Source organism: Leucoraja erinacea, chromosome 9, assembly GCF_028641065.1.
Source record: "Leucoraja erinacea ecotype New England chromosome 9, Leri_hhj_1, whole genome shotgun sequence".
Classification (NCBI taxonomy): domain Eukaryota; kingdom Metazoa; phylum Chordata; class Chondrichthyes; order Rajiformes; family Rajidae; genus Leucoraja; species Leucoraja erinaceus.
In genome coordinates, this window is record NC_073385.1 from 55,409,301 (window position 1) to 55,481,389 (window position 72,089).

A 72,089-nucleotide genomic window follows, 5' to 3' on the forward strand; every position below is an offset into this window, starting at 1 on the left:
ATATCGTAATCTCCCATCAACTTCCATGCTCCCTTTAATTCTTAAGGAACCAGACCCACCTACCTCCATGGTTACCAGTGGTAGGTGTGTTACTTCTTCGGCATCCTCCGTGGACGTTGAGGCGCCGTTGTCTGGGTCTGTAGTTGGGTTGGTGTTGAGGGCTTGCGCATTTTCCAGGAAGGTCGGTCTGGGCCATGGCCTAAAAAAGACCGATGTTGGGTGTTCCTGGTTTTTGCGCTTTCTCCAGTTTGTCTTGGCCGACTGGTGGGTGCGTAGGGGTGATGTTTTTGGCCGTAGTAGCTTTTGGATGCTGCTTTTATGAGCCCCAGGGTTTTCGCCTCTTCGTCAAGTTCTTTGACTTGTTTTGATAAATCCCCTCCAAATAGTAGTATTGATGGTGGTTTGGAGGTTCCAGGTTTGCAGAGGCCTGCAAATTTGGGGTCTAAAGCCGGTTGGATAGCACTTTTCCTAATATTGTTTAACTCGTATTGTGAGTTGCAGAGTAAAGCCAGTGCATCTTGGTGGTCTTGGGTCATGTTTTGCTCATTCAATGTGCGGGCAAAAGCAGTAATTCTTGCTGTTAGGACTTTTAGGACTTTCTGTATTTTTAAGTCCCTGGTTCTAATTGATGCCCCAACATGTTTCCAGATGCACTGGTTGACACTGGGAACAGTTAGCGACTTGCAGTTCCCTGGTGGTAAGTGTCGTGCCGTGGTGTCCGATAATGCCTGTCCCTGTAGTTGGTTAAAAGACATGTAGTCAATGCTTGCCGCTATTTTCGGCTCCAGGTTTAGGCCAGTTTGGTCGGGTTGGATAAACTGGGACACCATATCCAACATGTTTTCTTTCACCCCAGGCATACTAGGGGTATGTTGATCACTCCCCTCTTCAGGGTCAGCCCAGAATTGACCTTCCGTGCTCCCCTCTGATGAGGGAGAAACACTGTGCAGCCCCACAAGAGGTACTGCTGTGGGGCTTACTAACTGCCCACTGTGGCTAGCCTCCATCTCCCGGAGCCTGCCACTTTGGAGTATTTCCTCCAGCAGCCGCTCCAACCGGCAATGCCAATGCTCACGGGCACTGGCCGTCGCAGCTGCTCTTGTTCCCCGCTCCAGCCGCTCCATCCGACTCCAATGCACACGGGCACTGGCCGCTCGCGGCTGCGTCTGAAGCCACTCCAACCGACCCCAATGCTCACGGGCACTGGCCGCTCGTGGCTATTCAGAGTCGGATTCATTGGAGTCAACGACTCTGTTAGTTTTTTGCTTCGCTCTATCGCCTGGCCGTGGCCGGTGCGGGAGCGAAGTCAGGCTCCGCTGTTCCCATTTCGGGAGATTGGTGTGCCGTTGGCTGCTGCTGCTGGCTGCCCGCAACTCCGCGGTTCTCCCCCGCCAGCTTTTCCGCAGCCTTCGTGGATCTGGTCCATGTCTCCACCTGTAAGGTAAGTGGAAAGAACGCAGAGTCTCCTTACCTGCTGTTCCCGGCTTTCAAAATCTGCCGCTAAGGGGAACGTCATTCCCCTGCTGTGACTCATTGCAATGCGTGTAGCGATATGACACGCATGCGTCCTGGCGGGGTTCTTCATGTAGTCACTCACGTGACTCCGAAGTAAAATTGGAGATTTGCAAGGTTCTGCCGGAAAGGACTGTGTGTAGGAAAGAAATGCAGACGCTGGCTTATACCAAAGACAGGCACAAAAAGCTGGGCTAACTCAGCGGGACAGGCAGCATCTCTGGAGACACAAAAAGCTGGAGTAACTGCATGCAGATTGAACTGTAACAATCAAAAAATTGTGGACTGGGGTCAAGCTGAGAATAATTGGATAGATCTTTCAAGAAGAAAACAGTCAACAGAATTAGCTTCCCCCTTTTGTAAAACCAAACTCTTTTCATTAGGTGGATGAAATGTGAACCATTGTTAAGAGCCATGTTAAAAAGACAGTGAGTTGGAGTCCAATCTTCTCAATTGCCTGATGCCAGAATTGATCACCTGGAGAAAACTAGGAAGGAACTGCAGATGCTGGTTTAAGCCGAAGATAGACACAAAATGCTGGAGTAAATCAGTAGGACAGGCAGCATCTCTGGATAGAAAGAATGGGTGATGATTTGGGTCGAGACCCTTTTTCAGACTGAATCAGGGGAGAGGGGGTTGCAGAGGTAAGGAAATGTTAGGTGTGAAAATGAGACAAACTGGATGGAGTTCAAGGAAAATGTAGAAGAGATCATTGTTAACTAGGAGAAGGTAGCAACAAAAATGTAAACAAGGACAGTCAGACTAGTTGGAGAACTGGGAAGGGGAGGGATGGTGAGAGAGGGAAGGCAAGGGTTACTTGAAGTTAGAGAAGTCAATATTCATACCGCTGGGGTGTAGGCTGCCCAAGCCAATATGAGATGTTGTTCCTCCAATTTGCACTGGGCCTCAACTCTTAACAATGGAGGCCCAGGACAGAAAGGTCAGTATGGGAATGGGAGGGAATAGCAACCGGGAGATCAGGTAGGTTTAGGCGGACTGAGCGGAGGTGTTCAGCGAAACGATTGTCCAGTCTGCTCTTGGTCTCGCCGATGTCTAGGAGACTCCACACCTGGAACAGCGGATACGGTCGACGAGGTTGCAGGAGGCACAAGTGAACCTCTGCCTCACCTGAAAAGACTGTCGGGGCCCTTGGATGGAGTTGAGGGGCGAGGTATAGTGATAGGTGTTGCAGCTTAGAGTTGTTGCCTTACAGCACCTGAGAAAGCAAAGGATTATGTTCTGTAGGAGGTTTAGTCACTTTGGTTGGCTCTGTATTAGTCCCTTGTTTACTATGGTAGGTATATGATAATGATTGGGGAAGATGTGGAGACCATGATCAAGAGTGGTATGTTAGCGCTCATAGCAAAAGTATTTGAATATAGGAGCAGGGAGGTTCTACTGCAGTTGTACAGGGTCTTGGTGAGACCACACCTGGAGTATTACATACAGCTTTGGTCTCCTAATCTGAGGAAAGACATTCTTGCCATAGAGGTAGTACAGAGAAGGTTCACCAGACGGATTCCTGGGATGTCAGGACTTTCATATGAATAAAGACTGGATAGACTCGGCTTGTACTCGCTAGAATTTAGAAGATTGAGGGGGGATCTTATAGAAACTTACAAAATTCTTAAGGGGTTGGACAGGCTAAATGCAGGAAGATTGTTCCCGATGTTGGGGAAGTCCAGAACAAGGGGTCACAGTTTAAGGATAATGGGGAAATCTTTTAGGACCGAGATGAGGAAAACATTTTTAACACAGAGAGTGGTGAATCTCTGGAATTCTCTGCCACAGAAGGTAGTTGAGGCCAGTTCATTGGCTACATTTAAGAGGGAGTTAGATGTGGCCCTTGTGGTTAAAGGGATCAGGGGGTATGGAGAGAAGGCAGGGATGGGATACTGAGTTGGATGATCAGCCATGATCATATTGAATGGCGATGCAGGCTTGAAGGGCCGAATGGCCTACTCTATTTTCTATTTTCTATGTCTATGTTTCTAAGAGTTATGTCACTGATACCAACATCGGCAGTATGACAACAAGGTACAAACATTTTAGATAGGCTGGTGAAGTGGGAACAGAAGTGGCAAGTGGAACTCAATCTAATAAAGATATGAAGTAACAGGTTGGGCAGGGCAAACAAGGGAACACAAATACCAAGGAATGTGGAGGATCAGAGTGCAGGGTCACACTTCACTGTAGCAATGGGACAGGTCAACACGTTAGTCAAGAAGGCTTAAGCAGCTCCTTTGTCTTTGCAGCGCAAGAAGAGGCCCTTCGGTCTACAATGTCTGTGCTGTACATGCTGCCAAAACCATTATTTATCTACCAGCATATCACCCATATCCCTCCATTCCCTATGCCTATCCAGAAGTTTTTTAAATGCCACTAATGTATCTGCCTCAACCTCCACCCATGGCCTTCATTCCTCAAAGCATTAACTGCAAGAGCAGGGAGGTTATATTCATATGGTATAAAGCACCATCTGAGCTCAGCAGGAGCACAGTGTACTGTTCTGGTCACCACATCACAGGGAGGATGTGGTAAAACTGGAGAGGGTGCAGAGGGGGGTTTATGAGGGGGGGGGGGGGGGGGGGGCTGCATATATGGAGAGTTCGATATAATTTCCTGCAGTTTTTTGCTTTGCGAGCACGGGAGAATCAGAGTTACCATGAGTGGCAGATTAGGCTGAGGTGTTTAACTGGAGTGAAGGAGGCTGAGAGGAGACTTGATGGAGACTGAGGCACTTAAGAAAAAGGACCGATTTTTCTCAGCAGAAATGTCAATAAATAGCAGGCTTAAGTTGAAGTAGATGAAGGGATTCTAGAGTGGGGTGGGATAAGATTAGATTATTTGATTTGTGCATTATGAGATTAGCAGGGTTCTCCGTCTCATTTATAGGGCTTTGGTTCTGCTGCATTTGGTGCATGATGATGTGCAGTTCTGGTCACCTCATTCCAGGAAGGATGTGGTAGCTTTGGAAAAGGTGCAGAGGAGGTTTACCAGAAAGGGTGCGTGGATTAGGGGGTATTAGCTACAGGGAGAGGTTGGACAGACTTGGATTATTTTCTCTGGAACACCGGAGGTTGCAGGGAGACCTGATAGAAGTATATAAATTTGTGAGAGGCGTAGATAGGGTAGACTGCCAGAATCCTTCCCTAGGATGGTAAAATACTAGCGGGCATAGCTTTAAGGGAGAGGGGCAAAGTTTAAAGGAGATGGACGGGGCAAATTGCCTGTAGTTGCATGCAGTTTGCACAATCTCATCACGACTGTGTGGATTTTCTCCGGGTGCTCTGGTTTCCACCCACATCCTGGAGATGTGCTTGTAGTTTAATTTACTATGGCAATTGCCTCTAGTGTAGATTAATGACAAAAAAAAAATCAATTTTGCATTGATGGGCATGTTTCGTTTTTTTAGTTTAGTTTGGGAATGCAGCGCGGAAACAGGCCCTTCAGCCCACCGAGTCCACACCGACCAGCAATCCCCACACACTAACACTATCCAACGCACACTAGGGACAATTTACACTTATACAAAGCCAATTGACCTACAAACGATGCCTTTGGATTGTGGGAGGAAACTGGAGATCTCAGAAAAAACGCACGTGGTCACGGAGAGAACGTGCAAACTCCGTACAGACAGCACCTGTAGTCAGGAACGAACCCGGGTCTCCGGCGCTGCGAGCGCTGTAAGGCAGCAACTCTACCGCTGCACCACCATGCTAAAGGAATAAGCTGTGGGGATAGAAGGAAGTAGGGAGAGGATGATGGATTTAATAGGGCAAATGGCCACCTTCTGTGTTATAAGTCTGGTTTAAGTCAGCTTTTGAAAGTAACTATTAAAGATCGCCGAGAACATACAGCAATCCGCATTGTCTACCCTATTTCATGGCAATTATTTAACATTTTTTCCATTGTGCTATCATTGCCTGTGAGCTCTTTCAGATTGTAACCCTTGTTCCCTTCACTAATCATTCTTTGTTATTTATATGGTCTATAAAATGCATGGTGGTTTCATTTTATATTCTTTAATATCGTTTTGAAACTATCCAGAAACATCTGCTGGAAAGGATGTCTTAATGTTCAGCTTCAGTCTCCCATGGCCATCAGGCATTCATCATCATCCACCAGGTCTCTCACAAGAACTAGTGCTGAGGTCAGCTGGCACAGGGAACTGGAACCCCAGCAGCACTTCTGTAGGAGAACAGTGCATTCCCTCTCTCTCCATCCCTCCCCCACCCAAATCACACCAGCTTTCGTTCTCACCTAACTACAGAAGGGTTTCGGCCCAAAACATTTCCTATCTCCTTCGTTCCATAGATGCTGCTGCACCCGCTGAGTTTCTCCAGCATTTTTGTGTACCTACAGCTAACAATGGCCTGTTTCCCCTATCATCGTTACTTTTTTGCGTATCTTTCATTAATTTGTTCAAATTCTCTCTACATCACCGTCTATATCTCTCGTTTCCCTTTCCCGTGACTTTCAGAAGTAGGGTCTCGACCCAAAACGTCACCCAATCTCTCCAGAGGTGCTGCCCGTCCCGCTGAGTTGCTCCAGCATTTTGTGTCTATCAAAGGGTGGATTAAGACGGAGAATAAAACCTGTCAAACATTTTTTTTAATAATATCAGGGTCTATTTTCATGCGCTCTGGAGGAACTGGCACTGTGCTGACAGAAAGCAGTGCCGTAAGTATGAATGCTTGGCTCGTGAAATGTTTTTGTGAATATGTGCTTGATAAAGTGCTGATCTTTGAATGGTTTAGTTTAGAGATACTGCATGGAAATGGGCCATTTGGCTCTCTGAGTCCACACCGACCAGTGATCACCCATTCACATTAGTCTATACTATCCCACTTTCTCATCCACTCCCTGCCACAGTAGGGGCAATTTGCAACCATAAAGTCACCTAACATGGAAAGAGGTCCTTCGGCCCAACTTGCCCTTGCTGACCAATATGCCCCATCTACACTAATCCCAGCTGCCTAAATTTCTCCCATATACCTCTAATACTCTCCTATCCATGTACCTGTCCAAATGTCTTTTATATGTTGTTATAGCACACAGGCCAATTGACCCACAAACCTTTGGAATGTGGGAAGAAACTGGAGCATCGGAAACCCATGCGGTCACAAGGGGAGCGTGCAAAATAACACAGCCAGCACCCGTGGTGAGGATCGGACCTGGGTCTCTGGTACAGTGAAGCAACAACTCTACTAGTTGCATTACTGTGCCACCCATGGTGGTCCCATAGAATCCTTGTGGAGTTACATTGCTTCCAATGCAACTTTAGTTGGATTGGTAGGAAAGGAATTGAGGTCCCTGGTCCCAGTGGCTCTATATCCAAGCCCAACCACGAATAATGTGATTGGCAAAATGCTTCATGTCTGTCGAACCTTGAGGCGGTGGAGAAATATTAACCCGCTGATAGCACTATTTCAATAGGAAATACAGTGGCAATGAGGTCCGTGGGCTGATAATGAGGTTACAGTGGTTTTGGTGCTTTTTTTGCAGAATGCTGTGAAGGGAATAAGATTGTTTTAAACTTTTGTTAAACTTATCTCACTATTTTCCAATGTAGAAACAAGTGTAGTTCGTTCCTACAGGATTCAGCCAGACAGACAGTAAACTTCAATGATTCAATAACACTTTATTGTCAATAGACAATGGGTGCAGGAGTAGGCCATTCCGTCATTCAAGCCAGCACCGCCATTCAATGTGATCATGGCTGATCATCCCCATTCAGTACCCCGCTCCTGCCTTCTCCCCATATCCCGTGACTCCGCTATCTTCAAGAGCCCTATCTACCTCTCTCTTGAAAGTATCCACAGAACCGGCCTCCACCGCCTTCTGAGGCAGAGAATTCCACAGACTCACAATTCTCTGTGTGAAAAGGTGTTTCCTCATCGCCATTCTAAATGGCTTACCCCTTATTCTTAAACTGTAGCCCCTGGTTCTGGACTCCCCCCAACATCGGGAACATGTTTCCTGCCTCTAGCGTGTCCAAGCCCTTAATATGTTTATGTTTCAATAAGATATATGTTTCTTATATGTTTCAATAAGATACCCTCTCATCCTTCTAAATTCAAGGTATACTAGACCAGCCACTCCATTCTCTCAGTATATCTCCCAGCTTGTAAACCTACGTTGCACTGAATGTCCTTCCTCAAATTTGGAGACCCGCACACAATATCCCAGGGCCCTGTCCAATGCAGAAGGACCTCTTTGTACTCAACCTACGTTGTCAAATGAGCGTAGATCCCCCAATAGCAAGAAGTGTGGGGAAACACTTCCTCAAATTTGGAGACCGATATTTGAAAACTAGTGACCACACAACCTAAATTTTCAGGTGTGGTAATTCACTAGGGCCATGTACAACTGCAGAAGGACCTCTTTGCTCCTGAATTTATCTAAGGCAACTCACAGCGTACCTAGGTGCAGTGAAATGCTTTGTTTTGCATACAACTGGGTAAAATCATACAGCAGATCTCATCTAGGCATTGTGCAAGTGTCGCCACGTTTAGGTGCCGACAAAGTTACACAGGTTCACCAAACAGCCCTATCTACTGCCTGTCCCCCCCCCCCCCCCCCCCCCCCCCCCCCCCCCCCCCCCACACTGCCCACCTATATCCAGACCCTTTGTTCTTGGTGCCCCCTCCCCTGCCAGGACCCCCCATCGCTCTTGACAGCCACCCCGTCAGGTAGCTCTTGCCTGCCCTCCTTGCTCTCCAACGACCCTCCTTGTTCTCTGACGGTCCTCCTTGCTTTCCGACGGCCCACCTACCAACTTCTGTGTGGGACATATGTTTGCACTTGGTAACCCCCCCTCGCCACGCATTCTCTGCCTACTGGGAGCTGGAGGAGTCAGAGAGCCCATGAAGTTGGCCTTTCAGCCAATTGAGTTTGCACTGACCAGGAAGCACCCATTTACACTTGGCCCACCCTATTCTGCCATTATGCCCATCAACCTACCACCTACTAACTCTCGGGGCAACTTACAATAGCCAATTGATCTACCAACCTGTAAGTCAAAAGGATTTAGGAGGAAACCATAGCCCCCAGGGTGAAACCCATATGGTGAAGTGAACATGAAAACTCTGCAAAGATAGCCCTCAAGGTCACTTAAGTGACAGGGACGGCACGGTGGCACAGCGGTAGAGTTGCTGCCTTACAGCTGCAGAGACCCAGGTTCGATCCCGACTAAGGGTGCTTGTCTAATGGAGTTTGCACGTTTTCCCTGTGACTGCGTGGGATTTCTCCGGGTGCTCCGGTTTCCTCCCACACTCCAAAGACGTACAAGTTTGTAAGCGAATTGGCTTGGTATAATCGTACATTGTCCCTGATGTGTGTAGGATAGTGTTAGTGTGTGAGGAGCACTGTTCGGCATAGACCCAGTTGGCCGAAGGGCCTGTTTCCACGCTGTCTCTCTAAACTAAACCAAACTAAGCTCACCACTCATAACCAATGGTGTAAACCCTGCCTAATGTGGGTGGAGTTTGTATCAAGACAAGAGGATGTCAATATTACACTTCAATTGATTTTATTAGAAACAAAAGTTTACAAATACTTTACAGACATAAAACTGAACCCAATAATATATGAAAGAGTGGACCCAAGCATCAATATACAGCCGTATTGCACAGTGGAAAATCAGCTCTCATTTTCAGCTATTTACAGTAACTGAGTGCATTTCCCCTTGTCTTAATAACACACACAATACCCAATGTGTTTGTTCAAAACCATGCTACATGATTACTGGGTCACCTGTCGGTTGTCGACTGGGATTGTGCTGCTTCAAGGGGGAAAACATGTATATACAAAAAAGAAAATCAAAATGAGCAGCTTTGAGGAATTTTAGCAGTGAATGGAAAGTTAGCTGGGAAACCGGGGAATCAAATTGATGAAAGCACAGGTTCCCCGATCTCCAATTGCCAGTATTGGCTGAATAGCTGGCGTGGGGTCATATTACAGTATGTCTTCTCAGCCTCCTAGAGCCTGAAGGCAGGAGTCTACCATGCTTTATTTTCTAGATGGTTATTCATTAACATCCATTTACTGCCTTGAATAAATGCAGTCTTTCATGTATCGAACACTCGTTTCTGTTTCCCATCTCTAACTACTAGAAAAAAAAAATCCTTATTGAGATTTTTTAGCTTCAGACAAAGACTGACAACGTTTCTGTCAAGAATATTAAGCCTGGGGTTCCCTTGAAAATTTCAAAGCGGAGAGATTAATGGGTAAGAGCTTTGAGGGCTACGGAACCAGGATGGAGAGATGGATTTTCAACAATCAGCCATTGTCCCATTGGATGGATAACTCACGAGGCTGTGTGTCCTTCTCATGTTCTGATGTTCCTTACCCTACTTCCTGCGTGACACATAACGATCACCCGAATCATCTACCACGGGGAGACTTAGTGGACTCAGGGAATTTGCTTCACATGGCTGCAAAAGCTATCTGAAATGGTCAAGTGCCATAGTTACTTCCAAACCCCCTGAGCTGTCTGTTATCTTAGAGCAGAGAATGCCTGGTTTCTCAGGCTGTCCACGCCAGGCAGCCCAGCCAGCACTAAACCTGTTTAGTTTAGTTTAGTTTAGTTTAGAGATACAGCGTGGAAACAGGCCCTTCAGCCCACTGAGTCCCCGCCCACCTGCGATCCCCGCACACTAGCACTATCCTACACACTAGGGACAATGCACAATTCTACTGAAGCCAATTCACCTACAAACCTGCACGTCTTTGGAGTGTGGGACGAACCCAGAGAAAACCCATGCAGGAAATGGGCAGAGCTTACTGACTGATGCATGTAAAGTTTTTGGTTAGGCAGGCTTAAAATCACAATAAAACATACGTCTGCAGATTGTGAAGCAAATGCCCATGGAACTTAAGCAGGAACCGGCCACAGTTAACATTAGCTAGAACTCTATATCGGAGCTTAAGGCATCCGATCAGTGTGAGATGGGAGTCAGGTGGTTGCGACTGGCTGATACAGGAAATCTGCGGATATTTAAGTCAAGTTAACATCTCCTTAGTAGTCATAGATTTCATTGGACACATGAAGCAAACAAGCTAAAAACTCACAAAGCACAAAATAACTCTGTACAATTACATTTTCTCATGAAAGACCAAGGGGGGTACAAAGCCCTTCAGCACACAAGAGAATAATATTTTACAATAATACAAAAATAACATTCCAGTGCGTGTTTATCTATTCCTGGCCCCTCCTCTGCAGTTTGTAACCTTTGCAATTGTGGCGGAGAAAGGCGAACCCAATGTTAAAACAACTGCCTCAAGGGAGCCTTAAAGATCACATACAAAGATCCCAACCATGCTCGGGAGGGGGATGGATCCCGCGTATAGACACAAAAAAGCTGGAGTAACTCAAGAGGGATCCCGTATGTTGTATGTTCCATGTGGGTCACTTTACTGGAATGTCAGATCTGTCCTTGAAAGTGGACCATCGTTCTGTTAAACCTGTCAGGTTAGGGCACCCCTTTCCCCTGCAATGGCCACCAGAACAGTGGGTTGAACACATCACTGATAAAACGCTTGGTGGCCACCGATGCATAGTCTCGGGCCCACGAACCATCACGAGTCGCCTCTCTCAAAATGATTGGGAACCAGACCAAAGTAAATGGGGTCACGGCAAATTGGCTCCTTTTCGCTGAAGACCATCATATTGATCAGGAATAGTCGCCCCTCACACCTCAATGACCTCTGCTCAAGGATGGCGCATCAAATAGCCTTAGTTTTGTTTTTAGTTTAGTTTAGTTTAGTTTTGAGATATGTAGCCCGGAAACGGGCCCTTTGGCCCACCCAGTCTGTGCCGATCAACGATCTCCGTACACCAGCACTATCCTACACACTGAGGACAATATACATTTCTCACCAAAGCCAATTAACCTACACAACCTGTATTTCTTTGGGATGTGGGTGGAAACCGGAGCACCTGGCGAAAACCCACGTACAAACTCCGTTCAGACAGCACCCACAGTCAGGATCTAAACAGGGCCTCTGGCGCTGTAAGACAGCAACTCTACCGCTGCGCTACTGTGCCGCATAAGTAAATAATGTTGACTTTAATGAATAGTGGGGTGATCAAGGTTGAAAGACATACTTGGACTTAAAGAGAGGGTCAAAAGCATTGAAACCTCCAAGCATCGAAGGGCGAGAATCCATGACAACATGTATCAAAAACAAGAGGCAAACAGTTTGAAATGGGACCAGAGTGGTAGGCTTTTTGACACCAAGAGTGGTTGCTATAATAAGCTCACTGCTAGAGGAGGTGGTGGATCCAGACATGATTACCATTTCAAGAGGCATTCAGACAGACACCGTTAGCCAAGGCGTGGATGAATGTGGTCCTATTGCAGGCAAGTGGGGTGATTGTAGATGGACAATATGGTCAGCATTGACGTGATGGACCGAATGTCCTGCTTCTGTGATTTGAAAATCTACGACTCCCTGAGTGCCCGCTGGAATAACCTTTCTTAAACATATATCTGGATTAACCTTGGCTAACAGTTAATGAAAGCCTACCAAGCAATTTCTCAGGCCAACTGCAAAATGGTAACTAAATGCTTACTTTGCCAATGGTCCATGCTTTGAGTGCAATTTATTTCCTTTAATTCTTTATTGGTCGGGTTCCTCTTTGCAAAGATTCATCACACAGGGGGTGGGGTCTACATGATGGGGTGAGGCCTCCTTGTTCATACCCGATGTGATGTTTGGGTCATGAGGGCGGGCGAGGACTGTGGGAAGAGAGGTATGAAGCCCGTGGCTAATCTTACTCCAGACAATCCAAGGTGATCCGCGGCATGTCCTCCCAAGTACTTCCTTCATCCTCATTTTTGTTCCCTCTCCATCTACCTCTCCGGATACTGTGATTATCTCGTTCAGCTGTTACACTCGCAACCCACTGCTCCTGAAACCAACAAGGCGGTCAGCAGCTAACATGGGTGAGACAAACAACTGCGGATGCTAGTTTACACCAAAGGTAGACACAAAGTGCTGGAGTAGTGGGTCGGGCAACATCTTTGGAGGAAAATGACAGGTGACATTTTGGGTCGGGGCCCTTCTTCAGACAGTCTGACCTGCTGAGTTGCTTCAGCACTTTGTGTCTACCTTTGGTAACACGGGTGTTATTCTTTGTACATGACCTTCAATGTCACCCCACTTCTTGTGTGTTTTCTATACAGGTTTTTTGCCCCATGGAAATAAAAGTCACTTTCTAAACACATCTAAGCAGGTGCAGCAGCTACATGCTTTCCCCACACTGCCACCCTCCCAAAATAACATTACTTATTATATTTCCCCTGAGAGAGGTCTGAATAAGGTGCACTTTCGTGCCGCGAACTTACAGATGTTGACAGGAGGCCTAAATGGCTGTCTTTCAACAACAGCCTTGCATGCATTAGCCATCCCTGGCTGGAGTTTGCAAAGCACCCCTTGAGTAGTCGACATGTAAGTAGTTTGAGGGACACCCACTCGGAAGAGAAGTCAATTTGCAAAGATAAGACATTGGAAACTGAAGCTCCCGAGTAGACCACAGAATGCAACGGTTCTCTTGCATGTAATGCAGGGATTCTCTTGCATCTAATATGGTTCTCTTGCATGCAATGCAGTGGTTCTCTTGCATGCAATGCAGTGGTTCTCTTTCATGCAATGCAGTGGTTCTCTTTCATGCAATGCAGTGGTTCTCTTTCATGCAATGCAGTGGTTTTCTTGCATGTAATGCAATGGTCCTCTTGCATGTAATGAGGTGTCCACGTTCTCAAACCGTGCTCACTTTGAGATGTGATGGTGATATTTACATCCAGGTTCTGGAGATGATTTTGCACTGGCGTCCCGCGCTGGTGGTTGCTGGGCACTCCTCTATTGTAAGGTCACGTAACCGGCTAGAATCTGCCACTTCAGGAGATAAATCTGTACATACTTTGTCTGATTGTAGAGACGATACATAAGTACCGACTTGAAATGTGGAACTGTACATATTTTTCCCTACTTCATTTTGCCTTGATCCATGATATACGCCAATGCTTCGGATCACATTTCATTCTTCTCGAAGCTTTGCAATTGAAGGACGAAGAAATGGGCCGGGGAAGAGGAGCGGATGCTACAAAGTTTGACACGTAGCTCTTTTCATCCCACTCTGCCCTCCAGACCGCCAATGACAACTCACATCTCATTTAGTTAGTCACACGAGACACCAGAGTTGACTGCAGAGGTGAGTTCTCCTCCCTGGAGCTGCCCAAAATCTCTGAGCGACAGAGTCAAGTGGCCTTCCCTGAAGTGGACCATAGCTCATCTCACCGCGGTCGAAGGGGGTCAGTGAGGTGAGCGCTTTGGCGAGTTGGATAAGATTGCTTCAACACACTCAACTAGGGCCGTTCCTGCTCTTTGAGGTGCCGCAGGCAGCTGCCCCGACATCTCAGTGTAATCTCAGAGAAGGAGCATCGGCCTTTTCCCGCGTAAAGTCGGCGTGACTTTGTTTTTCCGATTGCACGGCACTCTCCTTCTTCCAACCCTAAGGTTCCAGTTCCAGTACGCGATTAAATCAGGCTGTTGCATTCGAGCTGGCACAGCCGCCCCAATGAAACGCAGAGAAATTGCACACTAGAAAAACGAGATCAGTAATACACAAAAAAATAAATTACACAGAATAAATTATAGCAAAAAAAAAGGAAGTTCCCTTGCACCTCTTCCAAGGCTGATGTCAGCAGTCATTGACAAACTTCTGTAGAGTTCCTTGATCAGTTGTCCATTCCCCAGGCAGTCTTTCTGTGGTAGCTGGCTCAGTGTTCAATTGATTGCAGGAAACATTTGGTCACTTCTGCAAGAATGGCTGCACTTATGAAAGCTGCCCGAACAGTGTGTCGACAAGCATTTGCTCTTGCCGTTCCTCTCGAGTAAACTCTACAAGAGGCGGGGGTTGGAGGGGGGAAGAGAGTAGAATTGCAGGTGGATCAAGTGTCAAGGTGTTGGGAGGTGGGGAGGGGAGGAGGAAGGTGCTTAATAAAGTTGCTTTCTTCCCCAGACGAGGCACTTGTGAAGGTGAAACTATAAAATAATTCACTGAAAGGATGACTCCATGAAACTGAAGGAAAATGTGTGCTTGCATGCACAATACATGTTTGAGCAGGTGTGTTTATCTTCAGGAGACCTGTGCTGCAAAAGCCTGGAGATTGAAAGCCTCCACGCCCGTCGTTCAAGCATGCGTCACACGTAAAGCCCCACTGACGACCTTTTCCCAATTGAAATCGCACCCATTATTAACGTGCCCCAGTCAATTCTGGGTGGGGATCACCTTAATGTGCTTTCTTGACGTCGGTCATGCATCTAATGGTGTCACCAGCCGCGGCCTGCGTGTTTCCTGCATGACCTGTATAGTTTAGGAGCTGGAGGATCAGGATTAGTGGAGGATTAGTGTGAAATGGGTGGTTGATTGTCAATGCACAGTAAATGGGGCTGAAGGGCATGTTTCTACGCTGCATCCTTCTACGGCTCCATAACTCTATGGTGTATCTCTGATGTGGAAACGAAGAACACATCATGATAAGAAATGGTTCGAAGCACCTGTACGGTGACATGACTGCCCACGGTGTCTGCTGGCCTGGGAACCCAGTGCTGAAGGTAATGGGAACTCCCTTGGGATATCCCTTCACTGTCCGATGCCTTTGTACAATTCAGGTCGGGGCTGTGTGCTCTGACCTCTGGCCCCTTGACTAGCCCATGACCAACTGGGTTGGGGACACTCATAGCAGGTATGTCTATCAGTGCCCGCTAAGCCTCCCCTTGGCAGCATTTCATGCAGATTATCGAGAACTAACACCCTTTCAGCGACCAATGCAGCCATGATACAACCATTGGGAGCTTTCCATGAAACTCCCATTGGGAATCACACAGCTCCCATTTTAGTGCATGGTTCTCAGTGCAAATCACCGCAGCGCTGCTGCTAATGTGTCTTTGGACAATGTTGATAATTTTTGTGAGAGCTCTATTCTAGTTTAGTTTAGTTTAGTTCAGAAATCCAACGTGGAAACAGGCCTCTTGGGCAGGAGAATGGGGTTAGGAAGGAGAGATAGATCAGCCATGGTTGAATGGCAGAGTAGACCTGATGGTCCGAATGCTCTAATTCTACTCCTATCACTTGACCTTATGAGTTCACGCTCTAGATGGGCATTTGTGTCACAGGCAACACATGGTTCGAGAAGCAAATTTGGAGTTGCCTCCAAATTCATGGCAGATTTTCATTTTAGTTTTAATTTTACAGTACGTAATCAGGCCCTTCTGCCCATCGAGTCGGTGCAGACCAGCAATCACCACACACTAACACTATCCTACACACTAGGGACACTTTTACAATTTCACCAAAGCCTGCAAGTTTTTGGAGTGTGGGAGGAAACCGGAGAAAACCCGTGGAGTCACAGAGAGAATGTGCAAACTCCGTACAGACAGCACCCGTAGTCAGGATCGAACCTGGTTCTCGGACGCTGTAAGGCAGCAGCTCCACTGCTGCACCACCATGCTGTCAAAGATGCCACATCTAGACTCAGAAACATTCTGACAGTGACACCCTCAAGCTCACTGCTACTCAGTCTGTCAAACACAGAACGCTCATCTCCATCCCATAGTCTTTACCATTCAAAGACGAAGCTCAGCGCAGTCTAATCACCACGCCATTTCCTGATGGTTGCCAAACCTACACTTTGTCCATGGAGTTTCCAGGAATTAAAGGCTGGTCTCCAGGAGATTGCTGTGAGCATATCTGGGGGAAATTCAGGGGAAAGAAGGTTGTTTTGAGGACTACGGCTATCTTGCAAACTAATTACAGTAATGTTAGAAATTAAACTAGAGATGAATGTTGAGCATTAATTTTATGGCAGAGGAAATGGTTAGCCAGCCATGTATCAAAGACAGGTATCCTGGTTGGATCACAGATCTGCCAAATTTTCACTGAATGTTAGGAAAATTTTGTGCTGATTTATAGAAAATTGTATTTCTTTGGTTCCATTATCTGCTCAACAATCTGCCTGTGCAACATTTGATAGACTGCTACAACCCACCCCAGTGCATGGCTCATTCACTAAAGAACGGACGTGACAATAAACTAAACAAAATAGGCTGCAACCAATGCCAATTGCTGAAAGATTCAGGAAGGAGAGGCAAAGGAGGACGAGATGGAAATTGAAAAGGTGGAGAGAGAGAGAAGGAACCAAGGATGAAATAAATTGTGAGATACAACGGACCTGACCGAGAGATAATAAACGGGAAAAGGTCAGAATGAAAGGAAGGAGGCAACAAAAATAAAGAGAGAGAGAGAGAGAGAAAGAAGAAGAGAGAGAGAGAGAGAGAGAGAGAGAGAGAGAGAGAGAGAGAGTGAGAGAGAGAGAGAGAGAGAGAGAGAGAGAGATACAGAATTAAAGAACGAGACATCAAGAAGTGTAGAGACAGCAAAAGCGGTGGAGAGCCTCAAGAGGGAACGGCAAGGGGGATAGATGGGACAATGCAATCAGATGGAGATGGGGTATGTTTATCCGAAACATAGCCTGAGACGAAACATTCGGAATAAAGCGTTAATTGAAACTGGCAGGCTTCAACAACAGGAATCAGAAAAAAGATTACTACTTCCTGCACACCATCCCACGTCCCACTAATTAAAATGTCTGGAGCCTTTCATTAGCTCCTTCCTCCTCTTATTTCTCTAGTGAAATGTTTTGATCTATCTGAAGGACAATTAGAGATGCTGTAAATAGAACAGAAAGAGAGAAGGAGGAGGGGGAGATTGTGTAGAGTGGATTCCTAGTGGCACGCCTGAACTGAGGACAGAGAAGTTATCCTAAATACAGGTTTCATTTCACTTGACTGTCCATGGAACTGATCACCTATCTCAGCAGTGGGTCAATAATGCAAAGATGATAGGAGGCTATGGGACTAATTCATGTAAACGGGATTAGTATAGATGGACGTAACGGCAAGATGGATTTGGTGGGCCGCTGGGCCTGTTTCTGAGCCGTACATCTCCTAAGACTTATCAGTTAGGAATACAGACCAAGCACTGGAGATCACTTTGTATATTTACAGGGAATGGTATTACTACTGGGGAAGGGGACAGGGTGAGGTCCAGTACCAAATAACATACAGTAAAATAGTTTATTAGTCCATTTTCTGGTGTGAGATTAAAAAGTACTGAAGCCATTTTGCAGACCCCAGAAAACATGTGCAAAAGGAGCTGGCTAATCTGCTTTCCAGTGACACCGACAAAGGGATAAATTGTGGCCACTACAACAGTGTAACTCCTCCAAAGCAGCAAAGTTGCCTCCTTCCATCTGAGAGAGTAACTATGGTCTGAAGAAGGGTCTCAACCCGAAACATCACCCATTCCTTCTCTCCAGAGATGCTGCCTGTCCCGCGGAGTTACTCCAGCTTTTTGTGTCTATCTTTAGAGTTTGGACCAGGTTTAAGGCATCATTTGCAAACTGCTTTCTCTGAAAATGCAGCTCGCCCACTGCATTACACCAGCAAATGTTGTGCATTTCTCTGAAGTTGTTCTAGACTCGCAATGTGTTGGAAAAGCTATTGTGTGGATCTGGCTGTGTAGAAATACGGAACCTTGTGGAGGCTTATTTAGTGAAGAGTTTGTTTGAAAAATTCCAGATTTGTCATCCTAAATGTCTGCCCCAATGTTATTATTAATTGTCTTTTTCATTAGATGTTATTTTAGACTTTAGAGATACAATGTGGGTCTGCACCGACCAGCGACCAACCCATACACTATGATACACACTAGGGACAATTTAAAACATACACAAGCCAATTAACCTATAAACCTGGCCGTCTTTTGAAGTGTTGGAGGAAACCGCACTAGGATCGAACCCGGGTCTCTGGCGCAGTAAGGCTGTAACTCTACCGCGGCGCCACTTTTCCTTCAAGTTCCTGAACTAAAATAAGCAATTGTCTCTGATCTGAGACCCTATCCCATTGTGTGAGCCACCTTTGCTACTTGACCCAGCTTTTATGAATTAGATCTTGTTTGATGCACTTGGGACAGTCTTTTGTACATACTGTGGATATTTGTTCTAATTTCCGTGTGTGTGTGTGTGTCTGTGAACCTTTACACAAGTACTAGTGCAGACTGGCGAAAGTACTGCCGTAAAATGTACTTCCATCTACCAGGGAATGTTATCCGTTGTGTGCTGACTGGTTTTAAGTGTGGGTGCTATTGCTAGTGAAATACTGTGTTATGTCGAATGTCTGAATATCATCACACATTCTTACTTGGAAATATATATTTGAAATAGGGAACATCATGGAGCCATCCTTCAGCAAAATATTGTCACCAGAACTTTTTTTCTATTTTAATGCTCATTAAAAGATCCCAACCTTGTCACTTGATCAAAGCCTCGATGTCCACAGGCGACCTCTGTTAACATGGAGGCACATACGGAGGTGGGGATCGCCACACAAACCCTACAGATCCTTAGTGCTAATCGTGCACCTCCCGTGGTGCGATGCAGAGGAAGTCAGCAAGGCGGGTGAAATCTCAGTGGCCGGACACAATCAGATACAGCAGAACAATTGGCACAATATATCTGCCACCACCTCCATGAATATACTATTGGGCTGATATGACCACATCAAATTGGAAACGTTGAAATATGCTGGATTGGAGTTCCAACTACAAGAGGGTTTGCCAGGCAATTTATATTCCAACTGTTTACACCCTAGATCTCTCATCCCATAATATTGGAAACTGTCTTATAGATGCTGTCATATTCAGCTTGAGGTGTCATCTTAACAATGGGGACGTTGAGGGTGTGTTGAGGAGGTTATGGCAGTGGCGGATTAAGGCCACATGTATGCTTGCTGGAATATTGTGTGTAATAAACAGTACCAGTTGCCACCAAGGAAAACGAGTCCATGATCACCCATGTTATCCATACCTGCCCTCCAGTACCATTCCCTCATTGAGTCTCATGCTTGCGTGTATCATTGAGTGTAGCTTCACACTGTCAGGGTTCCTTTAATAAGAGCACTTGGATATGGTCCCTGAAAGTTATCTGTAAAACGTGACTTTGGGTAGACATCTTCAAGGAGCCTTTGCGATCTCTGACTATCATTTCTTCTCTCCCGTCCATCAAACACGTTTAAAACAAAAATTGGTAAAGAAATTAATTGTTCGGCAATATGTTTCAGCTCTATCCAAAAGCTAATTAACTTTGAGAGGGAAGAGGAGAGGAAAGGTCCCAGGGAAGGAGCCTCCGTTCTGATCACTCCCGAACTACTGGCCTGCCAGAATTAGGACATTTCAGGTTTGAATGCCTTAAAACTCTTTAGTCTCAGAAGTGACTTGTAAAGTTAAATCCTAAATGAACCATTGACAAACGAAGCTTTCAGCAGGGTTAGAGGAGCCAGCCAGTGATCTCGGTGCATCAGTGGGCACAAACATTTAAACACCTCACCCTTCCCCCTTTTAGTGAGGATGGTTCTTGGGGAGGTTCACTTTGTTACATCTTACAGCTTTATGATGGTAGGGAAGGTGCTGGTGATGATGGGCTAGGAGCGAAGGGCCAGGACCTGGTGTGGAATGGAAACAAAACACAGGTTAAGCCTCAAAGGGATTGACGTAAACCACCATTGGGGATCCAGTGACATTTTGTTTGCTCAAGTACGAAAGACTCTTTGGTACGACTTCGGTGGGCCGATGGTCAAGACGCATCTCGACAATATTCCTCCTCACCGATGCACTCGTCTTGTGGTTTTTCTTTGTTGCCATGGAAAACGGAGGCTTCGAAGGAATGGAGAGGACGGAGCACAACATGCTCTTCTCAGAGTTCAGAGGTGTCTTGGTCAGGAGACTAGCTCTTGAAGGAAGAGGCACTGTTGGCAGGTGAAGAACACGTGATGATGAACAGTGCCTACTGGATGTTAGTGGCAAGCCATGCTTTATTTCCACCGAATGTTCATATATATAAAAAACACCATCCGACCAGCGGTGAGCATCTTCAAACGGGTCCAATTGTTCTCTTGCTTACTGCCACTCGCGGTAACGCTCCAACAGCTGATTGCTCGGTGGGGGAGGAATGGGCGGGTTCAGCCTCACCTTTGACCTGCGGCCTCCGCATTCTCGTTCGGGTCAAAGATTAAAGCACAGAGGAGGACAAGGAGCCTCCACCAGAATGGATGGTCGGCGCGGTTTTCATTCCTGTTCCGCTACGGAAGAAGGAGAAAGTAGTGTTTGAGAAATCACAAAGTTTTGACCTTATACGATAAAACCAAAGAGCTCTAAAATTAACACCATGATAAAATAGGAGCAGGAGTAGACCACTAGGCCGTTCAGGCACGCCCCACCTGTTCAATGCCATCATAGTTGTTGTGCCCGGGCCTCATCTCCTCTTCTGTGTCAGTTTCCCATTGCCCTCAATGTCCACTACCTTTAAAAATGTATCTACTTTCTCTTTAAATGGCCCAGTGATTCAGCCTTCACAATCCTCTGGGCGTAGAGAATTTCAGAGATGAATCACCCTCTGCAAGACGATGCCACTGTTGTAAAGAGCTTACATTGAAATTACATTGGAGACACAAGAGACTGCAGATGCTGGAGTCTTCAGCAAGTTCAGACCCTTCTTCAGACCACCCCCGACCTGAAATGACAAACATCCTTTGTTTCTCCGGGTAAATGAGCAAGTCAGGCAGCGTCAACACAAATTGTGGGGTGGGAGATTGCAACCTTCACGTGGTCCGCCCTGTTTCAACGAATGCAATCAATCTGGCGTGCACAATCAAATAAGATCAAATAGAACAAGTTGTCCTACAACGTTAGGCTGTGCACGCCATATGCAAGAAGAAGAAGAACACAAATTGCTGGAGTAACTCAGCGGGTCGGGCAGCATCACTGGTTTACTCCAGCACTTTGTGTCAATGCTTTTGGACCCGTTGAGTTACCCCAGCACTTTGTGTCTGCCTTTGGTACATACCAGCATCTGCAGTTCCTTCCTACACAGGAATTAGCATCTATTTGATTGCAACGTGATAACCTGGAGGGACATGTTGGCCGGAATTATCCCCTTTACAGTTCATATGGTTTAAAAAGGGGTCTTTCAGAAGTTTACAAAATTACCAGGAAGTAACGGGGAAGGGAGGATCTCGCTCCATGGGGACTAGAGGCAGTAATCAGAGTTGAACACCAATTGTTCAAGCGCTTTTGATTACAGCATGCCCCTTAATTTAGTTCAACAAAGAAACTGACAAGTTACTAAAGAGATACTGCGCGGAAACAGGCCCTTCGGCCCACCAAGTGTGCATCGACAGGCGATCCCTGCACGTTAACACTACCTTACACACACTATGGATAATTTTTCATATTTACCAACTCAATTAACCTACAACCCTGTATGTCTTTGGCATGTGGGAGAAAACGGAAGATCTCAGAGAAAACCCAGGCAGGTCACGGGGAGAACGTAAATCTTCGTATAGACAGCACCCGTAGTCAGGATCGAACCCGGGTCTCTGGCGCTGTGAGGCAGCAACTCTACTGCTGCGCTACTGTACCGCCCCGAGCCCTTCAGTCCAAAGGATTTACATTCAGGTTTGGCAACAAAAATAGAGGCAGGAGACATGAGGAGAGATTGTTTTTTTACCCTAATGGTTATTGTGAGGCGGAATCACCAGTCAGAAGCATATTCAACAGCATCTTCTACAGAGGACATGGGTAATTTGAAAAAAAGAAAAGTTTAACAAGGTCTTGGCATAAGAGCAGTGGGGTGAAACTAATCGGGAGACTCTTTCAAAGATCTGCAGGGGTGCGGTGCGGAACGGCCGACTCCACACTTTGTCTCTCTGTGCTAATTCTTGTTCTCTCAGCAATTGGACTCTGGCCGAGCACTCCCCTGGAGCTGAAGCATGATAGTGTTACAAAACATTCCCCAGTCAAAACAAACTGCAGCCTTGTTCACCTCAACAGGAAAAACACTTTGGAGAGCGTGCTCTTCGAAATGAAAAGCCATTGTTAACGGCAGGCCTGCAGCGGAGCTGTTGTTGTTAGTATTAAACACTACAAAGGCTCAGTGCTTCAACCCAGCTTGAGTGCACGCTTGAGTTTTGATCACATGACCTCCCGGCCAAACTAGACTTTCTTGTCAGGGGTCCATCTTTCCTGAATGGAGGTCAGATTCTCCACGGTACGGTGGCACAGCTGTAGAGTCACTGCCTCACAGCGGCAAAGACCCGGGTTCGATCCTGACTACAGGTGCTGTCAGTACGGAGTTTGTACATTCTCCTCGTGGGTTTTCTCCAGGTGCTCTGGTCTAATCCCACACTCCATAGACGTACGGGTTTGTAGGTCAAATTGGCTTCAGGAAATTGTAAATTGTCACTAGTGTGTGTAGGGTAGTGCTAGTGTACTGGACTTGGTGGGCCGAATGGCCTGTTTCCATGCTGTATCTTTAGACTTTAGAGATAGTGTGGATACAGGCCCTTCGGCCCACTGGGTCCGTGCCGACCAGCAATCCCCATATACTAGCACTATCCTACACACATGGGACAATTTACAATTTTACCAAAGCCAATTAACCTGCACATCTTTGGAGTGTGGGAAGAAACCGGAGCACCCAGAGAAAACCCATGTGGTCACGTTGGACTACATAAAACTCCGTACAGACAACACCCGTGGTCAGGATCGAACCCGGGTCTCTGGCGCTATAAGGCAGCAACTCTTCCGCTGCACCACCATGCCGCCCCTGCTAAAGTCTAAAGTCACAGTGTTGTAAAGTAATACGGTATGAAACAGGCTCTTGGCCACACAGTTTGAGACAACCATTTGCACTGATCCTACACTAATCCCATTTTTCTTTCTCCCCACATTCCCGTCAACTTCCCTCTGATTCCACCACTCAACAAGCGGCAACTTACAGAGGCCAATAACCCTCCCAATCTGCACGTCTTGGGGATGCGGGAGGAAACCAGGGCACGCGGGCGAATCTCATGGAGATCACAGAGAGAACGTGCAAACACCACATACACAGCACAAGAGGTCAAGATCGATCCCGGTTCACAGAAGGTGTCAAAGAATCACTTCCCATTCCCGGCGTGTCCAATGCTGTTAATTGTACTGGATTTTGGGGATAAACAGTAGGAGGTCCCATGCACACCCTGCGTCTTTACCAAGGTCTTTACCAAGGTCTTTACTTGGTCAAGCGCCACTATGCTGCCCCAAACTAGATGGCGGGAGGGAAAGATTTAAGGTTGTGCTCAAAGTGGCCTAGAAGAAATTCAACAACTCCAGTGGGAATCTCAGGCCCATGGCCGCTCAACGTTAGGAAGGAACATTCGGAATGGCATTGAGGCTTCGCATCAGGAGCGCAGAGAGGCGAGCATGCCTCATCTGTCACAAGATCTGTGATTCCCACATTGGTCTCGTCTACTCAGAAAACACAAGAAGCCGCAGTGGAAGTGAGTCACCCTCAACATCAAGGGACTGCCAAGGACGGAAGATAGTATCTAGTGATCTAAACAAATTACACTTAAAAACATTATGCTAATTATTGTCCTCTTGCCAAAAAGAACTTAAATAACCTTTATAATTCTCTTAAAGTAATAGAAGTCATACAGCGTGGAAACAGGCCATTCGGCCCAACCTGCCCATGCCGACTAACATGTCCCGTCCACACTAGTCCTACATAACTCTTGTGAATATCAAATGTTTATTATTAGAAGATACTATTTTAAACTGCGTTTATAAATTGCAATTCTCATATACAGATATAATTACGTAAACATGTGTGCAATTGTGTTGTCAGATCAAACTTTGCTTTCAGCAATATACAAGTGAGTTTGAGTTAAGAGCACAAAACAAATGCAAACTCAGCTTCAGTCTGAGCCACAATCTCCATCCATGACCTCATTGCAACCTTCTCTACTCTGACATCGACATCAGTTCATCAGTGGGGAACTTGCATTGTATCATAATTTCAACATAAAAACGTCCCGATGTGGGGCTGCACGGTGGCACAGTGGTAGAGTTTCTGCCTCACATCAGAAACCCGGGTTCGATCCTGACTACGGGTGCTGTCTGTACGGAGTTTGTACGTTCTCCCCGTGACCACGTGGCCTTTTCCCCGGTGCTCCGGTTTCCACACACACTCCAAAGACGTACAAGTTTATAGGTTAGCTGGCTTCGGTAAAATTGTAAATTGTCCCTAGTGTGTAGGATAGGGTACGGGGTGATCGCTGGTCGGCACTGAGGAGATGGGCTGAAGGGCCTGCTTCTAATGGTTATAAAGGTAGGGAGGGACATGTGTGGAGGAATTTAAGTAGTCATGAAAGTTTGAAATCTGGAGTGTTGATGGACCTGGGCAAAGTGTGGGGTGGGGATGGGGGAATTGGAGTGAGTGAACAGTGCAGGTTGACAGACACCAGAATTTTGGATGGGTTTCAGACTAAAGTCTAACCAGTCGCGTGCAGTTTCTAAATGTTGTTGCATTTCTCCCCAATGCTGCTTTGAAAAGTGCTGTGATATTCAACGGGAGTGTTTAACACAATGGAAGTGCAGCTTCCTGTGCCTGGCTGCAGCAGTGATTTTCAAGGGCCAGGCAGCCTTTTCTAAAGTTTACTGAGAGGGACCTCCAGAGGCTGGAGGAGCACATCACACGCAGATGGATGTGTGTGCGTGTGTGTTGTGTGTGAGTGTGTGTGTGTGTGTGGTGTGTGTGTATGTGTATGTGTGTGTGTGTGTGTGTGCGCATATGTGTGCGTGTGTGTGTGTGTGTGCGCGTGTGGGAGTGAGAAATTGCGAGAGACCAAACCCAAGGGAGCGTAGCGACCAAAGGGGGTGGGGGAGGGGGTGGGGGGGGGGTGGAGGAGGGTGTGGGAGGGGGTGTGTCCCCCTCCAAGTAGTATAGAGTTTTTGCATTTTTCAACTTGAAATTGTGCAATGTGGTGCATACTGTAGCGAGTCTTTTAACTTAAATGCAATATTTATGCTTTAAATTGGATTTGCTATGAATAAGGCTAGGTTACATTCCAGAGTAGAGCGAGGCTCTGATCAACAGGTGCAGCACATGAATGATCTTAGTATATTCATGTATGGAAATCAGATTATAATCAAACACTTGGTCCATGTTGACCAACCTGGGTCTCACTGCACACCTGGTACTACTCCTGACCCTGACTCCAGTTGCATACCTTCTCTCATTCCTGACCCTGAGTACAGCCTTACACCTGTCCCCTATTCTACCCTGATCATAGCTGCTTACCTGCTTAGGTTCCCAGTGCTGAACACTCCCATTGTCCCAGCTTTGACTGCACACCTAGTACTATTCCAGACCATGACTCTGGATGCACACGTGGCCTTGCTCCTAGTCCCTCTGCACTGACAATATATCTGGCCCACACATAAAGCCCCATATCTGACCCCCTGGACTTAACCAATTATGTTCAAGTCTATAGGTGCTTATCTAATGCAGTAATCTTTTATGGGGCACTTCAGAGACCAAATTTTATATAACAAAATTTGCTACATCCATTGGCTTCCTTGTTATTATAGACCAGTTGGTCTAACATCGGTAGTGGGGAAACTGCTAGAATCAGTTATTAAAGATGGGATAGCAGCACATTTGGAAAGTGGTGAAATCATTGGACAAAGTCAGCATGGATTTATGAAGGGTAAATCATGTCTGACGAATCTTATAGAATTTTTCGAGGATGTAACTAGTAGAGTGGATAAGGGAGAACCAGTGGATGTGTTATATCTGGACTTTCAGAAGGCTTTTGACAAGGTCCCACATAAAAGATTAGTATACAAACTTAAAGCACACGGTATTGGGGGTTCAGTATTGATGTGGATAGAGAACTGGTTGGCAGACAGGAAGCAAAGAGTAGGAGTAAACGGGTCCTTTTCACAATGGCAGGCAGTGACTAGTGGGGTACCGCAAGGCTCAGTTCTGGGACCCCAACTATTTACGATATATATTAATGATTTGGACGAGGGAATTGAATGCAACATCTCCAAGTTTGCGGATGACATGAAGCTGGGGGGCAATGTTAGCTGTGAGGAGGATGCTAGGAGGCTGCAAGGTGACTTGGATAGGCTGGGTGAGTGGGCAAATGCATGGCAGATGCAGTATAATGTGGATAAGTGTGAGGTTATCCACTTTGGTGGCAAAAAACAGGAAAGTAGATTATTATCTGAATGGTGGCCGATTAGAAAAGGGGGAGATGCAACGAGACCTGGGTGTCATGGTACACCAGTCATTAAAAGTAGGCATGCAGGTGCAGAAGGCAGTGAAGAAGGCGAATGGTATGTTAGCATTCATAGCAAAAGGATTTGAGTATAGGAGCAGGGAGGTTCTACTGCAGTTGTACAGGGTCTTGGTGAGACCACACCTGGAGTATTGCGTACAGTTTTGGTCTCCTAATCTGAGGAAAGACATTCTTGCCATAGAGGGAGTACAGAGAAGGTTCATCAGACTGATTCCTGGGATGTCAGGACTTTCATATGAAGAAAGACTGGATAGACTCGGTTTGTACTCGCTAGAATTTAGATGATTGAGGGGGGGATCTTATAGAAACTTACAAAATTCTTAAGGGGTTGGACAGGCTAGATGCAGGAAGATTGTTCCCGATGTTGTGGAAGTCCAGAACAAGGGGTCACAGTTTAAGGATAAGGGGGAAATCTTTTAGGACCGAGATGAGGAAAACTTTTTTCACACAGAGAGTGGTGAATCTCTGGAATTCTCTGCTGCAGAAGGTAGTTGAGGCCAGTTCATTGGCTATATTTAAGAGGGAGTTAGATGTGGCCCTTGTGGCTAAAGGGATCAGGGGGTATGGAGAGAAGGCAGGTACAGGATACTGAGTTGGATGATCAGCCATGATCATATTGAATGGCGGTGCAGGCTCGAAGGGCCGAATGGCCTACTCCTGCACCTATTTTCTATGTTTCTATGTTTCTATGTTATCCAACATGCTAGTTATTTTGCCAAAGAAGTCATCAATTGGTTGAACACAATTTCTCATCCATAAAATTATACTCACTCAGCTGTATAAGTATTCTGTTACCATTTCCTTCATTTTCCTAACAAACTGTCCCGAAAGTCATTTTCACCCCCAATATTTTCAGTATTTTGCTGTCTTCCTTTCAGCTGGGACTTTTCCGAAATGCAGTCCAAGGGTTTAGAAATAGTCAGTGAGGTAAACAAACAAAATAGTTGAGTGGCAAATGACAACAGTGCTACCTTCCCAATATTTAATTGAAGGAAATAATGGGTTATCGGGGCTGTATGTTGTGGCAGACAGCCTGACACCTTGCATGTCATTTTAATATTATATTTATCCCATCTCCCTGGATATTCCGGATGAATAAATTAAGGTTTTGTCGACTAATTATAAATCAGGCTAATTACAAATCAATAACATCAGCCAACTCCGAAACACGAATGCTGAGCATTGGGATCCAGACATCACGGACAACTGGCCTCAGTTCCCCTCTCACATCTGGTAGTGCTCTCTGCCTGAACCAGGGGCCGCAGAGCGGTTTTGAAAGTGGGGGGGCTGTGCAATCACTGATCACTGGCCTTAATGATACCCGGCAAGGGAGTGGAGCAACCAAGTGGGGGGAGGGTGTGGGAGGGGGTTGCCCCCCCCCACCCCCCTCCCATGGTAGGGACTTTTTGAAATTTGATGTATTCAAATCATGTTTTAGTGCATTGTAGAAATATGATTTCAATGTTTTTTGTATGAAGTATTTTTAAAAGGTAACTTTTTAAGGGGTAACTTTTTCCACACAAAAGGTGGTGGGTGTATGGGACAAGCTGCCAGAGGAGGTAGTTGAGGCAGGGACTATCCCAACATTTAAGAAACAGTTAGACTGATACATGGACAGGGCCGTCTTAACAGCATTATAGGCCCCCGGGCAAAGCAGTGCACTGGGCCCCCTACACTTTCTTTATGCCGAGTCAAATTTGCCGCCATGCATTTGCGACGTTCTTCTCCGTTTTCATGTTCTACAATAACATTCTACAATACATAAATTAGCATGGGACCCCTTTGCTCGTGGGTCCCTGGGCAACTGCCCAGCGTGCCCATGCGTTAAGACGGCCCTGGACATGGATAGGACAGATGTGAACCAAAAGCAGGTAGTGTAGCTGGGACATGTTGGCGGGTGTGGGCAAGTTACGCCGAAGGGCCTGTTTTCACACTGTATCACTCTATGACTATATTATACCTCCACTATGCATGAATGCTTCAAAATCAAGTTGCCATATACTCAAGCATAGAAACATAGAAAATAAGTGCAGGAATAGGCCATTCGGCCCTTCGAGCCAGCACTGCCATTCAATATGATTATGGCTGTTTATCTAAAATTAGTACCCCTTCCTGTTTTGCCCCATATCCCTTGATTTTGCTAACCCAAAGAGCTAAATGTAACTCTCTCTTGAAAACATCCAGTGAATTGGCTTCCACTGCCTTCTGTGGCAGAGAATTCCACAGATTCACAACTCTCTGCTTGAAGAAAGTTTCTCCTCATCTCAGTCCTAACTGGCCTTCCCTTTATTCTTAAACTGACCCCTGGTTCTGAACTCCACCAACATCGGGAACATTTTTCCTGCAGTTACAGTAAGTGTAAATCTAGCAGGCAAGCAGGATGCTTTCTCCAAACACCCGCATATGAAGGCCACTATCTTCCACCGTTTCTACCCAGTGCTTGGTACTTACTTTCAGCAGCCACTGGTTGTCCACCAGGATACACCAAGCCGCAGCCTGATCCATGCCGGTCACCTGGGCGAATTCGCTTCCGACGACTACGACGGCCCGGGACTCTTGTACTGCGGCTGCTCCATGGCCGGCAAACGCTCGCCAGCCCAGCAAACACTCGCCAGCCCAGCCCCGGCTCCCCGTCCGCATCTGTCCCCGCTGCTGCTTCTGCTTCCATCCCTCCCTCAGCCCCGGCTCTCCAACACCCGCGGCCCATGCCCTTGATATGAGTTTTGAAATTTTCATTGATCACAGAATTTCTTACGACAGAACGTGACAAATTTGTGATCAGCGTGAGAGAGTGAGAATTTGGCCAAATGCGTGATTCTCACATTCAATGCCTGAGAGTTGGCAGCCCTGCAAATCGTCACCTATTCTCTTTCTCTAGAGATGCTCTGGCCAGCTGAGTTACTCCAGCTTTTTGTGTCTATGTGCTGGGCCAGGCCAGCCTCGGACATCAGCAGAACCCAAGCTAGTCCTAAATCTTCTCACTGTACCTTAGCAAAACCTCACTTAGAGATACAAGTGCCTTAATCTGCAGAGACTGCATCTGTAGCCAAGAGAGCTCATTTCCAACTCTCTCCAATGGTTCAATGGTGTTTCTATTGTCACATGTACGGTGCTAACACAGTAAAATTATTTATTTTACAAACCGTCCAGTAGAGTATAACCCCGATCCCCGTCCAACAGGTCTCATTGTCTGTAACTGGTTTTCCCCTAGCCCACTGCAGACAATGGCCTGTTTCCTTTATCATCGTTACTTTTTTGCATATCCTTCATTCATTTGTTCCATATCTCTCCAAATTTTTTAACTGCATTTCTGCATTTTTTACTTTCGATATCCACCATCTGCAGGATTTGTTTTTAAATGATTTCCAATCATTGAGAGCTCTTGAGGTTGAAAACTTTTGAAATTGTCTGAGTCACTCCTGAGCCATTAGTTTCAATGTAAACTCATCACCCCAGCGTTGGTTTCAAAAGACAACTGGTTTCTGAAGTCAATATTTGCAAAAGTTTGCAGCCTGTACGAGTTCTCTTTGCAATCACATGACAATGAGGTATAATATTTGTGGCTCAACAATGCGGCAGGACCACCTTAAGTGTGCGTGTCTGTGTGTATATGTATGTATATGTATATAAATTTAGATATAAATTATAATGGATTCTCCACAGCCTGTGATTCTTTTCTCCCATGAAAACGACACATTGTGAATACATTTAGGGCAGCACAGTGGTGCAGCGGTAGAGTTGCTGCCTTACAGCGCCAGAGACCCGGGTTCGATCTTGACTACGGGCGCTGTCTGTACAGAGTTTGTACGCTCGCCCTGTGACCGCATGGGTTTTCTCTGGGCACTCCAGTTTCCCTCCCACACTCCAAAGACGTACAGGCTTGTAGGCCAATTGGCTTCAGTAAAATTATAAATTGGCTCTTGTGTGTGGGATAATGCTAGTGTATGGGGATCGCTGGTTGGCACGGACTTTATGGGCCAAAGGGCCTTTTTCAGCGTTATATCTCTAAAGTCTAAAGTATTGCACTGATTCTAAACAGACATTAGCGCACTCGACTGCAAGTGGCCTCAACCGAATGATCTGATGAGACCTGTAAGCTTTGCAAATGGGATGAGCTTGTGTCTTGAAGGTGTTCGGACGCTGAGAAGCGTTCAAGATGCAGCAGGTGTTTGGCCCAAGGGCAGTTTGGACAATCAGGAAGAACATTCGTATTTTCTGTCACACTCGGTGGCCATGATGATGGATGGGTTTATTCAATGATGTCTGTGGTTTTGCAGCACAGTCTGGCTGAAACTGAGAACTGAAGTGGTAGTTCCAGTTTACTGTTAATGAGAAAGTCTCTGTCCACGATAGATTTCTGGAGATCGCTTCTAGTTGCAGTGCAGCTTGCAGTTGGAGGTGAAAGTGGTTCCATTGATTGAAGGTTATTTGTAAGGTGCGAACCTGTTAGTGGGGGAGTGAGTTTTGAATAAGTGGGCTGATGATATGGGGAGAGGAGGGGAGGGGGAGATAAGAAAAACCTACCCAGGAACAAATGCTGCTTCACAGCAGATCCAGCGAGATTTACTCTTTGTGGATGCGAGTTGCAGTTGCCGAGACAGTTGTTCCTCACCCTTGCCACCTTCCTCATCCTCTCGCTCCTACTAGCCCAAAGCCTTTGGCACAACGGGAAGCCTCTGCTGCACGGCACCTTGGGTTCCAGGACTGTGTGGTTCCAAAGGATGAAATACACTTGCGGATGGATGTCCAGAAATGATTGAATTTTGCAAGCTCCCAGCATATGTGCAATTGATGATGAGGAAGCTTTTCAGTGTACCTCATAGACAATAGGTGCAGGAGTAGGCCATTCGGCCCTTCGAGCCAGCACCGCCATTCAATGTGATCATTGCTGATCATCCACAATCAGAACCCCGTTCCTGCCTTCTCACCATATCCCTTGGTTCTGCTTCCCCTGAGCTACCTCTGCACATGTGACAATAAACTAAACTGTAAAACTGTAATTGTCACAGGTTTGGTTTTCACCCTGGTGTTCCTGCTATCTCGGTAGTTTTATCTCTATTCTACCTCTAATAGCCAACTAATTCAGAGAGTGGTAGATAACAATGCAAGGTGCCCTTGGCTGGAAGATAATGCAGAGAGCCACCATTGTGAGTGTGGACATCAAACATCAAACATTGAACTATCTTACGGTGGCTTCACTGAGCCTCTGGACGTGCTGTGGCTGCCTTTGTGCCATTGCTCACCTGGTGTGTGTTAGGCTATGTGGAGTGGACAGCCACTTGAATAGGGGGGAATGCCTTAGTTCCTCAAAATCCTCAGGGGTGCCTTAATGTTGCTTTATTTGTCACATGTGCAACTGCACTGTGAAAATATATTTGCATATTTACACATTCCATGTTTTGGTGCCATTTCAAAAGTCCAAAGTAGACCCAGTTTGCTCACACACTCGGTCTACCGGAGCGGTTCCCGATCCTGGTAAACCCCAGGCTCCTACAGGGCCTTCCTCCGACACTTTTGACCCAATGTCCATCTCCTCGCCTGGCCGTCTTTGTGTCCCGGGGGCACCTCCTGCAGCTGACCTGGAAGGCACTGGAGACAATACTCTGGTTCACCCTCCTACCACCCCTTGCTCCTCACGTCCAATATCTCCAGCGACTCCCTCCCGGTACCTGCCTACTCCGGGGGACTGAAGGAGTCATAGAGCAGGCTAGGACTTTATTCCATGGAGTGCAGGAGAATGAGGGGTGATCTTATAGAGGTGTACAAAATCATGAGAGGAACAGATTGGGGAAACGCACAGAGTCTCTTGCTCAGAGTAGGGGAATCGAGAACCAAGGAATATAGGAATAAGGCTAGGTGGGGGGGAAATATTTAATAGGAAATGAGGGATAACATTTTCACACAAAGGAGTGTGGGTGTATGGAACGAGCTGCCAGAGGAGGTAGTTGAGGCAGTCACCCATTCCTTCACTCCAGAGATGCTGCTATCCCGATGAGTTACTCCAGCGTTTTGTGTCTATCACAGGGGCTATCGCAATGTTTAAGAAATATTAAGACAGGTACATGAACAAGATCGATTTAGAGGGATATGTGCCAAACACAGGCAGGTGGGACTAGTGCACGTTGGTCAGCGTGGACAAGTTGGGCCGAAGGGCCTGTTTCCACACTGTATGACTCTATGACTATGAATTAGAAAGGATGAGAACAGGCCCTTCAGCCCTTTGCATGATTACTGTAAATGGGTGCTTGGTGGCCGGGTTGGACTTGGTGGTCGGAAGGGCCTGTTTCTGTGCTGTCTGTGTGACTCCTTGACTCTTTTAACAGGCCTGCAGTTCCAGAGACGGCCTGAAGTAGCCAGGTGAGAGGCAATAATCACTGGTTGTTGTGAAGTGGAGTTCTGCGGGGAAAGCATTGCAGAGAAATGGCCTGGAGCCAAGCTTTGTGAACACAAATGCTCAGCTCACAGACGGGCAACATTATCGCAGGTGTCACGCGAGATTGTCTATCATTCCTCTCCTCGCAGTCTCAGCACAATAGGACAATGACGTCATATCCTGCACAGAGCAGACGGAGTATCAACAAATACTTCCTGTCAAGTGGGACTGAGGCACTTTGCTGGTAGAAATCACTGGCACAGGTTTAAGATGGACAAGTGGCTCATAGAAACATAGAAAATAGGTGGAAGAGAAGGCCATTCAACCCTTCGAGCCAGCACCGCCATTCAATATGATCATGGGTGATCATCCAAAATCAGTACCCCGTTCCTGCTTTCTCCCCATATCCCTTGATTCCGTTAGCCCTAAGAGTTCTATCCAACTCTGAGGAAGGGTTCCGACCCAAAACGTCACCTATTCCTTTACTCCTCAGATGCTGCCTGACCCGCTGTTACTCCAGCATTTTGTGTCGATAACCATAATCCATGGTTCTGCCCAGAATGACGGCAAACATCGCGGTAGTTACAGCCAGCTCATTTCTCATGCTCCATGATAGACACTACATGTAAGTGCATGAGTTACCACATATCACACCAGCCTCCTTAGGCAGGTGTTAACACAAAAATATTTATTTCAAAACCACCTGTCGCCTCCTTATCAAAACCTCATAAAAATGCTTTCCATCCAGGAACAGCACACTGATGTAGCTGCTGGAGCCATTGCCACCCAGCACCAGAAACCTGGATTAGATCCTGACCTGGGGCTCTGTCTGTGTGCGGAGTTTGCACGTTCTCCCTATGGCCGCGTGGATATACATTGGGTGCTCCGCTTTCCTCCCACATCCCAAAGACGTGCGGGTTGGTAGTTTAATTGCCCGTAATGTGTAGGAAGTGGATGCAAATGTGGGATAACATAGAACTAGCGTGAGCAGGTGATCAATGGTACGCATGGGCTCATAAGGTCATAAGCAACAGGAGTAGAATTAGGCCATTCGGCCCATCGAGTCTACTCCACCATTCAATCTATCTCTCCCTCCTAGCCCCGTTCTCCTGCCTTCTCCCCATAGTCTCTGGCACCTGTATTAATCAGGACTCAGTGGGCTGTATCGCTAAACTAAATCTATGAAGTAATTTTGTAATACAGGAAACATGTCAACATAATTCATAGTCCCCTCCATGATCCACTAGCGGCAGTCACAGTGATGATGGTCCCCTCCATGATCCACTAGCGGCAGTCACAGTGATTCATGGTCCCTTCCATGATCCACTAGCCACAGTCACAGTGGTACATGGTCCCCTCCATGATCCACTAGCCACAGTCACAGTGATGATGGTCCCCACACACATGATCCACTAGCGGCAGTCACAGTGATGATGGTCCCCACACACATGATCCACTAGCGGCAGTCACAGTGATACATGGTCCCCTCCATGATCCACTAGCGGCAGTCACAGTGATGATGGTCCCCTCCATGATCCACTAGCGGCAGTCACAGTGATTCATGGTCCCCTCCATGATCCACTAGCCACAGTCACAGTGGTACATGGTCCCCTCCATGATCCACTAGCCACAGTCACAGTGATGATGGTCCCCACACACATGATCCACTAGCCACAGTCACAGTGATGATGGTCCCCACACACATGATCCACTAGCCACAGTCACAGTGATGATGGTCCCCCACACACATGATCCACTAGCGGCAGTCACAGTGATGATGGTCCCCTCCATGATCCACTAGTGGCAGTCACAGTGATGATGGTCCCCACACACATGATCCACTAGCCACAGTCACAGTGATGATGGTCCCCACACACATGATCCAATATCCACAGTCACAGTGATGATGGTCCTCACACATGATCCACTAGTGGCAGTCACAGTGATGATGGTCCCCTCACACATGATCCACTAGCAAAAGTCACAGTGATGATGGTCCCCACACACATGATCCACTAGCCACAGTCACAGTGATGATGGTCCCCACACACATGATCCACTAGCCACAGTCACAGTGATGATGGTCCCCACACACATGATCCACTAGCCACAGTCACAGTGATTCATGGTCCCCTCCATGATCCACTAGCCACAGTCACAGTGATGATGGTCCCCTCCATGATCCACTAGCCACAGTCACAGTGATGATGGTCCCCTCCATGATCCACTAGCCACAGTCACAGTGATGATGGTCCCCTCCATGATCCACTAGCCACAGTCACAGTGATGATGGTCCCCACACACATGATCCACTAGCCACAGTCACAGTGATGATGGTCCCCACACACATGATCCACTAGCCACAGTCACAGTGATGATGGTCCTCACAGAAGTCACACTGTCCACTGTTGAAATGCTCAGTGCCATTTGGGTCACATTAGCCAGACCCAATGTACTGGTCACTGCTTGCATCACTTTAGCTTGAAGCATAGGGTTGGTACCAACACATGTGACGACACACACACACAGGCACAACATTAACTACCACAGTTCATGGTAACTAAGCGGAATTACCTCTCTGTTCCCCACCCCCATTCTTCCTTCCACGGCCCTTCCACTCCAAAGTCTCAGGCGGCCGCCTTTTCTTTCATCTGCGGCAAGTGGGTGTGGGAGAGAGAAGTACCCGTGGCCTTGGGAAGCATGGCCCAACCACACATCTCTGACTCCTCTCACCCCCTCCTCCCTCGCTCTCCTTTTCTCTTTTCCCATCCTGTCTTCGGGAACCTGCAGCCGCGACTGAAGCAGCAACATCCAGCTCATTGTGTCTCTTTTGATCAACCAGCCTTTGTCGATCCTTGGGTCAACATATAGACTGCAGCAATCCCTTGTCCCCCACTCTATACAATATCCAGGAACTGTTGTGCAAACCCAGCCTGGATATCTTTGGATAATAAGAGCGTCACGGTGGCTTAGCGGTAGAGTTGCTTCCTTACAGCGCTTGCAGCGCCAGAGACCCGAGTTAATTCCTGACTACGGGTGCTGTCTGTACGGAGTTTGTACATTCTCCCCGTGACTGCGTGGGTTTTCTCCGAGATCTTTTGTTTCCTCCCACACTCCAAAGACTTACGGGTATGTAGGTTAATTGACTTGGTGTATGTGTAAATTGCCCCTAGCGTGTGTAGGATAGCGTTAATGTTGGGGGTGATCGCTGGTCCGCGCGGACTCGGTGAGCCGTAGGGGTAAGGGGTGGGATAAGGTGCCGAAGGGATAAAGGATACTGCTGCATGTGGCTCCGCACTGCATGGTCCCTGGGGGTGAGTTCCCATTCAGCATGTGTAAAGTAGGGATACTCTGAATGAGCTACCACCAGTCATACAGTGTGGAAACAGGCCCTTCAGCCCAACTTGCCCACACCAACCAACATGCCCCATCTACACTTGTCACACCTGCCTATGTTTGGCCCTTATCCCTCTAAACCAGTCCTATCCAACGACCTGTCTAAATGTTTTTTAAACATTGTGATAGTACCTGCCTCAACTACCTCCTCTGGCAGCTTGTTCCATACACCCACCACCCTTTGTGTGAAAACTTTACCAATCAGGTTCCTATTCAATCTTTCCGCCCTCACATTAAACCTTCCAGTGATCCAGTGTTCTGTTGTGCCACTGCAAGTAGGAATTTCATTGTTCTATGTGGGGCATATGGCAATAAAACACTCTTGACTCTTGGTTCTTGATTCCCCGACTCTGGGCGAGTGCATCCTCCTGATCTTCTCCTCTCATGGTTTTGTCAGTGCCGGGGTGTGAGCATGGTCGGGCCGCACACACCGAGCCCCCCTCGGGCATTTGTTTCTCAACACTGACTTGCCGCACGTGGACGGACGGACGGACGCACACCGACAGAAAAACAGGCTGACTCTCGCAGACTCTGTGGCAAATCATGTCGACAGCCCAGGCAATGACTCACCACCTAAATATAGTGCAGAACATCAACACAGACATTACAGGCAGCCGGGAGCAGTCTCCACAGCGCTAATCTGTTACACGCACCATTTACAAAAGCACCATTGTGTAAGACTGCTCATCGTGGTCGGTGCTGATAAGAATTTGATGATAAGGCAGTGGAGATTGGAGTGATTCAAAGTGAGTGTTTGAGGTAAGACATCAGGATATTACCTCACGCTAAAAATGCATTGAGATCACCTCACCTCACCCCATCCGTGTCCTGATGCAGCTCTACTCACTGCTTGTTCCCCCCATACCTCTCCCTGCCTCACTGAGTGTTAGCTAGTGTGTGTGCTGCTGCATATTCACAAGTTCTTTATTATCATGTATACCCTGCACTGTGAAGTTCTTTTTTGCAAAGCTACACATGCACGAGTGGCCATATTTTGGTGCCATTAGCACAGTCTAAAATCTGGTTTACATGTTGGATGTTCACAAGTTTGTAAGTGATAGGAGCAGAATTAGGCTATTCCAGCCCATCAAGTCTACTCCACCACTATCTTTCCATCTTAACCCCATTCTCCTGACTTCTCCCCATAACTCCTGACACCAGTGTGAATCAAGAATCTATCTACCTCTGCCTTAAAATGATCCATTGATGTACCTGTACCTTATGACAGATTCACCACCTTCTGACTAAAGAAATACCTCCTCATCTCCTTCCTAAAGGAACATCCTTTAATTCTGAGGCTATGACCTCTAGTCCTAGACTCTCCCGCTAGTAGAAACATCCTCTCCACATCCACTCTATCCAGGCCTTTCACTATTCGGTACTGGAGTGCCCCGGATTTAGGTGAGCCCAGGTAAGCCTCGTCAGGCAGCATCAGGTAAGGCAGTGATTCACTTGGATTTTTTTCCAATCTAGTGTAGCTTGCATGTAAGCCTAGGAATTCCCAGCTCATTTCATGCTCCCAGCTCCCAGCATTTGGTGGAGGGGGAAGGGTCATGTTTTTTTCCACCAGTGGACAGTGGTCAGTGGCCTCTGTCTTTACTCTGTCCGAGATGCCAAGACACGGGTGGTACAGTGGCACAGTGGTAGGGTTGCTGCCTCACTGTGCCAAAGACCTGGGTTCGAACCTGACTATAGGGCTGAATGTAGGGAGTTTGTACCTTCTCCCTGTGACCGCAGGGGTTTTATCCCGCTGCTCTGGTGTCCTCCCATACTCCAAAGACTTTCAGGTTTGTAGGTTAATTAGTTAAGTGGCATAACATAGAACTAGTATAAGAGTGGTCGATAGTCGGCATGGACTTGGTGGGCCGAAGAGCCTGTTTCCACGCTGTATCTCTAAAATAAATAATCACAAAGCCAAAGTCAGGTGTGCTTTGAGTATTCAAGGGTCGCCTCTTGCTTCTGCTTGTGCCCTTGGAGGTATGTACTTGTACCTTATGACAATAAACTCAACTTGACTTGTTATAAGGAACAGGCAACTGGCAGGTTTTACAATATCCAGGAACTGTTGTGCAAACCCAGCCTGGATATCTTTGGATGATAAGAGAATCACGGTGGCTTAGCGGTAGAGTTGCTTCCTTACAGCGCTTGCAGCGCCAGAGACCCGAGTTAATTCCTGACTACGGATGCTGTCTGTACGGAGTTTGTACATTCTCCCCGTGACTGCGTGGGTTTTCTCCGAGATCTTTTGTTTCCTCCCACACTCCAAAGACTTACGGGTATGTAGGTTAATTGACTTGGTGTATGTGTAAATTGCCCCTAGCGTGTGCAGGATAGCGTTAATGTTGGGGGTGATCGCTGGTCCGCGCGGACTCGGTGAGCCGTAGGGCCTGTTTCCGCACTGTATCTCTAAACTAAACAGCTGCAATTAATAAGGAAGAAGGGGAATAACTTCCACACAGATGGATGAACAAGATTATATTGGATGATATTATAGTTGGACTGTTCACAAAACCCTCCCCCACTGGTGATTTATCACTGTATGCTGTGTGATCTGGATGGTTTGGAGAAATGTTCATGTATTTATTCTAGAGGCACAGAAGCTGCATGTGCTGGAATCTTGAGCAAAGCACAAAGGAACTAAGCAGGTCAGGTAGCATCTGTGGTGGAATAGGCCTCTCGACGTTTCAGGATGGGAGCCTTCTTCAGACTGTTATTTTGTTAAATCTTTTGTCCATTCCAGTTATACCAGAACCAGAATTGCCTGTGGTCAGTGTAACAGACACTCATCACGACACTCGGAGAGCCTGCAGAGCTGGCAATCACTTCCAAGCATCAACACTTACAGCTTATTTAGAGAGTCTCAAAGGTTTACCACAACTAAACCACCAACTTATGATCTTGGCCCACTAGAGGTTTCATTCTTCCATCAATCACTGGGTCCCTTGCATTCCTGGTTTGAAACATGTCCGACAACACTTTTACAGCACCAGAGACCTGGGTTCGAACCTGACTACGTGTGCTGTCTGTACGGAGTTTGTACCTTCTCCTTGTGACCGCGTGGGTTTTCTCCGGGTGCTCTGGTTTCCTCCAACATCCAAAGACGTGCAGGTTTGTAGGTTAATTGGCTTCTGTAAAATCTCCCTAGTGTGTAGGAAAGTGGCATAACTTACAACAACTTTTATCCATGAGCATCCCTCTAATTCTGGTCTCTTGGTCACTCCACTCACAAACGATTCTCTCCATCTCACTGCCTTTCCCTCCACCTTTTAAACAGTACGTTTGACTTTTTAGTTTTGTTAAGACATACAGCATGAAAGCAGGCCCCAACCCAAAGAGAACACAGCGACCAGTGATCACTCATGTACTACTTCCATCCTACATTCTAGAGACAATTTACAGAAGCCAATTAACCTACAAACCTGCATGTCTTTTGAATGTGTGGGGACCTAGAGTAAACCCACGCGGTCACAGGATGACGTACAAACTCCGTGAAGACAGCACCCATAGTCACGATTGAACACAGGTCTCTGGCACTGTAAGGCAGCAACTCTACTCTTGCCATGAGCCACCATCTTCACGCTTAGCATTGGAGTAACTCAGTGGGTCAGGCAGCATCCCAGGTGAACATGAATAGGTGATATTTCAGGTTGCGACCCTTCTTCAGATGCCATGGGCAGATGTGCGGCAGACGCAATTTAATGCATATTTAATTTTATAAATAGCCTTTATAAAACATCATACGTTCATAAGTCCCAGGAACAGAATTAGGCCATTTAGTCCATCAAGTCTACTCCACCATTCAATCATCTATCTTTTCCTCTCAACCCCATTCTCCTGCCTTCGCTCCATAAACCCAGACTCCCATACTAATCTGTCAATCGCTGCTTTAGAAATATCCATTGACTTAGTCTCCACAGACTTCTGTGGCAATGAACTTCACACATTCACCAGCCTCTGACTAAAAAATTCCTTCTCATCTCCTTTCTAAAGGTGCATCCTTTTATTCTGAGGCTGTGGCCTTTGGTCCTAGACTCTCCCACTAGTGGAAACATCCTCTCCACATTCACTCAATCCAGGCCTCTCCTTATTCGGTAAGTTTCATTGAGATTTTCCCCTCATCCTTCTAAACGTCAGCGTGTACAGGCCCAGTGCCGTCATTCAATGATTAACCCAATCATTCCTGGGATCATTCTCGTAAACCTCCTCTGGATCCTCTCCAATGACGGCACGTCCTTTCTCTGTTATGGGGCCCAAAACTGCTCATAAATCTCCAAATGCGGTCAGACCTGTGCCTTATAAAGCGTCAACATTACATCCCTGTTTTTAGATTTTCGTTTTCTCAAAATAAATGCCGCGCTGCCCCTCTGGAAGGCTAAATAAAGCTTTGGTTCGTTCTATACTGGAGCACTGTGATTAATTATAGGAAGGATGTTAAAGTAGATTTACAGGAATGGTTCTCGTGATAAAGGACAAGCTAAAAGGGTAGATTAGAAAGACTGGAACTAGTTTCTTTGGCAACGCCAAGGCTCTGGAGAAATTTGACTGATGGGTCTGGACATAGTAGAGAGTGGAGGATGCTCATTTTGATGGATGCGGTAAAGACTAGGTAAAAACTAAAGGGGATGAGAATAAGGCCAATAATTACTTTTTAATGCAAATCCTAGTTGGGATCTTGAACTCAATGCCCACAGATATCATGGAGGCAGTGCCCATGAACAAGGAAATGGATAAATATATGGTGGGAAAAAATTGGAGAAGATTCCAGAAAATAGGTTGGCATGTGAAATTGGTAGAGAGCTGGCATGGAAAGGGTTGGGCTGAATGGCCTTCTTCAATGCTGGAACTATCCCCGATTCTGCAAACTCCCTCCTGACATTTAATTCTTGCAAATGCAAGTCACTTTTGTTTCCTCAGTCAAGCTCTTCATTGGCTGACTTACAGAGGGCCAAGGGGCCGTGGGCCAGAAGTCTTTCCAAGGGGCCGCGGGGCGGAACAAAGAGTAGTCCAGTGGCGGGTGGGGGGGCGCCGAGAACAACGAGGGACTATCGGCCTCTAATGAGTATTTTGTAACTTTGTCGGTGCCAGATACGTGGCAACTCTTTGCGTACATTGTGTATTGTATGCAAAAACCAGTACAATTGAAACACAAAGTACTTGTGCTATAACACCAGGACAAGCACTCAACCAAGGAAACCAAGCCCCAAGTTTAATTTCTAGACAGTCTATATACACTTGTGCTAAGGACAATGACTAAATCCATATGCAATAACGAGCTATCTACATGTTAACAAGCACATAAAAACTGATTCTGTAGTATATCGTTTTCACCCAGAGAGTTGTGAATCTGTGGAATTCTCTGCCACAGTGGCAGTGGAGGCCAATTCACTGGATGTTTTCAAGAGAGAGTTAGATTTAGCTCTTAGGGATAACTGAATCAAGGGATATGGGGAGAAAGCAGGAATGGGGTACTGATTCTGGATGATCAGCCATGATCATATTGAATGGAGGTGCTGGTTCGAAGGGCTGAATGGCGTACTCCTGCACCTATTTTCTATGTTTCTGTGTTTCTACGTATCATTGAGGTTATCAAGTGGGAAGTTATATAAGTATATAATTGGGGTTCTCAAGTGGGAAGAATAGTACCTAGGTACATGGGACAATAAAGTATCATCGAATCATTATTAAATTGTTGATAGAGGCCATCATACTCTGCCATGAAGACAGCTGGAGTCAGCAAATTCCACAACCTGCAATGTAATCGTGACCTGTCATCATAATGTTGGCCACAAGATAAATATTGGTCAGGACACCAGGAACTTCTTCCCCTGTCTCCTTTAAAGCCGTGAGATCTTTTTGGTTTATTTAGGTTTATTATTATGTCATGTGTACAGAGCTACATTGAAAAGCTTTGTTTTGCATATTATCCAATCAGGTCAGATAATACTATTCATAAATACAACAGAAAGAGCAAAGGGTGCTTTATACAAAAGATATAGAGTGCAGGAACATCAATACTGTTAAAGGTCTAGCCATTACCCTTATATTTACCCCTTTACCCCTTATATTTGACCTCCCAATGTGCAGGGGAAAATGGGTCCACAGTATAACAACACATCCATGGGGCACAGACTCCAGTACTTAAAGGTTATGGGCTCATGTTTCTGAAAAGTTCTTTAAACCCACAATTAGAGGAAAGGATTTGCTCATACCGTAAGTTTTATTTTGACATTTGGAGTAAAAAATCAGAAAGAAACCACAAACCATAGGTTTCATCATTCCTGTAATAGGTAATAAAGGTCAGAAAATAGAGAAAATAATCCCTTGGGACCGACCCTCTGTTTACATGCAGAGCGCAGATACAACTACAGCATTAATGAAGCGTTTATCTTTGCACGCAAGCTATTGCTGACTGGCACACTGCCCAGTGTCCTGGCATGATACTCTGTCTATTTATACGATCTGCTAACTGGTGGAGCAGACTTTATGGATGCTCCCTGCCATTGCTGAAACACAGGGAGGTGCCCGCCTCTCCCGCCCAGCACACTTGCTCTTCTGGAGGACAAGCTGCAGGGTTCAATTACATGGCCATGGGATGGGACGCGGATGGAAATGTCGGAGCCTGGTTGCGATGCTAGTTGAAGGTGGTTGCCGGAGGTTGCAGGTAGTGGAAGGTAAGACCTGCAACCTCCGGCAACCACCTCCAACTAGCATCGCAACCGGCTTCGACTAAAAAATTACCGATTTTTAAAACGGCAACCTATTTTTAGTCGCGGCCGGTTTTGAATTTTTTGAAATAATCGCCGGAACATAGAAGAAGCGAAAACCACTTTCGACCATTAGGGAGACTGACAAAAACCTCCGGGAACCGCACGGAAACCTTGGGTGGGGCGCAAAGTCTCCAGAGGTTTCCGTTCAGGTTTCCGAAGTGAGACAGGGGCATAACTCTCTATTAATTCTCACAGAGAGTGGTGAGTCTGTGGAATTCTCTGCCTCAGAGGGCGGTGGAGGCCGGTTCTCTGGTGCTTTCAAGCGAGAGCTGGATAGGGCTCTTACAAATGGCGGAGTTAGGGGATACGGGGAGAAGGCAGGAACGGGGTGCTGATTGGGGATGATCAGCCATGATCACATTGAATGGCGGTGCTGGCTCGAAGGGCCGAATGGCCTACTCCTGCAACTATTGCCTATTGTCTATTGCCTGTAATTCTGACCAATTAACGCTGTGTAGCTGCCTGAAGAGAGCATTAAAACCTTCCATTTTAGTTTAGTTTAGTTTAGAGATACAGTGCGGAAACAGGCCCTTCGGCCCACCGAGTCCGCACTGACCAGCGATCCCCGCACATTAACACCATCCTACACACACGGGACAATTTACACCTATTAACCTACAAACCCATACGTCTTTGGAGTGTGGGAGGAAACCGAAGATCTCAGAGAAAACCCATGTGCTCACAGGGAGAACGTACAAACTCCGTACAGACAGCATCCGTAGTCGGGATCGAACCCGGTTCTCCAGCCACTGCAAGCGCTGTAAGGCAACAATTCTCCTGCTGCGCCACCGTGCTGCCCTAATCAATTGAATGGTCCTCTAAAGCAGTAACGTGGATTAAATGGCACAGAAACCTGCACTTTGCCCCTACCCTCCCAACTGGTCAACATGAGTCTCCCCCTATTCTACTTTGACAGATCAGGAGTCCATTTATTTATTTCCCCTCAGGTACATTAAGTTTTCACTTTAATGCAGGGTAACTATCACTTTGACTAATTCCACAGTCCAAATACTCTACGAGTAGAGGTGTTTCGCCAGAAACTGTTGGATTTTTTTGTGACTGTCATACCTTTGTTGATTGAATTGAGTTGAAACATACAGCATGGAAACAGAATCTCTGGCCCATCGTGTCCAAAGAATCATAGTCATGAAATCATACAACGTGGAAACAAGCCCTTCCGCCCAACTTGCCCACACCGATTAACATGTCCCATCTGCACTAGTCCCACTAGCCTGCATTTGGCCCTCTAAACCTATACCCACCTACCTGTCTAATTGTTTCTTAAAGATCTCAATAGTCCCTGCCGCAACTACCTCCCCTGGCAGCTCGTTCCATGCATCCACCACCCTTTGTGTGGAAAAGGTTACCCTTTAGATTCCAATTAAATCTTTTCCCCTTCACCTCCACTCTGACCATCGATCACCATAGTTCGATGTTATCCCACTTTCGCACCCACACCGGGTCAACTTACAGTGCCCGATTAATCTACAAACCCGCATGCCATTGGGATGTGGGAAGAAACCGTAGTACCCAGAGAAAACCCACGGAATCGCAGGGGAGAATGTGCAAACTCAACACCGACATCACCCAAGGTCAGGATGTCTCTGGCGCTGTGAGGTAGCAGCTCTACCAGCTGCGCCCCTGTGCTGCCTTGTTTCCCATTACCGACATATAAATATTTTCTCTACCCCAGCTCTATTAAGACCATTCACCATCTTAAAGAGTGAATCAGTTGTTCCTTATTCTAGAGAAAAATAAAGTCATTTTGGTCTTTCCTGATAGCTCTGAGCTCTCACTTCTGACATATTATACTTTTTGAATTTTTATTACAATACAGGGATCGTAACCACACACAGTACTCTCAGTGTGGTCCTAGCAAGGTTCAAAACATTTAACATAACGTTTCTGTTTTCATGAAAAATGAGCCCAGTGTTGTGCTGTTATTTCTCCTGGCCCTGTAAACTTGCATGACTAATTTTAATGGTTTGTAAATGCACATTTCTCGAAGTGGGTGGAAAAGCAAAGGGTTCATTTTCCAAGCAGCAAGGGGTTCCATATTCCACTGTTCAAAATTTGCTTCCTCCCACTTAATGCTTACTGAAATTCACTTGCCATCCAGTCTGCAAATTTATTAACGTGGTTTTGCATTTTACCATTGTTTTAGTCAGTATAACTTTCTTTGTGCAACCTCACCAGCTTTGAGATTGCACTAAATGTAAATGTTAATGCATGCAATGCCCCAGCACCAACGCCTGTGGAACAACCCAGCCCACCTTTGGTCATTGAGAACCCCTTCCCATACAAGCACTGAATGGTCCCCTTGTCCGAAGCTGCCATCCATATGCTGAGAGGAAGTGGTGCAGTTGGAAAGGACAATTGCCCGTGACATTGCTCGGAGTAGATGGTGAGAATGCATCAGCTCCGGTTGACAAATTCTGGGATGTCAGGGACGAGAGAGAAGGAAAGAAAACAAAGAAAAAGGGAAAGGAAAAAGAGGGAATATAAAAGACGGAAGGAACGAAGTAAGGAAAGATAGATGAAAGAGGAAAGGGAAGAAAAAAAGAAAGGAAATCGGCACGGTGGCACAGCGGTAGAGTTGTGGCCTTACAGCACTTGCAGCACCGGAGACCCGGGTTCAATCCCGACTACGGGTGCTGTCTGTACGGAGTTTGTATGTTTTCCCTGCGGCCGCTGGGGTTTTCTCCAAGATCTCCGGTTTCCTCCCACACTCCAAAGACGTGCAGGTTTGTAAGTTAATTGACTTGGTATAAGTGCAAATTGTCCCAAGTGTGTGTAGGGTAGTGTTAGTGTATGGGGATCACTGGTCGGCGCAGACTTGATGGGCCGAAGGGCCCGTTTCCGCCCTGTATCCCTAAACTAAACTGAAAGAAAAGAAAGTGATAAAAAAGGAATGGAAGAAGGAAAGAGAGAAAGAAAGAAGTAACTTTCTGAGGGCTGCAGAAACAAAGAACTGCAGGTACTAGTTTACACAAAAGAACACAAAGTGCTGGAATAACAGCATCTCTGGAGAACATGAATAGGTAATGTTTCAGGTCGAGAACCTTGTTCAGACTTTGTGCGAGCTGATGTTTGTCTATTTTCATCAGTAAACCCTCGCCTTCAGTAGTTCTAGTTCACTGATTGTTTATTGATTTTAATCCAGATCCCTGGTACTGAGTAGCTTTCTATCTACTGGGTCTGCAGCTATTTATCTGATGATTTCACGGACTGTCTTTTACACTGTCTCTCAATGGCCTCTTATCAGTGCCCACTGTTACTTGCTGCACCTCTGCTGATATCATAGTGGCTTTCTCACAGTTACTTTGTACCACTAATGCCAGAGCTCTGCGGAAGTGGCGGTGAGCTTGAATCTCCCTCACACTGCCATACTCTGCCCCTCCACCCTGTGTCACTGAGTGCATCTTCTCTGGTGTTAATCCAGCATCCTCACACTGTCTCTCAGTAACACCTCTCACCCCAGCACTCTCTGTTATATGCACCGTCTCCGCTGATGTTGATCCAGATTCGTGGTGAAAAGCCCCTGTCCCACTTAGGAGACCTAAACAGCAACCTCTGGTGGCCTTGCCCACCACCCAAGGTTTCCATGAGGTCACCGGAGGTTTTGGTCACTCTCCCTAATGGTCGAAAGTGGTTTCCGCTTTGTCGAGGCTTCATCTAGGTTGCTGCTATTTTTTCATCATGATTAAAACCGGCCTCGACTAAAAATAGGTTGCTGTTTTAAAAATCGATAATTTTTTTGTCGCAGGTCTAGTCGAAGCTGGTTTTCTTCATAGTCGAGAAAGGTTTTCAACATATGCATGGGAGGTGATAGGAGGTTGCAGGTCACCTCGACCTTGATTTTTTTTTGGCTGGCGGGCAAGGTCACCAGAGGCTGGTGTTTAGGTCTCCTAAGTGGGACAGGGGCTTAAATGTGTTTAGTCACATGGTGCTTTGTTGTTGCCTGCCCTACAGGAGACTTATTGGCCTCAATAAGATAGACACAAAATATTGGAGTAACTCAGCATCTCTGGAGAAAAAGGATGGGTGATGTTTCTGGTTGGGACCCTTCTTCAGTAGGGTGTAGGGTGAAGGGTGAAGGGTTTACGAGTGTAGCTGGGACATGTTGGCCGGTGTGGGCAAGTTGGGCCAAAGGGCCTGTTTCCACACTGTATCACTCTATAACTCTAAGGAGTCTGAAGAAGGGTCGCGGCCTGAAACGTCACCCATCCTTTTTCTCCACTGAGTAACTCCAGCACTTTGTGTCTATCTTTGGTGTAAACCAGCATCCGGAGTTCTTTGTTTCTACTTGTTGGTCCCATTACTTTGGCACCGATGGAAGATGAGAACAGCACAAGACCACGTTGAAATTTCCATTGCAACAAAAGGACTCAATGATGTGCATTCCACAGGGCATTCAACATTAGCCACGGACCCATGTGATATGAATGTCTGCAACAGTTACTGAGCCACGACAGCTACACTTGGTCAAACATGGATAGGTAGTGTCCTGAGTCATTAACCCCATACTGCCCCACACCTATCCTTTAGTTTGCAACTTACCCTTTCAACATGGGAGCTGTGGAACTGATCCCCGATCTGTCGTAGTTTCTGCCCAATCCGAATCTCCACTCTCTCCTCCGGTAGCAAATCCATGGGTAAGTGATCGGTTTGATTGCAGCGAGATACTGTGTTGGCCCGCGGCACCTCATAGACCTCTGCAAAATGGAGCCGATTCCCTGCAGTGCCTGGGACAGAAGTAAAGCAATCGTCAGCCAACATTGTGATAGTTCCTCCTCTCACCCCCCACTTCATCCACCTCCCGCCTTTATGAGTGGCACGGGGAAAGTGGACTTAATGCTCCTCCAGTGGGTCCATTTGAAAGACGGGCCAGCTGCAAAACTGTAATCACCAGGGGGTAGAACTGGAGACCTGTTCATCACCAAGGCTCAGCAGCAAGGGCGAGCTTGCAACTGCTTCATCATGTACCAGTGTATTAGAAATTACCACAGGCCAGTTCAAGTTAAGAGTTGGCCCTTCCATTAAAATAAAGCAAACTCCTTACGTCACTCTGTCTTCACCATCATCACCACACAGGCACACGATTACATGGACGCACACACACACATGCACATACACACACATGCACATACACACGCATACACATACATGCACACGCACACACATACATGCACACGCACACATGCATGTACATGCACACACCCATGCACACACATGCGCCTACACGCACTAGGGACAATTTACAACTTTACCATAGTCAATTAACCCACAACCCTGTATGTCTTTGGATTGTGGGTGGAAACCGGAGCACCCGGAGCAACCCCACGCAGGTCACGGGGAGAACATATAAACTACGTACAGACGGCGCCCGTGGTCAGGATCGAACCCGGGTCTCTGACGCTGTAAAGCAGCAACTCTACCACTGCGCCACTGTGCCAAGTCATGGCTAAAGCGGACAGGATCCAGTTTTGGGCGGAAATTCGTGATTTTATTTTTGCAAAATTTACTTCCTTATTGAGCCTGCTTTACATGTAAAACGAGTTTGCCCAGATGGTCAGGCACGAGGATGAGATGTGAGCTCATGGTGCACAGCCAGGTTGCAGTAGTGGCTTCCTTCAGTAGCTACTTAGTCTGTTTCCTTGGGTTTTCCCAGCTGGTTAAGAAATATCCTTATCATGATCCTTGCTTCTCACTCTTTAAGAACATCACGTTAAACAATAAACTCGTCTTGCCAAGACTACAAATATAAGAACATAAGAAAACAAAAGAGGAGTATACGATTCCATCCCTTGAACCTGATCCACCATTCAATGAGATCATGTTTGATCTTCCACCTCAGCACCACTTTCCTGCACTAACCCCATATCCCTTAATTTCCTCACTTCGTTCCAATATTCTAAATAGTAAAATATATAATCAATACAAGTGTATGATTAAAAGATTTATAATAGAAACATAGAAAATAGGTACAGGAGTAGGCCATTCAGCCCTTCGAGCTAGCACCGCCATTCAATATGATCATGGCTGATCAGCCAGAACCTGTACCCCGTTCCTGCCTTATCCCCATATCCTTTAATACCATTAGCCCCAAGAACTATATCCAAAGGACCTGTCCCACGAGCATGCGACGTGCATGCGGCAAGAGCGACCAAACCGGAAGCGGCGCCGCGCGGAGGTCGAGTGAGTGACATGAATTTTGAGCGAAGTCCGCGGGAAGTTCGCACGTGATATACGGCGTCAAGACGCTGTGTATGCCTGTCGAGGCGGTCCGTACAGCGTCGAGGCGTCCGCACAACTCCATACGGCTCCGGAGATCGAAGTGGGACCGGCCCCGCGAGGCCGTACATTAGGTCGCGCTTGCCGCATGGAGTCGCATGCTCGTGGGACAGGCCCTTAACTCTCTCTTGAATACATCCAGTGAATTGGCCTCCACTGCCTACTGTGGCAGAGAATTCCACAGATTCACAACTCTCTGGGTAAATAAAGGTTTTCCTCACCTCAGTCCTAAATGGCCTACACTTTATTCTTAAGCTGTGACCCCTGATTCTTGACTCCCGCAACATCGGGAACATTTTTCCTGCATCTAGCCTGTCCAATCCTTTAATATGGTGATAATTATAATTGTATACATATTGTCTTATATACAACATATGGAGGCCATTCATCCCCTTTATATTGTGCCACCATTAAATTAAACCAATTTTAATTAAATTAAGTTAAACTAGGTACTCTTTCAGTGCTTATGGGTATGAAGGATACTATGTTTATGATACTATATTGAACAACAACGATTTTTGGTTATCTCCGTGATCTTCGAGAAAGGAGTGATTTTGAATTCAGTATTGGTGGAATTTGAACCAACCCATCAACTTACTTCACCGGAGTAGCCATTGCAGCCAATGTGTAGCTACTGACAAAATGCGGACAACCAGCAATATGAAAGGGTGATCTTTACAATATTATCAAATATTTCCCATGGAACTATATAGAACAGCACATCACAGGAACAGGCCCTTCAGCCAACAATGGCTGTGCTGAACATAATGTCTAAATAAACAAATTTAATCTGCCTACACATTATCCATATTCCTCCATTCCCTGCATAAGCCTCTCAAATGCTACTCTTGTATCTGCCTCTACCACCACCCTAGTCACCCACCACCTTCTGTATAAACAACTTTCCCCGCACATCTCTTTTAAACTTTGCCCCTCTCATTTTAAAGCTGTGCCCTCTAGTCTTTGATATTTCCACCCTGGGAGAAAGGTTCAGATGAAGTAGATGTTTATTGCTACATTCTACATGCAAGTACCGGTAAGCAACACAGAGACAACGACACTTGGGAGGCATTGCCCCATAAACACACAGCTGGCAGAGTGGGAAAGAAGAGAAATGGCAGAAAACTTTCAGGGATGTTTCAAACCAAAGCGCATAAGCAGCCTCAGCCACGAACATCTTACTGAAGCTCCCACTGCAGTAAATATTCCCTGCGTGCATTTGGCAGCGTGGCTATTGAGCAGAATGTAATCTGACAAAACATCAGATCATATTTCATAGCTGTGAAAGTTATACTTGCTGGACCTATTTCAATAGTACATCAAGGAGATAAAGGAGAAACTGAAAGCCTGTTATGGGATCTGCAATGTTGCTGACGGGACGACAGATGTTCTCAACATCTGGCTGCTCGATGTAAACTGGAGTGTGAACTTAAGTTGAGGGTGCGTTGGATCAACTGTCTCTTTGCAAGCTGTGAATGTTAAGACCATAGGGTAGGCAATAGAGACAAAGCACCAGATTCCCTTTCCTGTTGTACGGGATAATGTACCAACTATTAAGAAGATAGATACAAAATGCCGGAGTGACTCAGTGGGACAGGCAGCATCTCTGGAGAGAAGGAATGGTGACATTTCGGGTCAAGACCCTTTTTCAGATTTATTATGAGAGTTTGGGAGAGGTTTATAAAAGCCTAGCTTCTGAATGGAGTGCAGTTTATACTTGCAGCTTCCTTGTTAAACCCAGTTGGCGATTCGTGCCAAGAAAGTAACATCAAGTTAAAATGAAATGCGATGTGGAGTGAGAGAAATGCCAATGAACGTGTTAACACAATGAACCTTCTCCCCGTGACTGCAAGGGTTTTCTCCGGGTGCTCCGGTTTCCTCCCAAACTCCAAAGACGTGCAGGACTGTAGGTTAATTAGCTTCAGTGCAAATTGTAAATTGTCCCTAGTGTGTAGTGATCGCTGGTCGGCACGGACTCGGTGCGCCAAATGGCCTGTTTCCACGCGGTATCTTCAAAGCCCAAAGTCTTGTCATTCAACAAATATTCCACCTTGCAACTTTTACTATCTATGTGCATGACCTCACAGCTAGAATAGCGAAAGGCTTGGATAGAGTGTATGTGGAGATGATGTTTCCACTAGTGGGAGAGTCTAGTACTAGAGGTCATAGACTCACAATTAAAGGACGTTCTTTCAGGAAGAAGAAGAGAAGGAATTTCTTTAGTCAGAGGGTGGTGAATCTGTGGAATTCTTTGCCGCAGAAAGCTGTGGAGGAAAAGTCAGTGGATATATTTAAGGCAGAGACAGATAGATTCTTGATTAGTACAGGTGTCACAGGTTATGGGGAGAAGGCAGGAGAATGGGGTTAGGAGGGAGAGATAGATCAGCCATGATTGAATGGTGGAGTAGACTTGATGGGCCGAATGGCCTAATTCTACTCAGATCACATAATCATGATCTTATGATCTTTCCACATCATTCACTATCTGCAACATCCATGCTCATTAATTGAGTCTGTCCATTCCCCCTTGAAGCCCCTCTGCCACCACTTCACAATCCATTCTGCCACGTAACTTTGCACCATCGCCATTGTCAAATTTGGATCTATTGCACTTGATTCCTTCATTCACATCATGTTGTGAGGGCACCCCGTTGTTCAAAAGAACACTCACTATGTCAACACCACACACATTTGCAAAATAGTGAATGAAACCAAGTACAACTGTGTTCACTAATGCCAGAAGAATGTGGAATCAAGGTTTTACACACTTGCTAGTTAGAGAGTCTAGGACTAGAGGTCATAGCCTCAGATTTAGAGGACGTTCCTTTAGGAAGGAGATGAAAAGGAATTTCTTTAGTTAGAGGGTGGCGAATCTGTGGAATTCTTTGCCACAGAAGGCTGTGGAGGTTGTCAATGGATATTTTTTAAGGCAGAGATAGATAGTTTCATGATAAGTACGGGTGTCAGGGGTTATGGGGAGAAGGCAGAAGAATGGGTTTAGAAAGGAGAGATAGATCAGCCATGATTGAATGACGGAGTAGACTTGATGGGCTGAATGGCCTAATTCTGCTCCTATCACTTATGCTGGAACTGCTAACAAGCAATATGTTGAAAGAGCATTTCATCCATTGAAAATGCTTTCAGTTTTGTTTGGCCGCCAATGTTTTCAGTGTACACCAATATGCACCAGAATAAAGCATGAAGCAAAAAAAAAATACTCCAGAAAGAATTGCTGCGCACAGCAATTTCTCTTTAACGACTTATTTTTAAAGATGGGGAAAGGTTGAAATGCATATTCCTTCCTCTCTGACAGAATAAATTGTTTTCAGTCAGTTCCTAAGTTGAGTTTGGTGCTTGTAATTATTTGTATTTACAGTACATTCCTTGTGTTCAAGCATCACTTCCTTGGTTCTATTTTCCGTGCTTTTGTGATATACACCATGACAGCATCATGATTTAGATCCAAATTTTCCGTGACCACATCCCACACGTGCCTCGTCCTGTTTTGGTCAGTTTCTAAGCTTCATTTACCCACCTGAGTTCCATATTCCTCAATACAATAATGCAGCAAAAATCTAACATTACAACTTCTGAGATTCAGTCTGAAGAAGGGTCTCGACCCGAAACGTCACCCATTCCTTCTCTCCAGTGATGCTGCCTGTCCCTCTGAGTTACTCCAGCATTTTGTGTCTATCTTCGATGTAAACCAGCATCTGCAATTCCTTCCCCACACATTCCGAGATTGTTTGTTGAGGTCCAACTTCAACTTTGGGGAGAATACATTTCCACCAGCATTTGTTGATTCCCAACACCCCAACACCAGGCACTGGCTTAGGTGATGTTCTCATGTTCACAGGGAATTAAATTGTCCTGGTTATCCTATCAGCAACTTCAAATAGTCCAAACAGCTCAGTTAAATCACCCTTCAGTAGAGGCAACATTTAACTGGGAAACAACTCAAAACTCAGGAGCAAGATGAAAGTTGATTCTTGGCACTTAATACCTTCATGGTGGAACTTCACCTCATCTTGGTTTAGTTTAGTTTGGAGTTACAAACTTCGGACCACTGAGTCCACGCCGAACATCGATCGCCCGTTCACACTAATTCTGTGTCACACCACTTTCACATCCACTCCCTGCACACTAAGGGCGATTTACAGATCAATTAACCTGCAGATTTGCATGTATTTCGGACGTGGGAGGAAACTGTAGCACCCGGAGGAATCCCACGCGATCACAGGGAGAATGTACAAACTACACGCGGACAGTACTCAAGGTCAGGATGGAACTCGGATATCTGGCGCTGAGAGGCATCAGATCTACCAGCTGCAGCCTGAGCTGCCCTGGTGATAAACATCTGTGCAGAATCTCAGACAGCAGCCATTCAGCCAAGTTCAAAGATCAAACTCATCTGCTGACCACCTGATGTTAAAAGGCTTTTCATCTGTCTAACTTCTGCTACTGGTCACAGGCATCAGGCTGGAGGTCTATTCCACCAGCATTGGCAGTCTCAGTACTTCATCCAACCAGCCCTCCTTCAATTGCTGAAGTAGTACAAAGGTGGTTGTAGGTGCACGGGTGCAAGGGCTGGGGGCGACTGCTGGGGATGGCTGCCTTTACCTGGGATAAATACATGCACGCAGGCACACACACACACATATATTCCTACATTGCACGCACACACACAAATGCACATGCATGCACAAACAGGGTTGAAGGCAGCACAGTGGCGCTGCGGGTAAAGCTGCTGCCTCCCAGCACCAGGGACCCCGGTTTCGATCCTGACCTCCGGTGCTGTCTGTGTGGAGTTTGCACATTTTCCCAGTCACCACGCCAGTTTCCTCCGGGTGCTCTGGTTTCCACCAACACCCCAAAGACATGTAAGTTTGTAAGATAATTGGCTTCTGCAATATGCCCCTAATGTGTAAGGAGTGGATGAGTAAAGTGGGCGAACATGGCACTAGTGTGAACGGGTGATTGATGGTAGATGTGGACTCGGTGGGCCGAAGGTGCGTTTCCATACTGTATCTCTAAACTAAACTAAACTGAACACATGTTCACACACATACGTACATGCGCGAACAATTGGCCCCACACGTGTCCACTCACGCAGAAACACACCCACTTGCACACTGACAAGGATGTGCTCGTACACTAACACACACACCTGCATGCATTTAGTCGAGCAGGAACTTCTCTACTGCAACACCACTTGTATCCGAATGCATCCAAATGGCTTCACAGTCGTTGTAAGTAAATTAACCTGCTGCTTGCTGTCTTCTTGGCCTGGCCTAGTGGGCGAGTACTGCATTCATTGTGTGACAGGAACAGAACTGAAATGTCCCTGGGAATAAATTAACTGCTCCTGCCGAACCACAGCTTCGTAAAGAAGATAAAGATATAGGAAGACAAAGCAGGCCAAGTCAGTGTGGAAGCCAAGTCAGTGTGGAAGCCAAGTCTAGCATTCAATTAGATTAGGCTTCAGCTGCATCTCATCAAGTTCTAGATCCCTTGCTCAACAAGATCCAACCACCCTCAGTCTCGAGTGTATCTGCTGACCTGTGAGAGATGGCTGGTTTTGGATTGCTCCAACAAGATGTAACTAATCCAACAATAGAAACATAGAAACAAAGAAAATAGGTGTTGTAGTAGGCCATTCGGCCCTTCGAGGCAGCACCGCCATTCCATATGATCAAGGCTGATCATCCAAAATCACTATCCCGTTCCTGCTGTCTCCCCATGTCCCTTGATTCCGTTAGCCCGAAGAGCTAAATTTAAATCTCTCTTGAATATGATAAAAGAACAATAAAAGTAAGCTGGAAATGAAAATGATTATTTCATTCCGAGGCCTTCAACCATCTCCCTACATCTCGGTCTTTGTTTTCTCTTGTTCAATGTTATTTTGCATCCCTGCCTGCCCATCACCATTGCCTCCCCTCTCAGCTTAGAGTAATCTATCGTTCACCTTCCCATCTTGTCTCTCCCACTCACCCATCAACCATGAGCTCACCAAGTCCACCAACACTTCGAGTGTGATCTTAAAATTGCCTGGGCATCTCTCCAATTGAGTCAGACACTCACTTTAACCACCCTCCCACCTCCACACTGATCTGCTCCAAGTTCAACGCAATCACCATTCGTGTGAGCAGGAGAGCCCTTGGTCTAGGCAGCAGAAAGTAACCTGCTGGAGGAACTCAGTGGGTCAGGCAGCATCTGTGGAAGCAGAAGGATAGTTAATGTTTCGGGTCGAGATGCTGCATCAGGGTTGGTGCGATTTGTCCACCCAAAACAACGATCGTTCCTCACCCTCCACTGATGCTGCCTGTGGATATCAGGTTTATGGGGAGAAGGCATGAGAATGGGGTTAAGATAGTGAAAGATAGATCAGCAATGATTGAATGATGGAGTAGACTTGATGGGTCGAATGGCCTAACTCTGCCCTATCCCATGAACCCGCTGAGTTCCTCCAGCTGTTAGTTTGGTCCAGGTTCCAGCATCTACAGTCGCTTGCGTCTCTTGGATATTGTATTTAGGAGTACTTTGCAAGCAAATTTGGGGTTTTGGATTTGTTTGTATTGTTAACTATAATTAAAATGAAGCAGTTATATTTACATGATCTGAGAGATCCTACATATACCTCATCAGAGCAGGTTAGAGGCCGGGTGTCCTACTGTCAATGATTCATGACCCGACACCCCTAAATCTTTCCAGAAAACCATAAGGCATACAGAATTGGGCCATTCGGCCCATCGGATCTACTCCGCCATTCAATCGTGGATGATCTATTTTTCCGTCCCTACCCCATTCTCCTGCCTTCTTCCCTTACTATTCAGGAAACTAACAGTCTCTGCTTTAGAAATACCCAATTTCCACCATGCGTAAGGGATAAGTCAGAATGGTTATGGAATACTTTCCAGTTGTCTGGATGAATGCACTCTGACAAAACTTACCAAGTTTGACACTCTCGAGGACAAAGACAACTCATTGACTAACACCATATTAACCACCCTAAGCACTCAATCCTCCCACCATGCATGCACTGCGGCTGCAGTGTTTAACGTCTACAAGATGCACCACAGTTGATTGTCAAAGCCTGACCAGAAACAGGCTCAGCCACTGTGAATTTGCAAATGACCTAATGCTGATCTGTGGCCAGACCACATTGGATTCTCTTGGCACATCAGCTCCTTTCACTGCACCTCAAAGCAACAAATTCTGAGGGCCACCACCCATGCTTATTCTGTGTGGATGACTTCCCCTCCCAGGCCTCAGACAGTGAATGTATAGACAATTCTGTTTCATCCCCTTCCAATTGCTTGGTCTTTTCATTAATTGATTGTAAGTCGTGTGCAGAAGTAACAAAGGCATGTCTTGATGCTCTTACATAGTTTATGCACAGCAACAATTTAACCCAATGTCCATCTCATATCGTAGATGAAGATAGACACAAAAAGCTGTAGTAACTCAGCGGGACAGGCAGCATCTCTGGAGAGGAGGAATGGATGACGTTTCGGGTTGAGACTCTTCTTCAGACTGGTTAGGGAAAAGGGAAACAAGAGATATAGAAGATGATGTAGAGAGATAAAGAACAATGAATGAAATTTATGCAAAATAGTAAAGATGATAAAGGAAACACTGTTAGCTGTTTGTTGTGTAAAAACGAGATGCAAGTGGGACCTGGGTGGGGAGGGATAGAGAAAAGGGATGCCGCGGCTACCTGAAGTTTGAAAAATGCTGTCTGTACGGAGTTTGTATCTTCTCCCTGTGACCGCATGGGTTTTCTCCGAGATCTTCGTTTTCTTCCCACGCTTCATAGAAGTACAGGTCTGTAGGTGCTATTGTACTAGTTTTTAGAGTCATGGAGTCATAGAGCAAGGAATCGGGCCCTTCAGTCTAGCTTGCCCATGCCGACCAAGGTGCCGCATCTACACGTCCCTACAGCCCGCAAGAGCCAATGTAGGTTAATTGGCTTGGTGTAAGTGTAAATTGTCCCTAGTGTGTGTAGGATAGTGTTAATGTGCGGGGATCGCTGGTCGGTACGGACTCAGTGGGCCGAAGGGCCTGTTTCCACACTGTATCTCTAAACTAAACTGAACATATGAAGCTGTGTAGAAAGAGGTGACTGACACTGTAGCACCGTGTGGTGTGCTGCAGACCATATCGATTTTTCACCAGCAAAAGCAATCCTTTCAGAAACTTTGAGGTGGGGGTTGAGGTGCTATAGTACTAGTTTTTAGTCATGGAGTCATAGAGCAAGGAATCAGGCCCTTCAGCCCAGCTTGACCATGCCGACCAAGGTGCCGCATCTACACGTCCCTACAGCCCGCATTTGGCCTAGAGCTTTCCTTATCCATGTACCTGTCCAAATTGCTTTTACCTGCCTCAACTACCTCCTCTGGCAGCCCATTCAACAAGAGCGTTTGTCTGCACTGGCCCTGGTATTCGCTGGAGTTTAGAAGAATGAGGGGGGACCTCATTGAAACGTACAGAATAGTGAAAGGCTTGGATAGAGTGGATGTGGAGAGGATGTTTCCACTAGTGGGAAAGTCTAGGGCTAGAGGTCACAGTCTCAGAAGTAAAGGACGTTCTTTTAGGAAGGAAATTAGGAAGAATTTCTTTAGAAAGAGGGTGGTGAATCTGTGGAATTCTTTGCCACAGAAGGTTGTGGAGGCAAAGTCAGTGGATATATTTAAGGCATAGATAGATTCTTGATCAGTACAGGTGTCAGTGGTTACGGGGAGAAGGCATGAGAATGGGGTTAGGGAGGAGAGATAGATCAGCCATGATTGAATGGCAGAGTAGACTTGATGGGCCAAGTGGCCTAATGCTACCATCACTTATGACCTACTGACCTTATGAGTCAAGAGAATTTTAGTATATGTTCTGAAACTGAAAAATGTAAATTCTTACTTACAGCAGCACAACAGATATGGAAGCAAAGAGGTGGAGAAAGTAAGGGTTTAAACAAGAGAGAAAATGAAATGACAGAGAAGAGGTGAGCCACGTATAAGAAACAAGAGAGACAAATAGAGCACTTGTTGTGTCCTGCATTACTTTGCGTTTGATTTTAAAACAGATCCCAAATGAGAAAGGGGTATTTGATCACACTGCTCGGTCGAATAGACAGCAATCTTAAAGTTGAAGGATGCAAATGTATTGTTAGAGAACAAAATAATGTTTGTCGATACTAAACAATTGTTCATGGAGAGCAAATCAAATGGCTAAAGTTGATTACCATAGAACAGTCTCTGTGGCTCACTTCCCACTGCGCTGGGTAAGATGGGACTGGCGGGCTGCGGCTGGAGAGGTGGGGGGGTGGAGCTGGAGGTCTGAGTGCCCCTGTCACACTGCTCCGCCTGGCTGTACGCTGGTCCGCAGGGGTGTGATTGGTGGAAGAGGCGTGGCCGGGCAGCGCTCCAGGTGGGCGGACAGTTCCCGCTAGCCTCGCTGTACCCACTGTCGGGCGCCGTCAGGTCGTGGTTAAACACTTCATCGTCAGTGTCATGCTCCTCCTCCTCGCACAGATCCATGGCATCCAACCCTGGCCTTACGGTGCGTACTCTGAGGGAAGCTCTCTTGGAAATGGAAGCAGAGGATGGGCCCTAAAATCAGAACAGAAAGACTGTTAAAAACCCATCCTGTACCAGTCTACAGTTAGGAGATTTTAGGCTTCCCATTCAGTGAGTCTGCAAATGTCAATTTTGACACAAAATGCTGGAGCAACTCAGCAGGACAGACAGCATCTCTGGATGGACGGAATGGGTGACGTTTCGGGTCGAGACCCTTCTTCAGACTCAGTCCTTCTGAAGTCTCCCGTCAGAAGAAGGATCTCGACCCGAAACGTCACCCATTTCTTCTATCCAGAGATGCTGTCTGACCCGCTGATTAACTCCAGCTTTGTTGTGTCCATCTTCGGTGTAAACCAGCATCAGCAGTTCCTTCCTGCACATTAATTACACCTTTGGCAGGCTCACTAAAATCAATAAGAAACACTTACCCCACAGAAGACTAAGCTTGTATCAATGCATTTAATTATTTTTTTGGTTTAGTTTTATTATTGCCAACTGTACAGAGATCCAGTGTAAAGCTTTGTCTTGCATGCTATCCAATGAAATCAGATATTATACATAAATACAGTCAAGCTAAATTGAAGTACAATAAATACATTGGTCGCAGAGGTAGAGTTGCTGCCTGACAGCACCAGAGACCCGGATAGAATCCTGATTACAGGTACTGTCTGTACAGAGTTTGCACGTTCCCCCTGTGACAGCATGGGTTTTCTCCGGGTGCTCTGGTTTCCTCCCACATTCCAAAAAGATATAGGTTTGTAGGTTAATTGGCCTTTGTAAAAATTGTGAATTGTCCCTAGTGTTATATATGTACGGGGATCGCTGGTCAGCATGGACTTGAGTCAAGTCAAGTCAAGTTAATTTGTCACATACACATAGCAAGATGTGCAGTGAAATGAAAGTGGCAATGCCTGCGGATTGTGCAAAAACAACAGAACAACAGCACAGAATAGAAATGAACCAGTATTTACATTTTAGAAAGAAAAAAATTAAAAAAGACACAACACAACAGTAAATTAGTAAATTAGTCCCTGATGAGATAAGAGTTTACAGTCCTGATGGCCTGTGGGAAGAAACTCCGTCTCATCCTCTCTGTTTTCACAGCGTGATAGCGGAGGCAATTGCCTGACCGTAGCAGTTGAAACAGTCCGTTGCTGGGGTGGTAGGGGTCCCTCATTATGTTGCTGGCTCTGGAACCTCCTGGTGTATAGGTCCTGCAGGGGGGGGGGGGGGGGGTGAGTGATTGTTCCCATGGTGCGTTCGGCCGAATGCACTACTCTCTGCAGAGCCTTCCTGTCCTGGGCAGAGCCCTTCCCAAACCAGATTGTGATGTTGCCGGACAAGGGCCAAAGAGCCTGTATCTCTAAACTAAACAAAGAAAAGATAGAGCAATAGGAAAGACAGGGAGTGCAGAATATAGTTGCGGAACACCAAATCCAGAGACAAAGTCCAATGTTCACAACAGTGCAGAGGTCAATCAGACAGCACCCTTGCTTACAAAGGGACTGTACAGAGGCTGATAACATAGGTGAAGATGCTGTTCCTGAGTCTGGTGGTGCATGCATTCAAGCTTCGGTATCTTCTGCTCGATGGCAGTGGGGAGAAGAAGGGACAAGTCTTTGATTATGTTGGCTGCTTTTCCGAGTCGGTGTGAAGCGTAGATGGGGGCAATGGTAGGGAGTATGGTCTGTGTGATGGACTCGGCTAAATAATGAATTATTGATAAAAGCAACAGGGTAAATGCACCCTACATGAGTCCACAGTCTGGTGCTAATCTGTTTCCCATTGGGGAAAGTCTGCCTATGTTAGATAGACTGTGTAGGATCCAGAGATGCTGCCTGTCCAGCTGAGTTACACCAGCTTTTTGTGTCTATCTTCAGTTTAAATCAGCATCTGCAGTTTCTTCCCACACAATTAGATCATCTGTTTCAGTTATGTTGTTGTGGACAATTATTGGTCAGGTCGCAAAGGAGAAATAGGGTACTTTTGTTCCAGTGGTACATCTACTGAAGAAGGTGAATGGGTCCTCAGTTTAACAAACACATGGTACCTCCACCAAGTACAGGCACCAAAAGGCATGGTACTCCCTCTGCATTAAGGCACGCCTTCCACATTATACAAGGAAATGCCAGTTTGTGTTAAGGGCTAAAGCCTGCAGCATGTTCAATTCATAAGCCCCTGCATTGAGAGTGAGGGCAGTGAACAACGGCAGCAGGGTTAACATCAGTCAGTAACGTTCGGGTTGATGTAAGGGTGCCAACAAACAGTTTGCACAGCAAAGATCAAAAGAGCCTTGATCTTGCTGCAGGTCAGCACAATAGTAAAATCACACACTTAAAACAAACACGGTAAAGGCAGACCTCAGTGAGTCACTGACAATCTACTGTAAATGACGTTGATGAATCTACTTCCTTGTGTTTTACAGAGCAAGTGTAGTCTTGTTCAGAGAGAGAGAGACAGAGACAGAGAGAGACAGAGAGAGAGTGACAGAGAGAGACAGAGAGATATACAGAGAGAGAGGGACTTTCAACATTCAGTGAAGGAGACAATGAAAGGGAAACAGATAAAACACAAGGCTTATATACCGAAAACAGACCCAGCTTCAATGGACATGTTTTTAGCTTTTAAAAACTCCATGTTTAGATGCAGAAATATGCCTCAAATGCTTCACAGAGATTAAAACAAAGAAATACCTAGCAGGTCAGGCAGCATCTGTGGAGAGAGAGAAAATAAGTAAATGCTACAGGCTAATGACCTTTCTTTGGGATTGGGAAGAATTAGAGATAAATAAGTTTTAAGATGCAGAGAAAGGTGTTCTCTCCTCCTCTCTAGCCAATCTTTGCAACTTGACATCCATAATTTCCCCAGTTCTAATGAGGGCTCATCGACCTGAAACACTGACTCAGTGTTCTCTCTCCATGATTGCTATCTGTATTTCCACTTATCTTTTAATTCAGATTTTCAGCAAAAATGCAATATTTTAGTTCGTACCAATCCATCATTTTCCCTCTGCCTTCTGAATTCATTCGTCTCCCTGTATTCACACCTCCTCCACATCCATCAGCTGAGATTATTCTCTCACCACTCCCCCCCCAGCCAACACATTGTGTCATGCGGCCTAGCTTGGTTCCCCAATTTAGCACGGATATTCCCTGTTCTCTCCTCTTCCTTAAAACTTAAATCACATTTGATTTTAACGTGGCACTGTGGCGCAGCAGTAGAGTTGCTGCCTTACAGCGCCAGTCACCCGGGTTCGATCCTGACTACGGGTGCTGCCTCTATGGAGTTTGTATGTTTTCTCCAGGTACTCTGGTTTCCAACCACACTCTAAAAACATACGTTTGTAGGCTAATTGGCTTGGTAAAATTGTAAATTGTCCTTGGTGTGTGTATGATCGTGTTAGTCTGCAGGGATCGCTGGTCGGCACAGAATTGGTAGGCCGAAAGGCCTGTTTCCGTGCTGCATCTGTGAATTAAACTAACTTTGTCCATTTGAATGAGGTCATCCACTCATCCTCCTTAGCATGAGATAATGGATACCTAATCTGTTCAATCCCTTTTCATATGACATTCCTGCCATCGTACAACAGATACAAATAGAAAAATGCCAGAGTGCAGAATATCGTGTCGCAAGGTCATATCACAGCTGATCTATCTCGAGAAGGTTTAAATAAAAGGAGATGAATGAGAACAAGACAGAGGCAAAATGCAATGCTGAAACTGGATGATGCTGAAATTTGAATTATTTGAAATAAAAAGCAAATGAAAGCAAATTTGAAATAAAAAGAGGAAGTTAGAAGTAGCAGGTCAGGTCCCATCTGTGGAAAAGAGGAAAAGTAGAGTTAATGTCACAAGTGAATTATCTTACGTCAAAACTCTTCTTCATCTGTATCCACCTATCACTTGTCAGGCTTAGTCCCGCTCCCACCTCTCTACCAGCTTTCTCCCACCACTACAATCAGTCCGAAGAAGGGTAGTCACGGTGGAGCAGCGGTAGAGTTGCTGCCTTACAGCAAAATGCAGCGCCAGAGACCCGGGTTCGATCCCAACTACGGGTGCTGTCTGTATGGAGTTTGTACGTTCTCCCCATGATCTGCATGGTTTTCTCCGAGATCTTCGGTTTGTTTAATTGGCTTGATAAAAATGTAAAAATTGTCCAAGTTGGCGACATGCAGAGTACTGCCCTGCCGACTACAAAATTCAGAAGGTTCAGAAGGGGCGTTGACCCGAAACGTCGCCTATCCATGGTCTCCAGAGATACTGTCTGACCCGCTGAGTTACTCCAGCACTGTGTCTTTCTTTGTAAACTAGCATCTGCACTTCCTCGTGTGGACCTTAGAGAAGAACAGGCCAGCTCTGACACAAACAAGAAAAGTTGGGTTATCTGAAAGTGTTGAATTACATACTGACTCTCAAGATCTGCTGTGTAGCTAAATGGAAGACGTGGTGTGGTACCTCAAACTTATTCCAATTTTTGCCTGCAATGTTAATTGATCGACTTGAAAAGTTAAGGGCCTGTCCCACTTAGGCGTCATTTGCTCGTCATGCAGATGGCGCGCAAAGATTTTGTACATCCCAAAATCCAGGGGCGCCGCCCGTGACCGCACGTCACTGCCTACGTCACCGCGCACGCGTATGCGCATCGTGCGTCGTGACGCGTAAATGACGCCCAAGTGGGACAGGCCCTTTAGCCGTTTTTCTCTTCAGAGATGGTACCTAGTCAATTGAGCATTTCTATTTCATATTTCTAGCAATTGGCAGAAGGAGGTAGACAAAGATGGAGGCCCAAAGAGCGATACAGGTGGGGAAACAGAGAGAAATCGAGAGAGAGAAACAAGGAAGGAAAACGAGTCACAACAGCGGAAACACAGAGGTCTGTAGGTACAGAAAGAGTGATAGGAGAACAATAAAGGAGAAAGAACACGACTGAGACACGCGGGGACAGATAAGAGAACACAAAGTGCAGGGCACAGAAACAGATGCAGAGGGCTGGAAATAGAAACATTGAACGGGTGTGCAGAGGAACAGTGGCAGTGGTACACACAGACATACAGACCGAGGCAGAAGCAGCTACAGAAATAAACACACAATGGATTCACAGAAACAGAAAATAAATCAACCATTGCAGTTTCACACAGGTTAAAATGCAGACAGAATCTAAACTTTATCTTGCACTAAATGTTATTCCCTTTATTCTGAATCTGTACACTGTGGATGGCTTGATTGTGATCATGTGTACACTTTTCGCTGACTGGATAGCATGCAACAAAAAAAGCTTTTCACTGTACCTCGGTACACGTGACAATAAAAAAGATCTCTACGTCCACCTGATATTAAAGATATCAATCTTGTACCAAAGAGTACAAGAGAGCAGTTCTTCAGTGCTGTGGCGGGAGTGCCGGTCTACATTATGAACTTGAAATGATTTCTGTGGTCTTATAATTTAGAGGTGAGTGTGCCACTAACTGACGGAATCAGAGTTGTGGTCTGACATAGGGTCTCCAACCTGCAATGTCAACTCTCTTTTTCTCTCTCAATTGATGCCACCTCACTACCTGGGTGTTTCCAGCATTTCCTGCTTTTATTTCAAAGTTCCAGTATCTGTGGTTTTTATTATTATTGAACATTGCCACAAGGACTGCTCACGCCATCCTGCAGCTGGCAGTGCCCGCCGTCTGATTGTGCCTGGCATTGAGTAGTCAGACGAGGAGTGTGGGCACTGTCACCACTTGTGGGGCTGTCCGCCTCTCCGTTCAGTTCAGTTCAGTTTAGTTTATTGTCACGTGTACCGAGGTACAGTGAAAAGATGTTGTTGCCTGTTTACCAGCCAGCGGAAAGACAATACATGATTACAATCGAGCCATTCCCCACTGCAGTCTGCTCGTGCAACATCATTGAAATAAAATCCTGGGCTGACCCCCCCCACTATGGGTCTAGTGTAGATGAGGCATCTTGGTTGGCATGGACGAGCTGGGCCAAAGGGTCTGTTTCCCTTCTCTATGACTATGGCCCACAAGAAGATTTGAGTGAAAAATGTAGGAAGGTGTCAGTCTGAAGAAGGGTCTGGACCCAAAACATCAGCTATCCATGTTTTCCAGATGCTGCCTGACCTGCTGAGTTACTCTAGCACTGTGTGTTCTGAGAGTGAAAAATGCTACAAGCCTGAGATTAAAGGGCCTGTCCCACTTGGACGTCATTTGCGCGTCACGCAGGTGCATCGCGAGGATTTTGAGAATCCCAAAATCCTGGGGCGCTACGCGCTGCTGCGCGTCACTGCGTATGCCACCACGCCTCACCACTCACCGTGTCGTGCTGCGTAAATGATGTCGTACAAATGACACCCAGGCCGTTAACTAATCACAACTGAGACAATAGGATTCGATTTTGATTTGAGTGGTGATCAGGATTTAAAAAGAAGAGTGTTTTATTGTATAGTTTCGTTTAGAGACTCAGCGTGGAAACAGGCCCCCCACGGCCCACCGAGTCCACACCAACCAACGGTCCCCGTACACTAGCACTATCGTACACACTAGGGATAAATTTACAATTTCACCGAAGCCAATTAACCTACAAACCTGGAGTGTGCGAGGAGAATGGAGCACCAGGACAAAACCCATTCAGTCATGGGAAGAACATACAAACTGCAGGCAGGATTGAACCCGGGTCTCTGGCTCTGTAAGGCAGCAACTCTACCGCTGGGCCACCGTGCCATCCAGATTGTCACATTGTCATATGTCCCGAAACGGAACAATGAGATTCTTACGTGCAGCAACCCAACAGATATGTAAACATTGTAAATGTAACTATGTAAACAGGCTCTTTTCTGGGTGAATGAGGATGTGAGACAGAGAGTTTCAGCCACTGATGTTCTCTCTATGAGTGGCAGGTTTAAAAACTAGAACATTGTTGTTACGATATGCAAGAAGGGTTTGTGTCCTTTTGACAATCAAAGCAGATGTAAGAATATTCAGCAATGTAACAACTTTGTGTGTTGCAATTAAACTAGGGATTTTATTAATATTTCAACTAAAATATGTTGCTGCAATCTCTGTCTAACTGAGATTATCATTGTGAAAGTAAATAGGAGATAAGGGAACTGGATTAATATTAGTGGAGCCACGGGCGGCTCCACAGGATGAGAGTTGGCTGGGGGAGATGTACCTTCAGGGAAGTGCGGAGAGAGGGACGTATCTTCAGCAATTTTGGTCGCCCAATTATAGGAAGGATGTCAACAAAATAGAGAGAGTACAGAGGAGATTTACTAGAATGTTGCCTGGGTTTCAACAACTAAGTTACAGAGAAAGGTTGAATAAATTAGGTCTTTATTCTCTGGAGCGCTGAAGGTTAAGGGGGGACTTGATAGAGGTCTTTAAAATGATGAGAGGGATTAGACAGAGTTGATGTGGATCAGCTTTTCCCTTTGAGAATAGGGAAGATTCAAACAAGAGGACATGACTTCAGAATTAAGGGACAGGAGTTTAGGGGTAACATGAGGGGGAACTTCTTTACTCAGAGAGTGGTAGCGGTGTGGAATGAGCTTCCAGTGGAAGTGGTGGAGGCAGGTTCGTTAGTACCATTTAAAAATAAATTGGATAGGCATATGGATGAGAAGGGAATGGAGGGTTATGGTATGAGTGCAGGCAGGTGGGACTAAGGGGAAAAAAGCTGTTCGGCACGGACTTGTAGGGCCGAGATGGCCTGTTTCCGTGCTGTAATTGTAATATGGTTATATGGTTAAAGGAGACAAGGAGGAATTTCTTTATTCAGAGGGTGGTGAATCTGTGGAATTCATTGCCACAGAAGGTTGTGGTGGCCAAGTCAATGGATATATAACCGAGGAAGAACTAAGGGAAGAGACTTGAACTTTATTTTGCCTTCCATCACAGTGAGGAATGTGTAGGCGTCACTGTGGTGGATGTTCATGTTAAAATGTGATTTTGAGTGTGTTGCTTTTAATTGTATGACTGACCTGGCCAGTGAAATTCCTCGTATGTTGTAAAACATACTTGGAGAATAAAATCTGATTCTGATTCTGATTTTGATTCGGATTTTTAAGGTAGAGGATGGTAGATTCTTGATTAATACGGGTGTCATGGGTTACGGAGGAAGGCAGGAGATTGGAGTTGAGAGGGAAAGGTGGATCAGCCATGATTGAATGGCGGAGTAGATTTGAGGGACCGAATGGCCTACTTCTGCTCCTATAAATTATGAACATGAAGTTTCTGGAGCTAACATGGTGGTATTGTAGAAGGAGTTGAGGATATTCCTGAATATATGTTCTCAGGCTCTGGCAAGGATAGGGAGAAATGGTGGGCTGGTGGGTGTTTAGTTTAGTTTAGTTTAGTTTAGTTTAGAGATACAGCGTGGAAACAGGCCCTTCGGCCCACCAAGTCCGCAGCACGGTGGCACAGGGGTACAGCTGCTGCCTTACAGCGCTTGCAGCTCCAGAGACCTGGTTCGATCCCAACTATGGGATGCTGTCTGTACGGAGTTTGTACGTTCTCCCACACTCCAAAGACATACAGGTTTGTAGGTTATTTGGCTTAGTGTATGTGCAAATTGTCCCTAGTGTGTGTAGGATGGTGTTAATGTGCGGGGATCGCGGGCAGAGCGGACCCGATGGTCCAAAGGGCCTGTTTCCGCTGGGTATCTCAAAAACTAAAACTGCAACTCAAACTCTCAAACTCCCCCTCTCTCCTGCACATCCAGCCCAGTTCACCCCTCGCGACTGAGTTTGTGGGCTTAATGGCCTGTGCAGTTTCAGGTCCCTGTAGGCATTAAACCTGTTTACAGCTGAATAAATAAAAAATAAACTGCTTAGTCATCTGAGTCCAAAGTCACAGGCCTGTTGCCATGCAGTAGGTCTCACTTCCGCCATTTAGCCACCGCCTGATATATTTAGTGATCGAGCGCCCTGGTTCAGCCACTTTGTGGTTTTCTTTCGGATCTATGAGAAGAAAAGGCACAGTTTACCTCGCTGTGCAGTAGGAAGGAGGAGGGGGTGGGGGCTGCGGGCTCAGCCAATGTGAACCTGCCACCGGGGGCCTATGAGGACTTGCCAAGCTTCACGACAGGAAGGAACTCGGCTTTGAGTGGGCCTTACCTTTATGAAGCGATTGATAACTATTTTTGCAGGCCTAAACCCAAAAGATTCAGCAGGAAGCCTCAAAGTCTGCAGAATGTTATTATTAAGGCCCTTGGTTATCTAGGATGATCAATCTGCCCCATCTCTGCATTAGCGGCCCTCTGATGGGCAAGTCCCCCGTAAGCAGCAGAAACCTCCACTTAACAGAGGATTGCCCATCTCTGGTGATACTCAGCATGGCCCACAAAGGCTTCACATGCCTTACAGCGCCAGAGGCCCGGTGCGATCCTGACAACGGGTGCTGTCTGTATGGAGTTTGTATGTTCTTCCTGTGACCGTGTGGGTTTTCTCCGGGTGCTCCGGTTTCCTCCCACATTCCAAAGACAGCAGGTTTGTAGGTTAATTGGCTTCCAGAAATTTTCCCTCGTGTGTGTGATAGAATGAGTTTAGGGGTCATCACTGATTGGCGCAGACTCGGTGGGCCGAAGGCCCTGTTTCCATGTGCTTCTCTAAATAACACTAAAACCGAGTTGACAGAGTAATTAGGAGTCTACCACTGGGGATGTGTTATCATAGTTGATGCTGGTTTGCTTATCTTGCCAGAGGCTTTAAATGATTTTACAGAGATGGTGGTGCCTGGTAGATAGTCCAAATTTCAGAAGCAACAAGAGGGCAGGACTCACTGCCACCTGGTTTGCTGCCACCATCTTCAATCACATTTTTCCTTCAATGACCAAAGCCTGCCACGACGTACTGATGGCGATGGTGCATTTCTTCACTGGAACTGCCTTCACTGAGGGGCAGGTCCCAAGACATGGTCGAGCTGCTGCTGCACAGCTCCAGAGACACTGGTTCAAGCCTGACCTCGGCTGCTGTCTGTGTGGAGTTTGCAGGTTCTCCCCGTGACTGTGTGGGCTTCCTCCGGGTGCATCGGTTTCCTCCCGCATCCCAAAGGCGTGCGTGTTTGTATTAATTTGCTCCTGTATGTAGGAAGTGGATGCGAAAGTGGGATAACATAGGACTAGTGTAAATGGGTGATCAATGATCAGCTTGGACTTGCTGTGCCAAAGGGCCTGTTTCCACGCTGTACTTGCAATCAATATGGACCAAGGTGTTACTGTAAAGTTCCAATGTCCGAGATACCGATCTCAACCTCATCAGGAATTCCGCGCCGATCAGCGGGTCGAATTTGGCCTCTGTGGCCAGGGCTCTGGAACCCCGGCCTGGTCAGAGCCGGCAGATCCGTCCCCATTGCTGACTTTACGGACTGGTATCTCAGTCCCTCAGTGGCCTAGACGGACCATTCTGGTACCGTTGGTTCTCCTCTTGGAGGCCGTGACCTCTGTTGATCTGGCAATACGGATAATCCAGAAAGGCTCTGGAACCAAGGGTGCCACAACATCGGTGGTGGACCAGTACTAATATTAAAGAGTTTATGTACATTTATCCAAGACAATATAAACTATGGGCCTGAACCCAATTCATACTCGTCTCTGAACTACAGAGAACACAAAGGATTCAACAGGAAATAACATTTCCACAGCTTTATGTTAATAAGAAGGTTGTTGCAGATTAAAGATGATCAGTGTGTCTCACTTTAACATCAGCTGATCTCTGACTTCTCCGCCTAGCTGCATTAACAATGGAAACCAACACAACCCCACATGAATTGAGGGCAGGTGGAAGCTGGCCCAGCCATTTAATAAGATTTTGGATGATCTGATTGTAAAACTTTAACTCTGCAGACTCACTTACATACGATAACCTTTCACCCAATTGCTTATCTAATGTCTATCACCACCTCAACAACTCTGCTTTCAATGCCCTTTGAGATAGAGAGTTCTTGAGATTCACACCATCCTAAGGAAAAATAATGTCACCTCATCTCCTCCTTCTAGTTGAGGTGAAATCTAGACTCATCCTCATAAGTTCATGAATTCAGATTATAGGAGCAGAATTAGGCCATTCACCCCATCCAGTCTACTCAATTAAATTATAGCTGATCTATCTTTCCCTCTCAAGTCCATTCTCCTGCCTTTCCCCATAGCCCCTGACACCTGTACTATTAATAATCTATCAATCTCCACCTTATCTCCACTTCCACCAACTCAAAACCCCTCCGAATCTTTTATGCTTCAGGCAAGTTCTCTCTCACTCCTCCAAAGCTCCAGTTGATGCAGGGCTAGTCTGTTTCAGCTTTCCTCATGAGAAAATCTACCCGTTCCAGGTACGTCTGCATTAACATCCTTCTGTAAATAAGGAGATTACAAGATGTTCCAGATGTGATCCCACAATTGCCCAAGATAGCTTAATTCCCCACCAATAAATGAGCTGTCATGTTAAAGCATAATCAATTACTCATTGATGCATTGCCTTATTGCGTATTCCATATCCGACCTCTCTGTCCTGGACCTCCTCCATGGCCAGAGTGAGCAACACCGCAAATTGGAGGAACAGCACCGCATATTCCACTTGGGTAGTCTGCATCCTAGTGGCATAAACATTGAATTCTCCCAATTCCGTTAGCCCTTGCTGTCTCCTCCTCTTCTCAGCTCTCCCTCAGCCCTCGAGGCTACTCCTCCTCCTTTTTCCTTTCTTCTCCCCGCCCCCCCCCCCACCCCCCCCATCAGTCTGAAGAAGGGTTTTGGCCCAAACGTTGCCTATTTCCTTCGCTCCATAGATGCTGCTGCACCCGCTGAGTTTCTCCAGCACTTTTGCCTAACTTCGATTTTCCAGCATCTGTAGTTCTTTCTTAAACATTACAATTCCAGAGGTTCGACAGAGATAGTGAAGAACCAGGAAATAAAAGGCACAGAGTGCTGGAGTAACTCAGCAGTTCAGACAGCCGAAAATTGACACAGAATGCTGGAGTAACTCAGCGGGACAGGCAGCATCTCTGGAGAGAAGGAATGGATGACGTTTTGGGTCGAGACCCTTCTTCAGACTAAGTCTGAAGTTTAAGTCTGAAGAAGTGTCTCGACCTGAAACGCCACCCATTCCTTCCCTCCAGAAATACTGCCTGTCCCACTGAGTTACTCCAGCATTTTATGCCTATCTTCGGTTTAAACCAGCATCTGCAGTTCCTTCCTGCACAGTTCAGACAGCAGCCCTGGTGATCATGAATAGGTGGCGTTTTTGGGTCGGGACCCTTCTTCAAAGGAGTGTGTGTGTGTGTGTGTGTGTGTGTGTGTGTGTGTGTGTGTGTGTGTGTGTGTGTGTGTGTGTGTGTGTGTGTGTGTGTGTGTGTGTGTGTGTGTGTGTGTGTGCGTGCGTGTGTGTGTGTGTGTGTGTGTGTGTGTGTGTGTGTGTGCGCGTGTGTGTAACAAGCTACTAGTGTTGACCTGGCATTTCTGCTCTCTGGCCCATTGCCAACTCTACTTTTGCCAACTTGTTTGAGCTTGCACTGTGTTCACATTCAGAGGTTCACGGGTTCAAGATTCCTTCTGGGATCTGAGTGCACGATACTGGTTGCTATTTCTCCTCAGGGTGCCTCCTCAGTGGGTGTTAGAATTCACAGTTCAAATGGAAGAGAATGTCCTGAACATTCGTCGCTCAGCCAACAGTGGCAGAAACAAGTTGCCTCATTATTTTGAACTATTACTAAGGATGCTGCGAATCCACACGTCTCAGACACCAGCCAAGGTTCCGCTGAGGGCCATCTCCCCCCCTTGAGCCTGTGAATGTAGAAGGAAACCGGAAAACCCATGCAATCACGGTGAGAACGTGCAAACTCCGTACATACAGTACCTGTAGTCGGGTTTTAGTATCAAATCCGGAACCCGATCACAAAATCCAGGTTACCGCTGCACCGTAAGAAAAGCTGTTTTTAGATTAATTTACCCA

At 46.3% G+C, this 72,089-nt stretch overlaps 1 protein-coding gene across 1 annotated transcript; it reads right to left on the reverse strand.

Moving 5' to 3' along the window:
• Positions 1–16,842: 16,842 nt before the first annotated feature.
• On the reverse strand, positions 16,843–59,234 carry bmf2 (BCL2 modifying factor 2). The gene is made up of 3 exons (XM_055640850.1): positions 58,829–59,234; positions 47,860–48,044; positions 16,843–20,718 (listed from the first exon to the last, which is right to left on the reverse strand). Exons 1-3 carry the CDS (start codon positions 59,121–59,123, stop codon positions 20,605–20,607), a joined length of 594 nt encoding a protein of 197 aa, XP_055496825.1. The 5' UTR covers positions 59,124–59,234; the 3' UTR covers positions 16,843–20,604.
• Between the last annotated feature and the right edge of the window lie 12,855 nt (positions 59,235–72,089).

Coding starts and splice junctions, on each gene's coding strand:
- bmf2 (XM_055640850.1), bottom strand. CDS start 59,123: ATGGATCTGTGCGAGGAGGAGGAGCATGACACTGACGATGAAGTGTTT. Junction 48,045..58,828: donor GCCACAGAGACTGTTCTATG/GTAATCAACTTT, acceptor CTTCTGTCCCAG/GCACTGCAGGGAATCGGCTC. Junction 20,719..47,859: donor ACAGCTCCCATGTTGAAAGG/GTAAGTTGCAAA, acceptor CTTCTTCCGTAG/CGGAACAGGAATGAAAACCG.